This window comes from Lissotriton vulgaris, chromosome 6, assembly GCF_964263255.1.
Source record: "Lissotriton vulgaris chromosome 6, aLisVul1.2, whole genome shotgun sequence".
Taxonomy (NCBI): domain Eukaryota; kingdom Metazoa; phylum Chordata; class Amphibia; order Caudata; family Salamandridae; genus Lissotriton; species Lissotriton vulgaris.
Window position 1 is genome coordinate 841,657,724 of NC_141694.1, and position 72,089 is coordinate 841,729,812.

Sequence of the window (72,089 nt, forward strand, 5' to 3'; positions counted from 1 at the left end):
ACACCCTCTTAGCACTTCATCCATGAAGAATTGAAAGGCAGCTGGGGCGTTGCAGAGACCAAAGGGCATTACCCCATATTCGAATAGACGGAATTTGGTCCTGAACGCCGTCTTCCACTTGTCACCTCTATGTACTCAAACAAGGTGGTATGCTACCCGAAGATCGAGCTTCGTGAAATAGCGTGCTTCCTTCAATTGATCCATCAGGACCGGAATCAGGGGCAGGGGATAACGTTTTTTTATCGTCACCTTGTTAATGGCGCGGTAATCTATGCAGGGTCTCAGCTCATCACAGTCCTTCTTGGCAATGAAAAACATTGGCGAGGAAGCTGGGGAGGTTGAGTGTCTGATAAACTCGGTTGCCAAGTTGTCCTCAATATAAGTTTTCAAATATTGGGTTTCTTTTTCCCTCAGAGCATACACCCTACTGCAGGGGATATCCGCCCCCATGACCAGGTCAACACGGCAGTCATGGACCCTATGGGGTGGTAAATGGGCAGCCTTTTGTTTGTCGAATAAGGCGTGGTACTCCTGGTATTCAGCGGGAAGCGCTGTGGCACAACAGAACTTCTCAAGGGTGCAGGCATTCGCCAAATAGGTGGCAGGTGAGGGTTCAGTGATTGAAGGAAGGAGTTCATGTTTCGTACAATGTTCCTTACAATAGAGAGAGGTCATATTGACTGTACGGGATGACCAACTCACAAAAGGATCGTGTAGGGTAAGCCATGGCATACCCAGGATGAGACAAAATTGCGGGGCGTCAATCAGGCCGAATTGTATATGTTCTTGATGGTCCACCCCGAACTCCATCAACAGTGAAAGGGTGTTATATACCACCGGACCTGAGGAAAGGACAGTACCGTCCACTGCCTTTAGTGTTTCGGGTCGAAGCTTCTTTTCGCAAGGGATGCCCATTCGTAACGCAAAGTCTTGGTCGATGTAATTACCAGTGGCCCCAGAGTCAAGGAGGGCATCGATCTGGAGTTTGCCTCGAGAGGAAATCCAGAGAGGCACACTCACGTTCATGTGGGCCACTGCAGGATGAAGGGTGTTAGCAAGAATGGGGGAGATCATGGAATGCTGGCATCTCAAGTCAGAGACCTCCGTCTGATTTGAGATCTTCAGTTTTCCGACTGTTCTTCGTCCTTCATTGTAGTATGGACACAAGGAAGGGTAACGCGTCCTGGAACGTAGTTCCGGGCACGGCATTCCTTAATGAAATGTCCTCCTTTCCCACAATAAAGACAAAGCTTAAGTCGTCTCCGTTTATCCTTTTCTTCTGTGGTAAGGGGGCCTCTAATCCCTCCTATCTGCATAGGTTCCGACTCTTCTGGTACCTTAGTCTTTTCATCTCCTCCTGTTCTTGGTAGTGCCAGAGGATAGTAGACTCGATTTTCTCCTCTAGGTCTTTCACCTTTTCTTTCTAGCAAGCGGTGATCTAGCTGGACGGTCAGATCTATGAGTTCTGTTACTGTTGTCGGTAACTGTACCACTTGGGCTAACACGTCCTTCAATTCTCCTCTTAAACCCTGATAAAAGAGGGAAATCTGCTTTTCCACTGGCCATTCTGATTCCACTAATAGGCGATTAAAAGTGGTAATATAAGACAAAAGATCATGAGAACCCTGTCTCAATGTCATTATTTCACGGTCAAGGGTTAACATATGAGACTTTCTGTCGAATAACTTTCTCAACTCGAGACAAAAATCGGGAAAGCTATGTAACACAGGGTCGTTACGTTCCAATAAGGGTATGGTCCAACTTGACGCATTCCCTCCCATGTATGACATCATAAATGCCGTTTTAGCCGCTTCATCCTGAAAGACCGCTGGCTTACACAAGAAATTAAGACGGCACTGATTTAGGGAGGTCTCAAATTTTTGAGGATCCCCATAAAACCTCTCAGGTGGAGCAAGAGGTATCCCAGTGTTCTGGATTATCTGAACAGTGGGTAAGGCATCCGTGGTTGTAGACGGAGTAGACAGAGGCAAAAAATAACCCCCTGACCGAGATGAAGCAGGTGGGGGCAACGTGGCCGGTTTGAGTATGGGTCTCACCCCTGGTTCCTTAAGTGCCAAGTCCGACAACTCCTTGCGTATCTGGGAAACCTCGTGGTATAAAGTTTGGTTCTCTGCACGAGATGTAAGGACCTCCTGTTGCAGTTCCGAGAAACTTTCCAACAAGGTAGCAAGGGTAGCATCGGCATCCATCGTCCGGGCTGGTTAGTATTCTTGGGCTTGACAACCTGTCGGGATTGTAAGCAGCGCAAGAACAGATGCGCGCCACTAACCTTATGTATATGGCCAGCAGGAACGATGGGATGAAAGTCCCCTCGAGTTGTCTAAACACAACACCAGTAGTGATATATTAGTCACTTTCTGAGCGTGTATTGCGAGAAGCCGGGAGGTGAGAAGGTGTAGAAGAGTCGGGGCTAGCGGTACTGCCTTCTGGTCTGAGTTATCCATGAGATCTTGGTTGAGGGATGTACTGCAGCGTGGAGAGACAAAGAGTAGGATTGAGTACCTTGTCCGAATAATGTCAATCCCCCCTGGCCCCGAGTTACTCCACTTACCAGATGTAACACTATATTGTCGTACAGCGTAATCTTGCAATTCCGAAATCCGAGATAACCAGACACCTTTGAAAGGAAAGTTATCATCCCTTTCCTCAATAGAGTATATATATATTTTCCAGAGAGACTCTTCTACCCTTCGGTAAGAAAAAGTGCTTTTTGTTTGTGGGTGCTTTGCTCTCAATACTTCCTGGGAACAAACAAGATGTCAAATGATTCAAGAAAAAGTATTTTCGTGAACCTCGGGTGTGCTAAAGAAACAAAGAACGCGTAACACGCGGGATAGTATCAAAGAAAGTAAAACAGGAGTGGAAAGAAGAACGAGCCCGTTCTTCTTTTGTATACTTGCGACTGCAGCAGGAAAACTTCTTTCCCTCTGACCTCGCAAGCTTTTCATCGGCGTAGGGCTGGAATCCTCTGACCTCGCAGGCTCTTCGTCTGCGCTGGCTTGAATCCTCTGACCTCGCAGGCTCTTCGTCTGCTCTGGCTTGAATCCTCTGACCTCGCAGGCTCTTCGTCTGCGCTGGCTTGAATCCTCTAACCTCGCAGGCTCTTCGTCTGCGCTGGCTTTCTAGGTTATACATCCGGCGGGGACAACACCTTCCGCCATAACCAAAACTGCAAAAACAAATGTCAAGCAACTACCTGCTGCAGGGGAGGAGCTTATATAGGCTCAGCCTTTTTTCCTGCCTTCCATAGCCGCTTTGCCTTCTGGGACATGTAGTCCGTTTGGAGAGAGCGCGCTAATCTACATCTCTATCTTCTCGCCGTGGAGGCGAGAGCGATCGCGACAATATCTTTTTGAAAAGTGTTTTCAGTCGATGAGATTCTTTTGATACGGAGTAATTGTGAGTAAGGTAGATGCTTTTTTAAGGAATGTTGGTGGAAACTTTGGAAACGAAGTAGGTTATTTCTATCAGTGGTTTTGGTAAATACGCTTGTTATCAGTTTTCCTTTATCATTGGTGATCATTACATCCAAGAATGATATTTGATTAGTTTGTATCGAATGGGTAAATTGAATCCTGTCATTTATTTGATTCAATCTTGATATGGCCTGAAGTAGTGACTGTTCAGATCCCTTCCATAGGATGAAAATATCATCTATGTATCTTTTGTACAAGATGAGATTGTCTGTACAGTTTTTGTTCTGTAATATGTTGTCAAGTTCAAACCTGTACATGAACAAATTTGCGTACGCCGGTGCCGCACAATTTCCCATCGCGGTACCTGAGGATTGGATGAAATATTCATTGTTCCAACAGAAGTAACTGTGATAGAGTGTGAAATTTAGTAATTCCATTATGAATACCATCAAATTTTGATCCATTTCTGTGTGCATCAAAAATGATGCCACTGCTTTTGTTCCTAAATTGTGCGGTATTGAAGTATATAATGATTGGACATCAATAGTGCAAAGTAACATTTCTTCAGTATATTCAGTTTTATGTTCTTCCAAGATATTTAAGAAATTTGTGGTGTCTTTAATGTGTGTCGACATTGTTTGTACTATTGGTTGTAGATGTTTGTCCAAATATCTTCCCACCGGTTCATGGATTGAATTTACTGTAGAAACAATCGGTCTACATGGAGGGTGTGCGGGATGTTTATGCACCTTAGGGATCATGTATATGTATGGTTGTGCAGGATTCTGTTTTATTAGGTATTCCTTCTCTTTGGATCCAATGGTACCAAAATATATGGCTTTGTCAATGATCGTTGTAAGAATCTTCAGAAATTGTACTGTTAGGTCCTGATGAATTTTCAAGTATATGTTTGTGTCCATGATATGTTCCTGTATTTTGGAATTGTAATACTCCGTATCCATGATGACCAGGGCTCCGCCCTTGTCGGCTTGTTTGATAGTAATAGAGACGTTGTTAGATACATTTCTCAAAACATTGAATTCTATTTTTGATAAGTTTGTAGATTTGGATCTGGGTTTTCTATAGATGGCTTCAATGTCTTTAGAAATGACTTTCTCATAGGCATCCAATACCTTGTGACTTGTAGGCGGGATGAATTTGCTCTTGTTTCTTAAACCCATCAAAGTATCTCTAGTTGATTCCTGAGATGGTGGCATTGAGTTGGTAAAAAAATGTCTTAACTGTAGCAATCTCATAAATTTATACACACATACTTGAGTGTCTAAGAGTTTTGAATGAAATGTGGATGCGAACGAGGTGCCTTTTTGTAACACTTGTTCTTCTTGTTTCGAAATTTGATATTTAGACAAGTTAATCACTAAGGTTTCTGACTCCTTGTGTTCGTGGCTATTACATCTTGTGTTCTACTTTCTTTTTCCCCTCCGGGCTCTTCTGGCCTTGGTGGACCCGTCTCTAAAAAAGCCTCCGATGATGTACTTGTTTGCCTGCTGTCAGATTGTGACTGAGTACTTGTCTGTTAGCTACCAGATGTGCTGGGTTTGTCCATGGGTTTGTCTACATTGGCTTTAGACGGTGGATATCTTTTGTGTTGTGAATCATCAGAAGATGATGTTTCATCAGTTGATCTGGCTGAAGAACGTTTTTGTTGTCTGCGTTTAGCGTATATGTCAGCCCAACTATATACTTCGCCTAATTTGTAGTCTAATGAGTCACGTTTGAATTTCCTAATTTTTCGTTTGTTTATTTCCTTGGTATAGGTATCCAATTGTATATTGATTTCCTTAAGAGTTTCATCCATTTCCTCTTTGGTGAGAATTTCACTGAGTTCTGTTTTAAGTTGTATTGCTCATAAAATACCACAAGGTTCAAAGGATCCCAAGGGGACTTCGCATTGCTCTCGAATCAACTTTATGCAAAAACAATTCAAAATTCACTGAAAAATGGCAAGCCATATTGAACAAATGTTCTTTAGATTTGATATTACTAATCATAGAGGAATTAGCCAAACTCATTCAAGAACTCACACAAGAAACAATACAACTTAAAACAGAACTCAGTGAAATGCTCACCAAAGAATCCTGCACAACCATACATATACATGATCCCTAAGGTGCATAAACATCCCACACACCCTCCATGTAGACCGATTGTTTCTACAGTAAATTCAATCCATGAACCAGTGGGAAGATATTTGGACAAACATCTACAACCAATAGTACAAACAATGTCGACATACATTAAAGACACCACAAATTTCTTAAATATCTTGGAAGAACATAAAACTGAATATCCCGAAGAAATGTTACTTTGCACTATTGATGTCCAATCATTATATACTTCAATACCGCACAATTTAGGAACAGAAGCAGTGGCATCATTTTTGATGCACACAGAAATGGATCAAAATTTGATGGTATTCATAATGGATTTACTAAATTTCACACTCTTGATGTAAATAATTAATTTACTCTCTTAATTTCTATGCAGATAAGTACTTAATCAATAATAACTCAATCGAAATGAAGGAAAACAGAGTCCGTGGTGTAAGAGTTTCTAAGGGTTTTATTCCTCATAAAGGAATCAGGATATCATGTTCTGACCACCACACAGGATGTCAGAAGGGATAGATGAGCGCGCTGTCGTTTATTGACAATACATAGCTTATATACTTGATTTACATCATAATGTTCAATGTAAGAGGCGTAACAGCTGAGAGAAGACAAGATAACAGTATACACGTGGTGCTAGTACATCATCAAGAGGCGTAAACTAGGCGTGAACTAGGGTGTGTGCTAGAAACGTCACTGATAGGTGACGCAAGTGGGTGGCACCAAGGGGTGGTGCTAACAGAATGTTGCAATGTCAGCAGAAATCGGAAGCTTGGATGCGCGCGCAGCTGCATGACGTGTGATAGACGGGGTGCAGGGGACTTGACATTTACACTGGCGGAAAGAGACAGAAGTCTGGCATGTCAGATCAACTTGTGCTTCTATCATATCTGATATCTGATGTTTAGGAACTAAGCTATCTGGGCAGAAAGGTCTCTAGAGCAGAAGCTATTCTATACTTGCTGTGAGTGCGTGTATAAGCGCCTGAGTGTCTGTATGAGAAGCGTGGGGCATGGGGCCTTCCATGGAAGCATGGCAACAGAGGCTATGAATTACTTGCATAAAGACAGGTCGGCCCTTTAGCCCTGTAGCTGAGGAAGGATGTTTACTGAAGCTAGCAGGCTGGAATGTATCTTCGGGGAGGAAAACAGATAACTCGAAGATTATAGTCAATCTTGGCAGGCAGCAGGCTGAGCTGAGCACGGAGGGCCGCGCTAGAAGTAAGTCAGAGTTCACGGGTACGGGGGCTGCTTGGGCAGAGGCCCTCGCAGTCAGAAGCCAGAAAAGAGGCTCGGTGGCAGAGATTCAGGGCCTACTTTCAGCCAGGCTGAAAAACGTAGGAGTACACTTCAAAAAGACGTTGGCATAGCATACTTAGGAACGGACCATCAAACCCATTCATGGTGGGTCTGAAAGAGGACAAGTTAACGTTGGACGCAAATGTATTTGCGTCTTCATAGCTGGTACAGGAGGGAAGTTACATGCACTTTTAACTCGTACATGGAGTCGGTGGGGTACTCGCTAGGGAACACAACATGACCATAAAATTTATATTACCTCATTCCCTCCTTGTTCCCTACGGACCCTTCATGATATATCGATCCTCATAAATCGATCAGTTTGTTCTTGTAACATTATATGTTCGTCTTTCTTTCTTTGACTGTTTGAGAGGCAACTGGAATGCTCAATGCAGGATGTGGCACACAGTCCACATATCGCTGGCCCACACTGCAGGCACAGGCAACAACTGAATACTATAACAAGGCCAATGCCTAGGAAGGATAAGATCTTCCATCCCCAAGCTGTTAACGTAGTCCAGAACCAACCGGACCAAGTCCAGGTGCCTGGATTCTGATGTATCTGATTTGCAATTTTATGTAAACGGGTGATAGCTTGATAGACAGATGGTGCGTTTTGTGGAATGAAAACACAGCAACTTGACCCGATGACCTTACAGGCTCCACCTCTATCTGCCAAGATGACGTCAATCACAAGGCGATTTTGAAGGACAACAGTCCGTATAGCAGACTGCTCCTCTGTTAAGTTACCTAGAGCGGAGGCAGTTTCGTTCACTACTGCTTCGAGTGTTCTCGTTAATCTGCGTATTAATTTACTGTTTTGGACAGGCCCTAGGAAGAAAAAGAATCCTTTATTGAAATCAGTGTACTGTTCCCATGCCGTTTCTGTGTAGTCGACAAGGGGAATATCTCTTTTGGGTCTATTCGGTGCTAGATTCGTATTTCTATGGTAATCAGGGGGAGCTAGAAAAACAGGTGGCAGGAGGAAGGCAATGTAACAGGTACCATCCCAATCTGGAGGCAAACGTATGTATGCGGTATGACCACAAACAAAGTAGGAATGACTGATAGCTTTAAAGGACGATTTACCATGGTCACTGAACTCGACCACAGTAGTGCATTTACTATGACCTACGTGTACTGAACCTTTCTTGCTAACACATAATTCACCTGTGACTGGTAGTACTAACATATGGGGCAGAACTGGAGCAGTTTCAGATTCAACAGTGAGGATCATAAGGCTAATTGTGTAATTACCTAATCCATATACTTCATTTTCTAGATCAGTTCCTATTCGAGTGGGAAGTCCCTCTTTATCAGGATAACAGACGTTGAGCAGGACTAAGTTCAAGTTTCCCCAAACCCAGCCCCCATCGAAAACAGCAATATCAGGATCTAAAGAATTAATTATTTTAAACCATGCTCCACAGGAGCCATTGTGAGTGAATGGGTACGGAAAGAGAGGCAGAGCTCCCTTGTAATTCTGGTAGGGAGGGAGTCGGCCACATATCCAACAGTCTGTAGCATTATTTGTCTGATGGGAATGGTGTAACATACTAATGAATGTATTGTTGCGCAGCGCAAGTCTGTAAGAGAGTTCATGTGCGGGAAGTTCACTAAAAGTGTGTTCAGCAGAGACATTGTAAGCAGATTGTTCACGCCTGAAAATAGGCCAGTACATAGGAAGCAGAATGCTGGTAATAATAATTAGAATACTCAGAATAAACATGATTATTAGTGTCACTATGCAGTGACTACGAAGTGATTTGCAATATGTTCTTCTCTTTTCCTCTCTCTCTCTAACTCGATCTAGGGGATACATGTCAGAAACTATTTAACCGATTCACCTAGGGGAGGACTTAAACAATTAAACTGTCTGACTTGCTAGATCGAAGCTTCATACGGTAAAGTTCTTGAGGAGTCTTTTCTCTTTTAGGCACAGTAACGTCTTGTGCTTCAACACAGTCTTTGGTGGGGGTGGACGAGTCAGAGTCCTGTTTCAGTCCGTTTTTTAGTTCATTGCATAGTTTGATGTGACTCGTGTGGACCCACCCCTTTCTCCCCTCGATTTTCACGGCGGTCCTGGTGGTAAGCAGAACGGTCTTTGGAGACTTCCAGCGGGGCTCCAGCGGACTTTTCCGGTCGAAATTCCGGACGAGTACCAGGTCCCCTGGACGGACCTCATGCGCCTTTACATCGGTGTTGTCAGGGAAGGCTGCGGCAACCTGTGAACGACATGATTGGAGTGCAGACATCAAGGAGGCAAGGTAATCTGTCAACATGTTACAATCAATATCAGTGATCTTTTTCGGAACGGGCGTCCCCCACATATTCGGCGGTCTGCCAAAGACCACTTCGTACGGGGATAGCCCTGATCTCGAGTGGGCGACCATTCTCATGTAGAATAGTGCCACGGGCAGGGCGACTATCCAGTCGACCCCTTTTTCCTGACAGATCTTGGCAAGACGGATTTTTAGTGTCTGATTATGCCTTTCTACAAGGCCAGCTGCTTCGGGATGTCGGACACAGTGGAACCTCCACTGATATCCTAGCAAGAGGGAAACTTGTCTCATCAGCTCGGACGAGAACGGCTGTCCGTTATCTGAATACACGACACGGGGCAACCGTACCGTGGGAAGAATTCACGAACCAACTGTCTGGCAGTGGTCGGAGCAGTGTAGTCTGGGACTGGGTATGCTTCGGTCCAGCGGGACAGAGCACAAACAATTACAAGGACATACTTAAATCCTCTACAGCTATTCATCTGGATATAATCCATCTGGAGGACTTCAAAAGGGTGATCGGGAGGATGAAATCCACCTTGCTCAACAGGGACACTTTTACCTGGATTGAACTGACAACAGATCATGCAAGTACGCACTTTCTGTTTTGCTGCTGCTCGTAAGTGTTTGTTGTACCAGAGATTCTGTAAACTGTCTAACATGGCTTTCTCTCCAAGATGGGCAGGACTATGTGCTGTATTTATCATGACTTGAACCATTGAGTCGGGGAGAAACCATATAGATTTTCCCTTCGTCACCCAACCTTGATCTGTCTGAATCCCTCCTAGTTCAGTCCATTTCTTTATCTCCTCTGGAGTAGCATGTGTCTGGATATCAATTACATCTAGGGCGGGATCTCTAACTGCCATACACTGGGTCTGGACTATTGTCTTTGTCACATCAGTAGTCTGGGTGTGAGTCAGTGCTGTATGTTTTGCTGTCTGGTCTGCCAGGTCGTTACCCTGGGAAACAGAATCTGTGACTTTAGTATGTGCCTTACACTTCATGACTGATATGCCCGAGGGCAAATGTATTGCTTCTAACAGTGCTTGAATGAGGGGGCCATGTTGGATCTTGGCCCCATGGGAAGTCAGAAAACCTCGTTCTTGCCAGAGGACTCCGAAGTCGTGTACAACTCCGAAGGCATAGCGGGAATCTGTGTATATGTTAACATTTCTGTTCTTGGCTAGAATACAGGCTCGAGTCAGAGCGATGAGCTCTGCCGCTTGAGCAGACAGTGTGTCAATACGATGTGTTTCTTTAATTTCAGTTTCAGTGGTCACGGCGTACGCGGCCACTAATTCTCCTGTACTTGTTCTCATGCATGAACCATCCACATAAAGTGTCAGGTCTGGATTTGTCAATGGGACATCTGTTAAGTCTCGTCTAGGCTTAGTTACTGCATTAATTATTTCTATACAATCATGCGGAGCTGGATCTGTCATAACTGTAGGTAACAGTGTTGCTGGGTTCAGGATGCTGCAACGTCTGATTTCTATGTGTGGCTGGAATAGTGTTAATTCATAACCTGTCAGTCGTGCTATAGTTAAGTGTTGAGTCTGGGTTCTGTTTAACAAAACCTCTACAGAATGTGGTACTTGAACTGTTAACTGATGACCTAAAACAATTGAATCACTTTGTCTTATTGCTAACGCCGTTGCTGCTACTGACTTTAAGCACGCAGGGAGTGCTTGAGCTACTGAATCCAATGTACTAGAAAAATAAGCACAAGGCTTATGTGAACCTGCTTGGTCTTGAGTGAGGACAGACAACGCTGTGCCATCACGTTCTGTAACAAAAAGTGTAAACGGTTTGCTGTAACATGGTGTCGCTAAAACTGGTGCTTGGCATAAAACTTTCTTTAATTCTTCAAAAGCTTGTGTGTGTTCCTGAGTCCAAGGGAGGACAGTCGAAGTCGCTGCCTCCTGTGTCGTTAACTGGATGAGTGGTTTAGCTAGAAATGCATACTGGGGAATCCATTGTCTGCAGTACGAGGTGAGGCCTATGAAGGCCCGCACTTCCTTTTGTGTCTTGGGTTGCGGCATGTTCACAATTAACTGAATGCGATCGGGAGTGAGCTGTCTCCCCACTTTGGACAGCAAGTGACCCAAGTACACAACTTGCTGAACACAGAATTGTAGCTTCGAAGGAGACACCTTGTGTCCCTTGTCGGCCAGGAAATGTAAAACTGTCAGTGATGCTTTTTCACATTCGGGCTCACTTCGTGCGGTGATCAGCAGATCATCGACGTATTGTAGTAAAGCGGTGTTAACTGGCATTTGAATACAATCTAGTTGTCTTTTCAGTGCTTGACTATAGATGCTGGGGCTTTCTGTGAATCCTTGAGGTGCGCGCGAAAATTTGAAACTGCGTCCATTTAAACAGAATCCGAAGAGATATTGGCTCTCTGGATCAATAGGCACGCTGAAGAAGGCGTTCTTGAGATCAATTACAGTAAAGAACGTTGCTTCTGAATCAATAGCAGTCAAGAGAGATGATATATCGGGGACCACAGGATACTGTGGGATAATGCATTTATTCAATTCTCGAAGATCAATCACCAGCCGATATACTGGCGGTGCATTGGGATCAGTACGTTTAAGAATCGGAATGATGGGTGAGTTACAGATATTGGAGTCGGTCTCGACGACCACTCCTTGGGCAATGAGCTCTTCAATGATTTTCAGTAAAGCCGCTACAGCATCGGGTGGTAACTTGTATTGTCTGATTCTGGGTAATACAACACCTGCCTTGAGGGTAACGCGGTATGGTGTAATGTGCATACATCCTACATCAGTTGGGCCTTTTGCCCACAAGTAATCAGGTACATTTTTCAATCTGACGTCAAACTCACGAAGGACGTAATGACCCTTGAAATCCCGCAGAAAGAGTCTAACCCCCTCCGGGGAGCAGCATATTATAGCTCCTAGAGCCTTCAGTGTTTTAATTCCTAACAGATTTTCCGGACATGATTTTGTTAGCAACAGGTCTGTAACGCGTGATAATGGACCCACAGCCAGGGGAACTGGTTCTGATACTTCATTTACAATAGGTTGTCCTGAAAAACCAAGGGAAACATTTTGTGAGCCTGAGAGGGGTGCCCCTGGAACTTCGTCATGACTTATTGTAGTGCGACTTGCCCCTGTGTCAATTAAAAACTTTCTATCTTTCCCCAATACTTGACTGTGTACATAAGGACCTTCTTGATCTACAGGAATCTCGATAAGAGGCAAGCCACCTTCCCTCTCTAGGCTGTTTCATGTATATCGGGAATATTCGGGGTAAGCAGACTGGGCATACTGGTACATCTGTTGTGAGACTTGCTGAGTTGCAGCAATGGGCTGTGGCTGTGGTACTGCTACGGTCTGTGCTGTCTGTGCAGATGCATGCATGGGCTGTGTATTCTGTGTAGACTGATGCTGGTTATGGTCTTGTCTAGGCGGATGCGGTCTCTCTTTAGTTTTACCTGTCGCTATGTTATGTTTCAGAACTGCACATTCGTGTACGTAGTGACCTGGCTGCTTGCAATAATTGCATGTCCCTTTAACAGGAGCTGCAGCGTGACTTGTCTGGGTCGTACCTTTCCTGTGACTGTCGGATGGGACCGTCTGGGCTACTAACATTTTCATTTTCGTGTCTTTCATGCGCTTCTGTTCCTGATCTTGTTCTTCCCTAATTCTATTCTGGTGATATTGTAACATTTGTAACATCTGGGATGGCGTATTTGCTTGCCATGTACTCTCGACTTTATACACTCTATTTTTAACTAACGGTAGGGAATTCTCGACTAACTTTGATACAAAAAGATGTGGGTACGACTCGCTACTTGGCTGGAGGCCACTATTGATAATAAAACATTTCTCGAATCTTGAATAAAAGTCGCTAGTATCTTCATCATGTTTCTGTTTACAGGACGAGATTGCATCCCAATCCTCCTTTCTAGTTGTCAATAATCTGGGCAGGACCTGTACTATCAAACCTGGTAATGCTTTAGTTTTGTCCCCAAGGCCTAACCCTGGAACCCGTTTTTTTCTCTTCGTCTTCTATTTCTGCCCAGGCAATCTTTGTGTCTCCCACCTCCCATTCCTTTTCCTTTAATTTCTCGAATATACCCGTAGGCAATAATACTTTCAACATTTTCATGATATCATCATATGTGTAGTCCCCCATTAATAACATGTCTTTAAGCTCTCTATGGAAACCTGCAGGGTCTTTATCATGGCATGGTACTAATTTCTTCATTTCTAACAGTTCTAATTTAGTCAGAGGCGTGTGCACATACACGCGTTTCAAAACCTTGTCCTCACCCATAACAGGGTGTACTTCTCGTAAGGGGTTCTGACTTTCAATACCACCCCCGCACTGCATATGGTACATTTTCCTTTCTGGAGGTGGGGCGGGGACATATTCAGGACTTACAAAGGTATCATATCTGCGTCGTTGTTCTAGAATTATTTGAACTAATTTAGTGCTTAGGCCTCTCCATCTATCCATCAGTAGTGCTTCTAGTGTCTCATGTAAGGGACCTGGATCCGAATAATGTTTTCTGTACTTAATGAGAAGGTGCTGAATCATATATACCCCTGCTAATTTCTGTTCGTCGGGGGAGAGGTTCAGAAATGTCTGTGCTACGGTGTCATCATTATATATGTCTGCATTTTCGGCCCATGATACCGCTGATCGGGCTAATTCTTGTTCATCCATAGAATTGAGTACATGGTACCCCACTCGATCTCGAAGCCGTTTATCAGTTTCCTGGAACTGATGCTCAGCAGAATTCGGATTCGTTAAGGCAGAGAAGAAAACTCTCTTGCTTTCTGGACGGATACCCTTCCTAAGATAAGTTCCCTTACCTACATATGCTATAGTGCTTGTAGTCGGTTCTAGTTCTTCAGATTCTTCTTCCTCCTCGGAGGGAGCCTTTTCTTTCTCTTTCTCGTGTACTGCTATCACTGCTTTCTTAATCTTTTTATACATGGCCTCTATGCAATTTTGTCTGTCATGTTTTCCATCAGCTATATTTTGACCCCACTTGTTCAATGCATCTAATTCACTCTGATCTGTTCCGGGCCTGTCTCGTTCTCTTATTAGACAATTTATGAAAAATCGTAGTATCAGTGCTTGCATGTTAACTTTCTGTTTCTCCAGGGCATCCTTAATACTGTCGGGGTCCTTTCCCGTTTGAACGAACTCATATATTCTATCTAGGCGCTCCTTCATTCCTGCATAACATAACAAACTATCAGTAGCAGATCTTAACCGTAAAGACGCTAATATCATTAAGTCGTCCTGTCCAGGTTCTGGATCATATCTACAAACTGACATATTTTCTTTTAGTGCATCAAGACGGGATGAATTAGAAGAACGGGGGGATCTGTGCGTAAGAGGACTCTGCATACCTCTGAGATTTAATCTGTGAGTCGGTGGCGGGGTCTGGAGACCCGCGGTCGCACCTCCTGAAGCGGAAACTTGGGCATTATCTCTGTGTGTAGTCAGTATCTGAATTTGTCTTTTAGTAGGATCTGATTGAAGTGGTTTCGGCAGATCAGTTTTAGGTGAGGGAAGTGGCGGAGCTGGCGGAACGGAACTAGTCTTTTTCGGTGTCGGCTGAGAGTGATCTTGGGGGGCAGTACCACCCCCGGCCCTGTCAGTAGGCAGGGCACGAACAGGCAGATTGGTGTAAGCTGGCGCTACATCTTCGAGATATGAATTTAGGAATATGTCTTTAGTAGTCTTATGCATTACTTTAGTTGGAACTAATGGTGACGGCAAATTTTTTCGGTATTTCTGAAATGGCGTCAGGGGTACCATCGGCCAAAAGATACATGTTGTTCACTTTGCCATTTTGGATACGATCTATTTGTTCTACTTTTACTCGAATTCCCTCAGTAACTAATTCGTTTTCTTGGGCCTTTTCTGATTCTTTAAGCCTGTCTTCTCTACGGAGTGCTCTATCAGCACGCTTACGTGATTCCTTACGCCAAAATTCTATGGCGTCTTTCTGAGATTGTCTAGCTTTCTTTTTCCGTAATATTTCTTCTACCTTTATGATGCACTCGGCATCCCATGTTCCGTTAACTGGCCATCGGTATCTTTCCTCTAGGTGCTTGGTATAATCTGTCCATAACTCTAGATACAAGATGGCGTCTATGCCATGCTTATTATACATGAAATTACCTGGAGTGTCCCTAGGGGGGATTGGAATCTCTTCCTCTAACATCCCTTTCCTAGTTCCTATCTGCTTTAATTTGTTAAAAAACGGCATTGTGCCTACTTGATACTGAAATGCTTGATCCTTAATACTTAATTTCGCCTGTAACTATTTAAACAAAAAAAAACACAATAATGCACAAAAACAATCACATTCATACCACGACATTAATCACATGAAACATTTAAAGACATAGCTAACTTCCCCCTACTCTGAATGTACCGCTCAACGATACAGATACACTGCTGTAACAGTGCAGAAATTCGGAATACTTTATATACTGCTAAACAGTACAGATACACTGCCTAAAAACAGTGCAGACCGGACTTGCGTACCCAAACCCGTCTAGATACGACCCAGCAATGGTACTCACCGGGAAGCACGGAAAACAGAAGGCCTCGGAAAACTCGACTGGACTCGACTCGGAACTTCGGAAAACTTCGGAAAACTTCGGAAAACTTCGGAAAACTTCGGAAAACTTCGGAAAACTGGTGGGCCTCTTCACACCTCGGACCTTGCTTCCTTCGGCTGGGCTCTGGTCGGGATCCTCCGCACTCCTCACCGCCTCGTCTGGGCACTGATCGCAGTCTTCGTCACCTCCGTGTGTCAGAGGGGGATGCAGGAAATCCTGCCAGTACACGTGTGGTCCGTCTAACTGATGGCAGGGGACACGGATTGCAACGCACCTTCCGGCGCGTGAGGTGGGGGAGGGGTCCCTATTCGGGCGCCAAAATGATGTAAATAATTAATTTACTCTCTTAATTTCTATGCAGATAAGTACTTAATCAATAATAACTCAATCGAAATGAAGGAAAACAGAGTCCGTGGTGTAAGAGTTTCTAAGGGTTTTATTCCTCATAAAGGAATCAGGATATCATGTTCTGACCACCACACAGGATGTCAGAAGGGATAGATGAGCGCGCTGTCGTTTATTGACAATACATAGCTTATATACTTGATTTACATCATAATGTTCAATGTAAGAGGCGTAACAGCTGAGAGAAGACAAGATAACAGTATACACGTGGTGCTAGTACATCATCAAGAGGCGTAAACTAGGCGTGAACTAGGGTGTGTGCTAGAAACGTCACTGATAGGTGACGCAAGTGGGTGGCACCAAGGGGTGGTGCTAACAGAATGTTGCAATGTCAGCAGAAATCGGAAGCTTGGATGCGCGCGCAGCTGCATGACGTGTGATAGACGGGGTGCAGGGGACTTGACATTTACACTGGCGGAAAGAGACAGAAGTCTGGCATGTCAGATCAACTTGTGCTTCTATCATATCTGATATCTGATGTTTAGGAACTAAGCTATCTGGGCAGAAAGGTCTCTAGAGCAGAAGCTATTCTATACTTGCTGTGAGTGCGTGTATAAGCGCCTGAGTGTCTGTATGAGAAGCGTGGGGCATGGGGCCTTCCATGGAAGCATGGCAACAGAGGCTATGAATTACTTGCATAAAGACAGGTCGGCCCTTTAGCCCTGTAGCTGAGGAAGGATGTTTACTGAAGCTAGCAGGCTGGAATGTATCTTCGGGGAGGAAAACAGATAACTCGAAGATTATAGTCAATCTTGGCAGGCAGCAGGCTGAGCTGAGCACGGAGGGCCGCGCTAGAAGTAAGTCAGAGTTCACGGGTACGGGGGCTGCTTGGGCAGAGGCCCTCGCAGTCAGAAGCCAGAAAAGAGGCTCGGTGGCAGAGATTCAGGGCCTACTTTCAGCCAGGCTGAAAAACGTAGGAGTACACTTCAAAAAGACGTTGGCATAGCATACTTAGGAACGGACCATCAAACCCATTCATGGTGGGTCTGAAAGAGGACAAGTTAACGTTGGACGCAAATGTATTTGCGTCTTCATAGCTGGTACAGGAGGGAAGTTACATGCACTTTTAACTCGTACATGGAGTCGGTGGGGTACTCGCTAGGGAACACAACATGACCATAAAATTTATATTACCTCACTCTATCACAGTTACTTCTGTTGGAACAATGAATATTTCATCCAATCCTCAGGTACCGCGATGGGAAATTGTGTGGCACCAGCGTACGCAAATTTGTTCATGTAAAGGTTTGAACTTGACAACATATTACAGAACAAAAACTGGACGAACAATCTCATCTTGTACAAAAGGTACATAGATGATATTTTCATCCTATGGAAGGGATCTGAACAGTCAATACTTCAGGCCATATCAAGATTGAATCAAATAAATGACAGGATTCAATTTACCCATTCGATACAAACTAATCAAATATCATTCTTGGATGTAATGATCACCAATGATAAAGGAAAACTGATAACAAGCGTATTTACCAAAACCACTGATAGAAATAACCTACTTCATTTCCAAAGTTTCCACCAACATTCCTTAAAAAAGCATCTACCTTACTCACAATTACTCCGTATCAAAAGAATCTCATCGACTGAAAACACTTTTCAAAAAGATATGACCATTACCGTAGACAAATTCAAAGAGCGTGGATATCCCCAAGGTATCCTTCAAGAAGCAATGGAAAAGATAAAAAAAGTTGGCAGAGCGACTTTATTAAAAACTAAAGACAAAGGTACCGATCAAAAAAGAATGGTATTTATCTCCAAATACTCCACCGAGAGTTTTAACATCAAAAGAATTTTGTTGAAACATAGGCCGTTACTATCTTTGGAAGAAGATTTCAATGGTATATTTTCTGTACCACCCAGATTTGCCTACCAACGTACTAAAAACATCAAAGAAATGTTAAATCAACAGCAAAATTCTTAAACACAAACATATAAGGGGACGTTACCTTGCCACAACTGCGGCAACTGTAACGCTATCATCAAAGGAAAGGAGTTTCGACACTCCAGCCAAGGAACACCTATCAAATTGAAAGTTAATGCCACCTGTGATAGTTGAAACGTGATATATATGATCAAGTGCCCATGTGGCTTGGCATATGTGGGCAAAACTGAAAGAAAAATCAAAACCAGATTGATTGAACATAAGAGTAACATACGTACGAAAAATGTCAAATCTCCCTTGGCAGCACATTTAAATACTCACAATCATACAGCCAGTCAAGTTAGATTTCTGATTTTGGAACAACCTGCTATTTTACCAGGCAGAGACAATAGCCAACACTTATTGAGACGGGAGATATTTTGAATGACTTTTCTGAATACCATTCAACCGAAAGGATTAAATGATCGGTGCAATTTAAATTGCTTCTTATAACTTGTACTGTAATACTTATTGGTTCTTTATTTGTAATAAGACTATCAGGACTGGTACAAATTTTTCGGACTTGTACATAGCTGCTTTTTTGGACTTGTACATAGCTGCTTTTTGATGATGCTGAAATTACTTACGAATTGTTTGTATATGGAATGGATAATTCTCTGTATGTACCATCACTATTTTTCACCATCAACACACATAATAACCTCGTGTCCAATAACCGATTATTTGTCCCCCTTGCGTTTATCACACTTCAACGTTCCAGTCTTTTCACGTTGTAGTCTTTTTTTCAGTGTTCGCACTCCACTAGTGAAGTCTGCCGTCCACTTCTATTCTAAGCGGATGTATTTACACTTGACTTTCACTATCAGCGTGCACTTCCGGGTCATGCTTACCCTGACACCATGGCGATTCCAGACGCTTAAACCCGGTAAGATAAGGAGCTTCTGTATTCCGTAATTCAAGCCTTTCTTCCACGTTTTTCCGACACGGTGACCAAGACTAGTCTCTTTGTGTTTACCCTCACAGAATCCAGCCGGGTTCACTCTTTGACGTAATCCCCTCATGGACGCATTAAAAGTACTTTTCACTACCAGCTTGTTTCAGCCAGATAGCGGCGATAATATTATTGTAAAATACGTTTGCTTATCGGTACACGTTATTTTCCAGATATGCATTTGGATTGAATTTCACTACGCTGCGCATGAGATCGATTATTGCCTTGTTTTGAAGGTACCTGTTTAAACCATGTTCGGTCATTATTTTTGCCCACATTTTTTTTCGAACCTCGTTGTATGTCTAGCAAACTAATACCTTTCATTCCTGACTCTGAGGCTTTTACACTTCAGTCACATTTCTATATGTTCCTAACATACACGTTTTTGACTTGTCCTTTACATTTATTTACAAACCATCCTACCAGGCACCTTGGGGGACATAAGGTTTCATTACCGGTGTAAAGTATTATTGATGATGTACTAAAACAATTGAATTGAAAAATACGTGATGATTCATGTGTACTGATGTACCCTTTTTTGTTTGAACAGAGTTTTGAGCCCCTGAAGAAGGGCCTAGTGCCCGAAATGCATTGGGCATATGATTACGAATCTATATAAATATTTGGATGTGACTATAACATTACAAACAACTGAAAGAATCAAAAAACAAAAAAATGAGAACCTTATCAAAAAAGAAACAAGGACATTTTTGAATAAAACTTTATTTGTGCAAACCAAACTACATTGCTTTACAATTTTCTTCACAGTGTGCGTTTGGGGTCGTTACCCTCGATTAGGATAACGCTACAGACAGTTACATGGACAACTACCACACAGAGTGCTAAATACTGACCAGGATAAAAACAAGAGGCCAATCATGTGTAGGAGAGTGGGTGTATGCGCAAGGCAGTACAATTGAGATTATTATTTTCCTGCATATAAAACTTGGCCGTCTGTGTACAAGTAAATACACTGAAGAAAGGTATCCTACATCATGCTTGTGTGCGAGTATATAACTGCCCTGTCAATTTAATTTACACTGTATAGGTCAACTTGAATAACATGGTAAAATCAGGTGTTGGCAGTCAATCAACGGGTGCGAATGTAAACTAAGCATTTTGGAAATGGTGAATAGCTCGTACATTGAACCCACTGCCTTATACGTTGATATCCTGCTTGCTGCCTTGAAGAACTTCAGTTTGCGGAAAGTGGCAGACTTCAACTGACATAAAGCAGAAAGATAGGGCAGAGGTCCCGGCCTGTGCGGATCTCACACCTTCCCACTCATTAAAGTTTGCCTGAGGCCTAAGACACGGTTACTCGTATGGAGAGGCAGTAAATGAGTGTTTCACCAGTGGGAGACAGCGATGCCTCGCCGGGCCCGACATGTAGGAAAGCAGGGTACACGATACTCAATAACATGTTAAGATAAAGCAGTGGACCTAACCACGTGATGTGGTCCTCACATGCCACATAATTCCTGTATCCACAAACACCCTCACGCTACAATCCTCATTGTTGTTCATATAAACTTATTAGCAAGTCGTGCCTTCTTTTCCTTATGCAGTGCATTACTACATCGTCGCCTATCAATGAAAGTATCATCAGACTCTCCCCTTAAACGATATCGGATAACAAACTTTACTAACAGGCATGCATACACGGATTTCAAGTTTGTGCTAGGCAAATACTGACCTGGCCGTTTATACACAGCATTCTTCTTCTCTCATTACTAACCTAAACAAAATGGGCAGTGTACAAGCAAGCATAAAATTGTGCTTTCAAGGCAGACAGGAGATTAAGCTCTGTGGACATCTCTACAGGCAGGGGGCTCCACCCTGAGGCTGCATTGCTGGCACTTACCTTGCTCTTGTCCATAGGACCCTGAACTCTGCGCTGCTACGGCAGCTGCTGTCTATAATCTACCCACACACAGCCGCTGAGTGCATCTGCACAGACCCACTCTGAATCTTCCAGAATCCTACCAGCCCCTGCCTCTAAACCGTGCGAAGTCCTTCTTCTCTCTTTAAAAGAATACCCCTGCTGTTTGTTTACAATCTGACACAGCGAGAAAATATGTCCGAGCAGGAAGCAGGATGCTCGCAGGTAATTCTGGGAGTGTGAGTCTTTTCTCTCTTCCATAAAGTAGAACGAATATTAGGGGGTGTAGTTTTGAACTGCAACTCCCAGCAGCCAGCCATAGAAAAGCGGAAACCAGCGGTGGCTGGGAACGTTAGTTCCCTAATGCTCTGTATTCTATATTGCGAGTAGGCAGATAGAAAGAGGGCTCATGCTTGCTTCCAAGAACGGCACAACACTTTGCCACAGCTCCCCCGCTCTAGAATTGGAATTTGATTGGGAGGGCTCTGATAATTCCTCATAAGTTAATTAAAACATACAAGTGTTTTAAATATCATCCTTCTTTCCAGCTGTCAGAAGGTTTCCGTTTGTCATACACATAGCTCAATTCACGGTCAGCGAGGGTTGCAAAGTTTCCACCGGGGCGGACACAGGAAGGGGCTGAAGTGAAACGAGGCGTGCACGGGAAGGGGCTGAAGCACCACCAGTAGAGCAAATGTGCTGCCAAATAATGAAATAAAGAAGCAACGGAAGGCTTAATAAGCGCCACCACGTTTCTCCGAGGCGAAGCAAGAATACTTTGGAGAAACCAGCGTCATTTTCAGATTCGGGGGCATGGTTTTCGTTCTCTCCTCTTCCCATTGGCTGGAAGGTAAAATTCCAGCCAATGGGAAGAGGAGAGAAAGAAAACAAGAAAGAAGGTAAAAAACTCGCCCCCGAATCCGAAAAAGACGGGGCTTGAACGGAGTGATGTCCCTCTCCTCCAATGGCCGGCCTCCGTTTAGGAAGCCAACCAATGGAGAAGAGGGGCGGGTTCAAGCCCCCTAACTAAAAAACAATAAATCTTCGGATCGAACTACGCAAGCGCAGCCTACGGTCCTCGACCTAAAAAACTATTGTAGTCTGGTGGAATGTATGTTTTAGCCCTGAAATTTAATGCTGTAGTATAACTTTTTATATCACATTTGTGCTCATAGCGGTTGGGAAGGAAGTTTCTATTTTAATTTCCTTTACCAGGGTATTTATGCAGTGAAACTACTGCCCTAAATTCTTTCGAAGCTTCCAGTAAAAGGTTAAGCAATGGGCAATTTACTCCTCCTTCGAAACTTTAAGGCACGAGTTGTTAAAAACATATGGTGTCTGCGGGTCTTAGATGGTGGTGAAAATGAATCTTCAGTCTGCTAAATCCTGAAGTGAAGGGTCGTGTGTGTGTGTGTGCGTGCGGGCGTGCGTGTGCGCGTGCACGCACGTGCAAATGCTGGCGCACGTGCATGCTTGGGTCTGTCTAAACCGCACATACTTTGAAGAATGAAACAGTGCTCAGAGTTATCTAAATAAACCGCACAGTCTAAATGACAAAAGCACAAAGATTGTAGTTGCCCTCACACGAAGCAGAAAGGACATTTGCACAGGATTGTTTGTTTACTATAAGCCCTCAAAGCATTATGTAAGATCTAGTCTTTGTATCTCATTTAATTTTCGATTTTCATTTAACAATAAAATACTGAATAATTTTCAATTAGTAAATCTCTTTTCCTCCAAACAGTTTAGTTTTCTCCTAGGCACTTTTGCCACTATTACACCTCTTTAGAGGAACCAAACCTTGTTAGGTGTTGTGAGTGATGCAGAACAGTTAACACCTTGGCTGCTAAGGCAATTCCCATCCTGTGCTGGAAATTGCTATTCTTCTTTATTTATGACGAGCTCAGCTCGTCATCAGCACAGCTCAACTGTGCCTCATGACGAGCTGAGCTCGTCATGAGCAGGAAAGGGGTTAAAAACGTAAAATACCCACATTTCTCTTCCTGCAAGAGTGGTCCCCTCAGCGCAGACCACTAAATGAAAGTAGATTATCTATTTGCAAATGAGAACACATACCAGATGTGGTTACATTTCCATCTCAGGTAGAGTTTATTGCAAGATGTCTTCATCCCATGATATGGTATGGAGCATCTCTGTGTATTGTGAACTGAGCTCGGTACAACTAAACCTGAACTGCGTAGGCCTGGGAAGAGAAAGGGACAACCTTGAATGGGGCATATGGGAGTCGCAAGGCAAAATACACGGTCACCAGTGGTGTAACAAGTAGTGCACAAAGCAGGCTTTTCATTGTGCAATGATTTTATGTTGGAGAAATCATTTATACACACCATGAGAGTTATGCTGCTTTTGACAGACCTAGGTTTAGCTTGACAGCAGAATAGGGTGTCACAAGTATTTTGCTGCCGAACTTCACTGATTCAAAAGGGTAGGACACAGTGAAGCAATGCATCAACAGCAGTCCAGAGAAAAAACACACTAGACATATATCTCAAAGTAAATTCTACATCTGTCTTATAATGCAGTCTGAAAAACGGAATATAAAGGTGTTTGCTTTAGGTGGCAAAGGTATGCCTATCAATAGATATAGATGATATGGTCTAGCTTCACATAACTGAGCTATCTCTTAGTCTACCTGTGAAGCTCAAGCTCTTCCTAGTGGCCTCCACCAACCCGAACAGAACTCTTTGTGTCAGACTTGAGAAGGGAACTTTGCAGCAGAACTAATCTGGTCCCTGTGTCCTACCCACACTCCAGCGCTGTGAGCTGAATTTGTGACTTTGACCCAGTCTAGCATGACCAGACAATCACGAGGGGTACTTTGTGCTTTTAAGGCCTAGTTTCACTAAAAGATTTAAAATGTAATATCTCTGGTTCTATTGATTGGATTTTGTCATTCTGGTATTTTTTTATTCATTAAAATATTCACTGTTTTTCCAAATTGGTTTGGACATTTTCTTGTGCTGAGCTTTCACTTTATTACTGTTTGTGTGCTGAATAAATATTTTATATATTGCCTCGAAGTTAAGCCCGATTGCTTTTGTGCCAAGCTATGAGAGAGTTAAACATAGATTAATTTAGTGAGTTTTATGTTTACCCGGACACAGATTATGGTTGTTGTCGGAGTGGGGCTTTCATCCCCTCAACTAATAAATCAATTTCTTACAGAGTGCATTCCGAATAGTGGAAGCAACAAAAGAGAGGGAATATGCCCCTTAAGCCCACTGCCCCCAGAGCCTTTTTAAATTGGGAAGAGCCAAAATGAAGGAATCGCTTAAACTTGGAAGCAAACACATACGCAACATATGGGTTTCATTATAGCTCTGTGGGCAAAGCAAAGTACCTTATATTAGATTCTTTAAGCAACAGGCTACAAGTGCATCTTACAGAAAGCCTCGAAGAACCAATCACATTTCTTAAAATTCATGACAAGTCACATGCCATATTCTGAACACCTTAAAAATACAAGCATGGTATTCTGTAGGGAACAATCATGTAATGAACGTTAGTCACAGTGAAATATTCACGTTTACACTGGGTTATTATAATTATTCAAACCAAGCAATTTATTCACATATAACTGATAGTCATTGTAGTGTTTCCACCTCAATTGCAAACCCTTGAAAGCACAGTTAAAAATGCACAAATATTTTATCAAAACCATCACCACTAAACAAATAATAAATGGAAGCTAAACATGCTTTTCCAAATTGTCTCCTTTCTTCTCATAGTCAATCAAGCGCATGGTTGCACATTTTACTCATTGTGCTGTAGAAAGAAAAAAACCTTTTTAGGGGTTCACTGATGAGCCTGGTCCTTAGACCAACAAAGAAGAGATTGGCACGGAAGCTGGAACATCAAAATATAAATGTTATTAACTTCACACAAGGGAGATTGCATCAATACAGTACCCTCAGGCCACTGTATGAGACAGTCCAAAGAGTACAGAAACCAAGGGCCTTTTATGGCCAGTTTATTGCTGAGTTAGCATGAAGACTCAAAAAGAAGCAGTAAAAGTGTGCACACAAATAGCTATTATATAAATAAGTGCTAACAGAAAATACTTAGTCAACAAAGTAGGAGTAACAGAGTTGCTGCACAGGTATTAACATAGAATGACAATTATACACTAAGAGCAGGTGCATTCTACCAGCTAGGCCTTTCTGAGCATGTGCAGTGCTCTGACTCAGTACGGAAGGAGTTAACTGTAACTGATGTCTTAAGCAGAATATAAGGGCAGGCAATAGTAAAGAGGAAGAAAGCACATGGTGAGCAGATGGATAACATAATCGGCTGCCAATAAACAAAATGGCTTCAGCTAATGCTATCAGCACTTGCAGCTACTTTCCACAGTGCAATCTACTTGGAGGTAGTTTTTACAACAAACACATTTATGATACCCTCTCTTTGTTTTAGAGTCTGTTTAATGCCTTAGTTGCTTAGATTTTCAAATGTCTCAGCGCATGGATGTTGTCAATGTGTTTTGGCCAGACTTAATTCACGGGCCTCTTCAGGACTAGGATGATCAAAGTTCTGAACATCTTGAATACATGCCATCTAGCTATGTCAGCAAACGATGTGCACAGGGCCAGGGAACACTCTGGTGAACAAAAATCAAGCATAGAGGCTGCAGGAACCTCTCTCCTTGTATTATACAAGGCCCGAGAATCACACCGGTCGGGGAAATAACTCTCCTCTTTGGATGGTCTTGGCTGCTGAGTATGTGCAGTCCATATTACACGCATGTCCTGGTACTTGTTTCAATCAGAGACAGTGACGCTTTGCACGGCACATTTCCCAGCAAAGCAGCGCGGTCTCTGATTGAAACAAGTCAAATCCAAAAGTTCAGACCGACCGCGATGGAGGGTGGGTCGAATATAGGACCAACGTTGTCCCGCTGCAAAAAAACCTTGCTGCGCCATCGATGGGGCCCATTGCGTGGAGTAGATGAGGCTTTGCATCATCATCGATCCCTCTGGATGCAGGTGATGTACCAGTTTTGAGCTGCACAAATCAGCCACAGCCGGTAGTGGGAATACCTGCCAGGAGGTGACGTGAGGAGGGGGAGGGGCAGGGTGGGAGGTAGTAATGTATGGATTACAGACCTTAAAAGGTAAGTAAACCTATAAATAAATAAAACGAATTTCCTTGCGTGCACTGCATCCCCAAATGCGATGCAGTGCGTACAACGAAATTTGTTTTATTTATTTATATGTTTACTTACCTGTGAAGGTCCGTAATCCATACATTACTACCCCCCACCCTGTTCCTCCCGCTCCCCACATCACCGCCCGGCAGGTACTTCCACTACCGGCCGCGGCTGGCGCAAATGCAGATGCTTTGTCATCTACTCCTTCAGTTGTAGGTGATGCATCATCATCAAGCCACACAGCGGGTGATGTGATGTTTTCATCCTTGTGGCAGTGGCGATGCTTCTGCTTCGAGGGAAGATGCATTGGTTCTGACCTGCGCAATGCCGGCAATGAGTGGATTTTGATGGATACTGCACAGAAAACCCCCTTGCAAGGGTTCAAGACTAGATTGGCACCCCTTGGCAAGGCAAGAATTACTGTTGGAAGAGTCCAGGTGTTGGAAGTATTTGATACCCTGGAGACTTCAGAAAAGGAGGCAAGCCAGCAAGCCCTTGGAGTCACTTTTGTTCTGGGTTGTAGAGATGCAGGTCCTGTCCTTCTCACTCCCAGGCAAGGAGGGCAACAGGCAGTAGGGTAGACACAGCAGAGCAGAGCAGGAGCCCATCAGGGGCCAGAAGAGTCCAACAGAGTGACAATCCTGTCAGCACCACAGCAGTTTTTCTTCCTGGCACAGTATCCTCAGGTCCTGAAGGGTACTGAGTTGGTGGTGTCAGAGGTCCAGTACTTATACCAAGTTGCGTCTTTGAAGGGGGGTAGACTTTAAAGAAAAGCTTTGAAGTACACGAGGACCCTGCCCTTCCTGCCCTGAGTCCAGACTTACTACAGGGAGAATGAAGCACTTTGTGTGGGGACAAACATAGCCTATTAAAAAGAAAGCATTCGATACTCCCTCTATCCAGCCCAGGATGGTACATCAGGTTGTGGATGGCCCATCGGTCACACTTAAACTTTGTGTTTGGCTGTCTGGAATAATGCACAAAGTCCACCTGTCACCCACCCCAGATGTGTATTCAGAGACAGGCAGAAGGAAGAGAATGGTTAAAGTAAGAAAACACCAACTTTCTAAAAGTGAAATTTTCAGACTTGCAACTTAAAATCCAGCTTTACCACAAGTTGTGATTTTACATTGAGCCCAGGACAGCAATCTTGAAACAGTCTATATTTTCCCAATTGGAAATTACACTTATAAAGTGTCATAACGTAAGTGTAATAACGTAATTCCAATGTTAACCTCTTAGTGGCAGGTCTGAGACATGTTTAAAGGGTTACTTAAGTGGGTGGCACAATCAGTGTTGTTGACCCACTATTAGTATTTAATTTACAGGCCCTGGGCACATGTAGTGCACTTTACTAGGGACTTACAAGCAAATTAAATATGCCACTTGTGGATACGCCAATGTTACCACATTTTAAAGAGAGAGCACATGCACTTTAGCACAGGTTATCAATGATAAAGTGCCCAGAGTCCTAAATCTGGCAACATATTAAGTAAGCAAAGTAGGAGGTCAGAAGGCAAAATGTCAGGGGAATCCACACCAAGGGTGCCAGGTCTAACAATTAGAATAATTGCTAACAATTGATGAGAGAATAGTTTTTTCGGTTTCTCTTTAAATAGTGCCTAATCTAATGAAGGGGTTCAAAAGATTAAGAAAATGAAACAAAGCAATATGCCTGCAAGATATGCACTTTGGGCTGCTTAATGGTTATGAAAGTGTTATGGCAATACCATATATTATCACTGCCTCTCTCTATTACACTGTTATGGAATATTGCATTCTCTGACTTTTGTTGAAGCTAAAATGTGGTGAAGTACCCATGGTTCTGTATTTTTAGAGTGATGAGATGTGATAATGGGGCATTTCTTCCCTGTAGAGTTATCCCCAGGCACTCTAAGCAGCCTACCATGGCTATGGGTACAAGGTGCACTATATTGGCAGGGTGTAAACGCAGCACCAGTGGTTACCAGTACTGTGCAGTAACAATCCAGCAGAAATGGAATTACGAGGCAGACCTGGATTTACCAGGTGGTACTTGCCAGGGTATTCCTTTTTCCATGCGGGTTGAGGCACACATTTAACTCCTGCTCTGAGAAGGCGACAAAAGTGTTCAGGGGACTGTAGTAAAAGTGTGCTGGGAGGGGTGAGGAGGGTGAAGGAAATAGTGGAGAATGTTGGTTGGCGGGGGAGCAGCTACGGCAGTTACCACTGTGGCTTGTGTGAGATTTGAGCAGAGATCATAGAAGATGTCCGGCTACAATGCACGCTTTTGCCACATTGATATTACCTGCTGGATTTTCCAGCCAGTAAAATAGGGTTAGTTTTTTCTGCACCCAGTAAATCAAGGTACAGGAACAGTTGATCTCTTATAATTGTGCGAAACGGAATTCCACACTGGAATTCTGCTCCCCACAGTTCTCAGTCAGGCACATGTTTTTTATGGATACCTTGCAAGAAAAAGGTTGTTTAGGCAGGAAAAGTGTGATGCAATGAGGCACGAGAAGGAATAAAAAAAGAAAAGCACTGCTTCCTCTACGCGTAGCAGCTGGATTTTGGATTACCTCAGCAGTGGGAGCTATTGGGAACTCTCCCCTAGATGCATCAAGCACCCATTCTGCGAATCCCAAATAGCGAAAAATAACGAATCGCTATTTAGAAATCGCAGAATGGGATGCATCATAAAAATCTCTAAATATCTGCAGATCGCAACCGCCCGTAAATCGCCAAATGCGAATCTGCAGAAATCCCTACAAATTCGCAGAGTTGGTTGTTTCCAACCTCCAAATTGCGATTTCGCAATTTCTGAAATCGCAATTAGAGATCTCGTAGATTGCGAGATCGCAAAAACGTGAAGTCGCATTTTGAGCACAATGATGACATCACTACCAGGAAGTAGCCTACTCCATGCATCATATGGATCACAGAGCTGGATACAGGAGGAGGCAGAGCACTGAGCTCCAAGAGACACACCCTGCAATGGCAATACAGGATTGAAAAAAACACCACAATCTCCTAGGAAGCTGCAGGACAAACTGAAAAACCCAGGCAGCGCAAAATAAAATTCAGTGAAAAAGAACTGGAGTACCTGATAGAAGGAGTCAGCAGGGACCACGACCAACTGTTTGGGAAGCTTCTCCCGGAAGGCCCTATAGGCTACCAAGAGGGGCATCTGGGTGCGCATCAAGGCTAATGTGAACGCGGTGGGGGTCACGCACCGGTCCATCGATGACCTAAAACAGAGGTGGTACGACCTCAGAGGCCGGGCCAAGGAGCGCATCGCGGAGAGACTGGGGGAGAGACTGGCTATGGAGGAGGGCACTGCACAGTCCCTGAGAACACACCCATGGGGGACCTAGTTGATGTAAATAATTAATTTACTCTCTTAATTTCTATGCAGATAAGTACTTAATCAATAATAACTCAATCGAAATGAAGGAAAACAGAGTCCGTGGTGTAAGAGTTTCTAAGGGTTTTATTCCTCATAAAGGAATCAGGATATCATGTTCTGACCACCACACAGGATGTCAGAAGGGATAGATGAGCGCGCTGTCGTTTATTGACAATACATAGCTTATATACTTGATTTACATCATAATGTTCAATGTAAGAGGCGTGACAGCTGAGAGAAGACAAGATAACAGTATACACGTGGTGCTAGTACATCATCAAGAGGCGTAAACTAGGCGTGAACTAGGGTGTGTGCTAGAAACGTCACTGATAGGTGACGCAAGTGGGTGGCACCAAGGGGTGGTGCTAACAGAATGTTGCAATGTCAGCAGAAATCGGAAGCTTGGATGCGCGCGCAGCTGCATGACGTGTGATAGACGGGGTGCAGGGGACTTGACATTTACACTGGCGGAAAGAGACAGAAGTCTGGCATGTCAGATCAACTTGTGCTTCTATCATATCTGATATCTGATGTTTAGGAACTAAGCTATCTGGGCAGAAAGGTCTCTAGAGCAGAAGCTATTCTATACTTGCTGTGAGTGCGTGTATAAGCGCCTGAGTGTCTGTATGAGAAGCGTGGGGGCATGGGGCCTTCCATGGAAGCATGGCAACAGAGGCTATGAATTACTTGCATAAAGACAGGTCGGCCCTTTAGCCCTGTAGCTGAGGAAGGATGTTTACTGAAGCTAGCAGGCTGGAATGTATCTTCGGGGAGGAAAACAGATAACTCGAAGATTATAGTCAATCTTGGCAGGCAGCAGGCTGAGCTGAGCACGGAGGGCCGCGCTAGAAGTAAGTCAGAGTTCACGGGTACGGGGGCTGCTTGGGCAGAGGCCCTCGCAGTCAGAAGCCAGAAAAGAGGCTCGGTGGCAGAGATTCAGGGCCTACTTTCAGCCAGGCTGAAAAACGTAGGAGTACACTTCAAAAAGACGTTGGCATAGCATACTTAGGAACGGACCATCAAACCCATTCATGGTGGGTCTGAAAGAGGACAAGTTAACGTTGGACGCAAATGTATTTGCGTCTTCATAGCTGGTACAGGAGGGAAGTTACATGCACTTTTAACTCGTACATGGAGTCGGTGGGGTACTCGCTAGGGAACACAACATGACCATAAAATTTATATTACCTCATTCCCTCCTTGTTCCCTACGGACCCTTCATGATATATCGATCCTCATAAATCGATCAGTTTGTTCTTGTAACATTATATGTTCGTCTTTCTTTCTTTGACTGTTTGAGAGGCAACTGGAATGCTCAATGCAGGATGTGGCACACAGTCCACATATCGCTGGCCCACACTGCAGGCACAGGCAACAACTGAATACTATAACAAGGCCAATGCCTAGGAAGGATAAGATCTTCCATCCCCAAGCTGTTAACGTAGTCCAGAACCAACCGGACCAAGTCCAGGTGCCTGGATTCTGATGTATCTGATTTGCAATTTTATGTAAACGGGTGATAGCTTGATAGACAGATGGTGCGTTTTGTGGAATGAAAACACAGCAACTTGACCCGATGACCTTACAGGCTCCACCTCTATCTGCCAAGATGACGTCAATCACAAGGCGATTTTGAAGGACAACAGTCCGTATAGCAGACTGCTCCTCTGTTAAGTTACCTAGAGCGGAGGCAGTTTCGTTCACTACTGCTTCGAGTGTTCTCGTTAATCTGCGTATTAATTTACTGTTTTGGACAGGCCCTAGGAAGAAAAAGAATCCTTTATTGAAATCAGTGTACTGTTCCCATGCCGTTTCTGTGTAGTCGACAAGGGGAATATCTCTTTTGGGTCTATTCGGTGCTAGATTCGTATTTCTATGGTAATCAGGGGGAGCTAGAAAAACAGGTGGCAGGAGGAAGGCAATGTAACAGGTACCATCCCAATCTGGAGGCAAACGTATGTATGCGGTATGACCACAAACAAAGTAGGAATGACTGATAGCTTTAAAGGACGATTTACCATGGTCACTGAACTCGACCACAGTAGTGCATTTACTATGACCTACGTGTACTGAACCTTTCTTGCTAACACATAATTCACCTGTGACTGGTAGTACTAACATATGGGGCAGAACTGGAGCAGTTTCAGATTCAACAGTGAGGATCATAAGGCTAATTGTGTAATTACCTAATCCATATACTTCATTTTCTAGATCAGTTCCTATTCGAGTGGGAAGTCCCTCTTTATCAGGATAACAGACGTTGAGCAGGACTAAGTTCAAGTTTCCCCAAACCCAGCCCCCATCGAAAACAGCAATATCAGGATCTAAAGAATTAATTATTTTAAACCATGCTCCACAGGAGCCATTGTGAGTGAATGGGTACGGAAAGAGAGGCAGAGCTCCCTTGTAATTCTGGTAGGGAGGGAGTCGGCCACATATCCAACAGTCTGTAGCATTATTTGTCTGATGGGAATGGTGTAACATACTAATGAATGTATTGTTGCGCAGCGCAAGTCTGTAAGAGAGTTCATGTGCGGGAAGTTCACTAAAAGTGTGTTCAGCAGAGACATTGTAAGCAGATTGTTCACGCCTGAAAATAGGCCAGTACATAGGAAGCAGAATGCTGGCAATAATAATTAGAATACTCAGAATAAACATGATTATTAGTGTCACTATGCAGTGACTACGAAGTGATTTGCAATATGTTCTTCTCTTTTCCTCTCTCTCTCTAACTCGATCTAGGGGATACATGTCAGAAACTATTTAACCGATTCACCTAGGGGAGGACTTAAACAATTAAACTGTCTGACTTGCTAGATCGAAGCTTCATACGGTAAAGTTCTTGAGGAGTCTTTTCTCTTTTAGGCACAGTAACGTCTTGTGCTTCAACACAGTCTTTGGTGGGGGTGGACGAGTCAGAGTCCTGTTTCAGTCCGTTTTTTAGTTCATTGCATAGTTTGATGTGACTCGTGTGGACCCACCCCTTTCTCCCCTCGATTTTCACGGCGGTCCTGGTGGTAAGCAGAACGGTCTTTGGAGACTTCCAGCGGGGCTCCAGCGGACTTTTCCGGTCGAAATTCCGGACGAGTACCAGGTCCCCTGGACGGACCTCATGCGCCTTTACATCGGTGTTGTCAGGGAAGGCTGCGGCAACCTGTGAACGACATGATTGGAGTGCAGACATCAAGGAGGCAAGGTAATCTGTCAACATGTTACAATCAATATCAGTGATCTTTTTCGGAACGGGCGTCCCCCACATATTCGGCGGTCTGCCAAAGACCACTTCGTACGGGGATAGCCCTGATCTCGAGTGGGCGACCATTCTCATGTAGAATAGTGCCACGGGCAGGGCGACTATCCAGTCGACCCCTTTTTCCTGACAGATCTTGGCAAGACGGATTTTTAGTGTCTGATTATGCCTTTCTACAAGGCCAGCTGCTTCGGGATGTCGGACACAGTGGAACCTCCACTGATATCCTAGCAAGAGGGAAACTTGTCTCATCAGCTCGGACGAGAACGGCTGTCCGTTATCTGAATACACGACACGGGGCAAACCGTACCGTGGGAAGAATTCACGAACCAACTGTCTGGCAGTGGTCGGAGCAGTGTAGTCTGGGACTGGGTATGCTTCGGTCCAGCGGGACAGAGCACAAACAATTACAAGGACATACTTAAATCCTCTACAGCTATTCATCTGGATATAATCCATCTGGAGGACTTCAAAAGGGTGATCGGGAGGATGAAATCCACCTTGCTCAACAGGGACACTTTTACCTGGATTGAACTGACAACAGATCATGCAAGTACGCACTTTCTGTTTTGCTGCTGCTCGTAAGTGTTTGTTGTACCAGAGATTCTGTAAACTGTCTAACATGGCTTTCTCTCCAAGATGGGCAGGACTATGTGCTGTATTTATCATGACTTGAACCATTGAGTCGGGGAGAAACCATATAGATTTTCCCTTCGTCACCCAACCTTGATCTGTCTGAATCCCTCCTAGTTCAGTCCATTTCTTTATCTCCTCTGGAGTAGCATGTGTCTGGATATCAATTACATCTAGGGCGGGATCTCTAACTGCCATACACTGGGTCTGGACTATTGTCTTTGTCACATCAGTAGTCTGGGTGTGAGTCAGTGCTGTATGTTTTGCTGTCTGGTCTGCCAGGTCGTTACCCTGGGAAACAGAATCTGTGACTTTAGTATGTGCCTTACACTTCATGACTGATATGCCCGAGGGCAAATGTATTGCTTCTAACAGTGCTTGAATGAGGGGGCCATGTTGGATCTTGGCCCCATGGGAAGTCAGAAAACCTCGTTCTTGCCAGAGGACTCCGAAGTCGTGTACAACTCCGAAGGCATAGCGGGAATCTGTGTATATGTTAACATTTCTGTTCTTGGCTAGAATACAGGCTCGAGTCAGAGCGATGAGCTCTGCCGCTTGAGCAGACAGTGTGTCAATACGATGTGTTTCTTTAATTTCAGTTTCAGTGGTCACGGCGTACGCGGCCACTAATTCTCCTGTACTTGTTCTCATGCATGAACCATCCACATAAAGTGTCAGGTCTGGATTTGTCAATGGGACATCTGTTAAGTCTCGTCTAGGCTTAGTTACTGCATTAATTATTTCTATACAATCATGCGGAGCTGGATCTGTCATAACTGTAGGTAACAGTGTTGCTGGGTTCAGGATGCTGCAACGTCTGATTTCTATGTGTGGCTGGAATAGTGTTAATTCATAACCTGTCAGTCGTGCTATAGTTAAGTGTTGAGTCTGGGTTCTGTTTAACAAAACCTCTACAGAATGTGGTACTTGAACTGTTAACTGATGACCTAAAACAATTGAATCACTTTGTCTTATTGCTAACGCTGTTGCTGCTACTGACTTTAAGCACGCAGGGAGTGCTTGAGCTACTGAATCCAATGTACTAGAAAAATAAGCACAAGGCTTATGTGAACCTGCTTGGTCTTGAGTGAGGACAGACAACGCTGTGCCATCACGTTCTGTAACAAAAAGTGTAAACGGTTTGCTGTAACATGGTGTCGCTAAAACTGGTGCTTGGCATAAAACTTTCTTTAATTCTTCAAAAGCTTGTGTGTGTTCCTGAGTCCAAGGGAGGACAGTCGAAGTCGCTGCCTCCTGTGTCGTTAACTGGATGAGTGGTTTAGCTAGAAATGCATACTGGGGAATCCATTGTCTGCAGTACGAGGTGAGGCCTATGAAGGCCCGCACTTCCTTTTGTGTCTTGGGTTGCGGCATGTTCACAATTAACTGAATGCGATCGGGAGTGAGCTGTCTCCCCACTTTGGACAGCAAGTGACCCAAGTACACAACTTGCTGAACACAGAATTGTAGCTTCGAAGGAGACACCTTGTGTCCCTTGTCGGCCAGGAAATGTAAAACTGTCAGTGATGCTTTTTCACATTCGGGCTCACTTCGTGCGGTGATCAGCAGATCATCGACGTATTGTAGTAAAGCGGTGTTAACTGGCATTTGAATACAATCTAGTTGTCTTTTCAGTGCTTGACTATAGATGCTGGGGCTTTCTGTGAATCCTTGAGGTGCGCGCGAAAATTTGAAACTGCGTCCATTTAAACAGAATCCGAAGAGATATTGGCTCTCTGGATCAATAGGCACGCTGAAGAAGGCGTTCTTGAGATCAATTACAGTAAAGAACGTTGCTTCTGAATCAATAGCAGTCAAGAGAGATGATATATCGGGGACCACAGGATACTGTGGGATAATGCATTTATTCAATTCTCGAAGATCAATCACCAGCCGATATACTGGCGGTGCATTGGGATCAGTACGTTTAAGAATCGGAATGATGGGTGAGTTACAGATATTGGAGTCGGTCTCGACGACCACTCCTTGGGCAATGAGCTCTTCAATGATTTTCAGTAAAGCCGCTACAGCATCGGGTGGTAACTTGTATTGTCTGATTCTGGGTAATACAACACCTGCCTTGAGGGTAACGCGGTATGGTGTAATGTGCATACATCCTACATCAGTTGGGCCTTTTGCCCACAAGTAATCAGGTACATTTTTCAATCTGACGTCAAACTCACGAAGGACGTAATGACCCTTGAAATCCCGCAGAAAGAGTCTAACCCCCTCCGGGGAGCAGCATATTATAGCTCCTAGAGCCTTCAGTGTTTTAATTCCTAACAGATTTTCCGGACATGATTTTGTTAGTAACAGGTCTGTAACGCGTGATAATGGACCCACAGCCAGGGGAACTGGTTCTGATACTTCATTTACAATAGGTTGTCCTGAAAAACCAAGGGAAACATTTTGTGAGCCTGAGAGGGGTGCCCCTGGAACTTCGTCATGACTTATTGTAGTGCGACTTGCCCCTGTGTCAATTAAAAACTTTCTATCTTTCCCCAATACTTGACTGTGTACATAAGGACCTTCTTGATCTACAGGAATCTCGATAAGAGGCAAGCCACCTTCCCTCTCTAGGCTGTTTCATGTATATCGGGAATATTCGGGGTAAGCAGACTGGGCATACTGGTACATCTGTTGTGAGACTTGCTGAGTTGCAGCAATGGGCTGTGGCTGTGGTACTGCTACGGTCTGTGCTGTCTGTGCAGATGCATGCATGGGCTGTGTATTCTGTGTAGACTGATGCTGGTTATGGTCTTGTCTAGGCGGATGCGGTCTCTCTTTAGTTTTACCTGTCGCTATGTTATGTTTCAGAACTGCACATTCGTGTACGTAGTGACCTGGCTGCTTGCAATAATTGCATGTCCCTTTAACAGGAGCTGCAGCGTGACTTGTCTGGGTCGTACCTTTCCTGTGACTGTCGGATGGGACCGTCTGGGCTACTAACATTTTCATTTTCGTGTCTTTCATGCGCTTCTGTTCCTGATCTTGTTCTTCCCTAATTCTATTCTGGTGATATTGTAACATTTGTAACATCTGGGATGGCGTATTTGCTTGCCATGTACTCTCGACTTTATACACTCTATTTTTAACTAACGGTAGGGAATTCTCGACTAACTTTGATACAAAAAGATGTGGGTACGACTCGCTACTTGGCTGGAGGCCACTATTGATAATAAAACATTTCTCGAATCTTGAATAAAAGTCGCTAGTATCTTCATCATGTTTCTGTTTACAGGACGAGATTGCATCCCAATCCTCCTTTCTAGTTGTCAATAATCTGGGCAGGACCTGTACTATCAAACCTGGTAATGCTTTAGTTTTGTCCCCAAGGCCTAACCCTGGAACCCGTTTTTTCTCTTCGTCTTCTATTTCTGCCCAGGCAATCTTTGTGTCTCCCACCTCCCATTCCTTTTCCTTTAATTTCTCGAATATACCCGTAGGCAATAATACTTTCAACATTTTCATGATATCATCATATGTGTAGTCCCCCATTAATAACATGTCTTTAAGCTCTCTATGGAAACCTGCAGGGTCTTTATCATGGCATGGTACTAATTTCTTCATTTCTAACAGTTCTAATTTAGTCAGAGGCGTGTGCACATACACGCGTTTCAAAACCTTGTCCTCACCCATAACAGGGTGTACTTCTCGTAAGGGGTTCTGACTTTCAATACCACCCCCGCACTGCATATGGTACATTTTCCTTTCTGGAGGTGGGGCGGGGACATATTCAGGACTTACAAAGGTATCATATCTGCGTCGTTGTTCTAGAATTATTTGAACTAATTTAGTGCTTAGGCCTCTCCATCTATCCATCAGTAGTGCTTCTAGTGTCTCATGTAAGGGACCTGGATCGGAATAATGTTTTCTGTACTTAATGAGAAGGTGCTGAATCATATATACCCCTGCTAATTTCTGTTCGTCGGGGGAGAGGTTCAGAAATGTCTGTGCTACGGTGTCATCATTATATATGTCTGCATTTTCGGCCCATGATACCGCTGATCGGGCTAATTCTTGTTCATCCATAGAATTGAGTACATGGTACCCCACTCGATCTCGAAGCCGTTTATCAGTTTCCTGGAACTGATGCTCAGCAGAATTCGGATTCGTTAAGGCAGAGAAGAAAACTCTCTTGCTTTCTGGACGGATACCCTTCCTAAGATAAGTTCCCTTACCTACATATGCTATAGTGCTTGTAGTCGGTTCTAGTTCTTCAGATTCTTCTTCCTCCTCGGAGGGAACCTTTTCTTTCTCTTTCTCGTGTACTGCTATCACTGCTTTCTTAATCTTTTTATACATGGCCTCTATGCAATTTTGTCTGTCATGTTTTCCATCAGCTATATTTTGACCCCACTTGTTCAATGCATCTAATTCACTCTGATCTGTTCCGGGCCTGTCTCGTTCTCTTATTAGACAATTTATGAAAAATCGTAGTATCAGTGCTTGCATGTTAACTTTCTGTTTCTCCAGGGCATCCTTAATACTGTCGGGGTCCTTTCCCGTTTGAACGAACTCATATATTCTATCTAGGCGCTCCTTCATTCCTGCATAACATAACAAACTATCAGTAGCAGATCTTAACCGTAAAGACGCTAATATCATTAAGTCGTCCTGTCCAGGTTCTGGATCATATCTACAAACTGACATATTTTCTTTTAGTGCATCAAGACGGGATGAATTAGAAGAACGGGGGGATCTGTGCGTAAGAGGACTCTGCATACCTCTGAGATTTAATCTGTGAGTCGGTGGCGGGGTCTGGAGACCCGCGGTCGCACCTCCTGAAGCGGAAACTTGGGCATTATCTCTGTGTGTAGTCAGTATCTGAATTTGTCTTTTAGTAGGATCTGATTGAAGTGGTTTCGGCAGATCAGTTTTAGGTGAGGGAAGTGGCGGAGCTGGCGGAACGGAACTAGTCTTTTTCGGTGTCGGCTGAGAGTGATCTTGGGGGGCAGTACCACCCCCGGCCCTGTCAGTAGGCAGGGCACGAACAGGCAGATTGGTGTAAGCTGGCGCTACATCTTCGAGATATGAATTTAGGAATATGTCTTTAGTAGTCTTATGCATTACTTTAGTTGGAACTAATGGTGACGGCAAATTTTTCGGTATTTCTGAAATGGCGTCAGGGGTACCATCGGCCAAAAGATACATGTTGTTCACTTTGCCATTTTGGATACGATCTATTTGTTCTACTTTTACTCGAATTCCCTCAGTAACTAATTCGTTTTCTTGGGCCTTTTCTGATTCTTTAAGCCTGTCTTCTCTACGGAGTGCTCTATCAGCACGCTTACGTGATTCCTTACGCCAAAATTCTATGGCGTCTTTCTGAGATTGTCTAGCTTTCTTTTTCTGTAATATTTCTTCTACCTTTATGATGCACTCGGCATCCCATGTTCCGTTAACTGGCCATCGGTATCTTTCCTCTAGGTGCTTGGTATAATCTGTCCATAACTCTAGATACAAGATGGCGTCTATGCCATGCTTATTATACATGAAATTACCTGGAGTGTCCCTAGGGGGGATTGGAATCTCTTCCTCTAACATCCCTTTCCTAGTTCCTATCTGCTTTAATTTGTTAAAAAACGGCATTGTGCCTACTTGATACTGAAATGCTTGATCCTTAATACTTAATTTCGCCTGTAACTATTTAAACAAAAAAAACACAATAATGCACAAAAACAATCACATTCATACCACGACATTAATCACATGAAACATTTAAAGACATAGCTAACTTCCCCCTACTCTGAATGTACCGCTCAACGATACAGATACACTGCTGTAACAGTGCAGAAATTCGGAATACTTTATATACTGCTAAACAGTACAGATACACTGCCTAAAAACAGTGCAGACCGGACTTGCGTACCCAAACCCGTCTAGATACGACCCAGCAATGGTACTCACCGGGAAGCACGGAAAACAGAAGGCCTCGGAAAACTCGACTGGACTCGACTCGGAACTTTGGAAAACTTCGGAAAACTTCGGAAAACTTCGGAAAACTTCGGAAAACTTCGGAAAACTGGTGGGCCTCTTCACACCTCGGACCTTGCTTCCTTCGGCTGGGCTCTGGTCGGGATCCTCCGCACTCCTCACCGCCTCGTCTGGGCACTGATCGCAGTCTTCGTCACCTCCGTGTGTCAGAGGGGGATGCAGGAAATCCTGCCAGTACACGTGTGGTCCGTCTAACTGATGGCAGGGGACACGGATTGCAACGCACCTTCCGGCGCGTGAGGTGGGGGAGGGGTCCCTGTTCGGGCGCCAAAATGATGTAAATAATTAATTTACTCTCTTAATTTCTATGCAGATAAGTACTTAATCAATAATAACTCAATCGAAATGAAGGAAAACAGAGTCCGTGGTGTAAGAGTTTCTAAGGGTTTTATTCCTCATAAAGGAATCAGGATATCATGTTCTGACCACCACACAGGATGTCAGAAGGGATAGATGAGCGCGCTGTCGTTTATTGACAATACATAGCTTATATACTTGATTTACATCATAATGTTCAATGTAAGAGGCGTGACAGCTGAGAGAAGACAAGATAACAGTATACACGTGGTGCTAGTACATCATCAAGAGGCGTAAACTAGGCGTGAACTAGGGTGTGTGCTAGAAACGTCACTGATAGGTGACGCAAGTGGGTGGCACCAAGGGGTGGTGCTAACAGAATGTTGCAATGTCAGCAGAAATCGGAAGCTTGGATGCGCGCGCAGCTGCATGACGTGTGATAGACGGGGTGCAGGGGACTTGACATTTACACTGGCGGAAAGAGACAGAAGTCTGGCATGTCAGATCAACTTGTGCTTCTATCATATCTGATATCTGATGTTTAGGAACTAAGCTATCTGGGCAGAAAGGTCTCTAGAGCAGAAGCTATTCTATACTTGCTGTGAGTGCGTGTATAAGCGCCTGAGTGTCTGTATGAGAAGCGTGGGGGCATGGGGCCTTCCATGGAAGCATGGCAACAGAGGCTATGAATTACTTGCATAAAGACAGGTCGGCCCTTTAGCCCTGTAGCTGAGGAAGGATGTTTACTGAAGCTAGCAGGCTGGAATGTATCTTCGGGGAGGAAAACAGATAACTCGAAGATTATAGTCAATCTTGGCAGGCAGCAGGCTGAGCTGAGCACGGAGGGCCGCGCTAGAAGTAAGTCAGAGTTCACGGGTACGGGGGCTGCTTGGGCAGAGGCCCTCGCAGTCAGAAGCCAGAAAAGAGGCTCGGTGGCAGAGATTCAGGGCCTACTTTCAGCCAGGCTGAAAAACGTAGGAGTACACTTCAAAAAGACGTTGGCATAGCATACTTAGGAACGGACCATCAAACCCATTCATGGTGGGTCTGAAAGAGGACAAGTTAACGTTGGACGCAAATGTATTTGCGTCTTCATAGCTGGTACAGGAGGGAAGTTACATGCACTTTTAACTCGTACATGGAGTCGGTGGGGTACTCGCTAGGGAACACAACATGACCATAAAATTTATATTACCTCATAGTGGAGGACACCATCAACACTACCACCTGCGTGGGCGTCACTCAACTCAACTTCTCCCGCGCCACACACCAATCTCTAGGTAAGAGCCATGCTACTGCGATCCCGTACCCTAACAATGCCCATGCGCCCATTGCAATCCATATTTGTAATCCCAGTAATCCAGTCCTTGCTCCTCCCAAACGCCCAAATGCATTGTGGAACATGTAGTGTGTCAATGTGCCCTGATAGCCACACACAGTCAAAATAATCAAGTGACACAGACCCCTGAAGCCAGTCAGGGAATGCAGACATCAAGCAATAGCAAGCCTGCATGCATGTTGCTACATGCCAGGTGCCTGAATCATATCATTAATCATGCACTCATCCACATCACAGGTGATACGGATGCTGACACGTTTGACAGTGAGATTCTCCACATTGCGGAGACACCTGAAGAGATGGAGGGGGAGAGCCAGCCAGCACCTGCACCTGGACCTGCACCTGCGCCTGCACGTGCACCAAAACACAGGGACACCCCTGCAGCTACAGGTGGAGCACAACCTCACCACTTGGCACGCATGGCAGTGGAGCAGATCCCACCCCCACAGAGGAGGCAGACACGACACCCAGCAAGTGTGCGGGCCCACGCCAGCAGCAGGCTAAGGCAGCAGCGCTCCATGCCCACCACAGCAGACATGGAGCAACAGGCACACAACTTGGGCCTGGGCATTGAGGCTCAGATGCTTGCTGTGCACCGTAAACAGGCGCAGCACATGGCAGCAATGCAGCTGCATAAAACTGCACGCAACATTAGACTCCTCACTGAGAGTGTGCAGGAACTAACCACAGCGGTGAGGGAGAGCAACCAGCTGATGGTGACACAGCAGGGCATCACCCGCAGACGCCACAGGCAGCTGCTCACATGGCTATCAGCCTACACACGTTCCAATCACATGATTGGGAACGCCACTTCCCAGCTCTCGCGCAGATCATTGGCCATGCAGATCCAGATGGTCCAATGCTGTGCTGATGTTGCAAGGGCCCTGGAGCAGGTCACCAACGCTGTGGAGCACCAACAGGCGGCCGACTATGGCAATGCAATGGGGGGAATGATGCCTGCGAAGGGACATCTAGCCTCAGCAGCCTGTCTATGCCGGTGCAAACAGAAAGGCGGCGCAGTTCCCGGCCCAACACTGCATCACAACAAAACCAGCCTAATGTGGAGGGTGAGAGGCGACAGGGTGCATCCGGCAGGAGGCGCTAGTTACTCGACATTTCCGGCAGTTCCGTGGTGACGTAACCATGCACGCCAGCCCAGGTTACATGAGCTTGGATGTCTGAATACAGTAGCACTATTGTTTGCTGATGAAAGCACATCAAGAGCTTGTGAATTAAACAAGAGCTTTATTTTGAAAACAAATCTTCCTCATGTCAAACATTGATGTGGCTTGCATGAGTGCAGTGTTGTGTGAGGGGTATGGGTGCACTAGAAATAGTTCTGTGTGATGTTGGCGCAGCGCCTGTGACCTTCAGCAGGATTCTCCCCATGTGCATGATGCACATGTGCAGGTGGCAGGTTGTACCCCTCCGACGCACACGGCCACAATACGGCAGCAGATCTCAGGCCGGTATTTGAGGGCCAGCCAGTCTTGTGGAGGATGCAGAATCTACTCTTTAACATGCCAAATGTCCGCTCTATCACATTTCTGGTGTGTATATGCGCAGCATTGTACATCCGTTCCTGTGGTGTTGCAGGGTTGAGGTATGGGGTGCGGAGGTATTCACGGAGGTCATAGGAGCTGTAACCTGAAGGGAAGAGCCGAGGGTCAGTGCCTGTTATGAGCGGCAACATGGTCTTAACATACTGTATGTGGGCATGTGTAGTTACCTAGGAGATGTCCCTCGCCAAATTCACCCCTGGCTGCTGTGCTGGACGATAAACAAATCATGCGTGCTCCCTGGGTATTGTGCCACAATGTCTGTAATGATGGTCTTCACATTGCAGACCATCTGAATGTTGAGGGAGTGGTATGACTTGCGGTTCTGGTACATGTATTCGGTCTCTGCGGGTGGACAGATGTGAATGTGGGTGCAGTCGATGCAGCCAATTACATGGGGGAGATGGGCGGTGTGATAGAAGTCCAGTTTTGTTTGCATTAAGTCCTGTTGGGTTGTTGGGAAGGTGATGTAGTGATGTATCCGGCTCAGCATGGCATCCAGGAAACTCTGTAGGCAGCGTGACAGTGTACTCTGTGATATAACCCCTGCATATGCGACTATCCCCTGGAATCTGCCAAAAGCCAGGAGGTGCAGGCAGCACAGGACCTGGACATGTGTGGGAACGGCATTGGTCCTGCATCAGGGGGTCAAGGTCTCTGATGAGCTTTTTAATCATTGCCCCATTGAGCCTGTATTTGGAGTAGATCTCCTTTTCAGTCTGACCCAAGAGTGTAATCCGCAGCCAGAAGATGCGCTCCTGGATCCTGCGTCGGTTCTGGGTTGCAGCCTGGAGCCTCAGCCGCCTTGCCACAATGTAGAGACCTGCCGTTGTGACTTTCCTCATGCTCCTACTGAGTCTCCTTAAGTGTTTTTGATTTACCCAACACCTGTTTCTTGTTTGCAATTTTTTTTCCCAATTGGACTTCATGGTTACCACCTGGTTTTGCTTCTCCTTAAATTGTGACTCGTTTTTAGCGATTTATGGTATTTTTGCTATTTGCGATTATTGGTGAATGGAAATAGCGATTTATTTGCGAATTCGCTATTTGGCTGCAAATTCGCTATTGATTTCGCTAAATGTGTGGGTAATCGCTGTTAAGGAATCGCAATGGGGGTTTCCAAATGGTTTTGCGATTCTTTGTTTTCCGATTTCGCAATTTGCTGCTTTTGTACTTGATGCATTGCAGAAGTGGGAATTGCAATCGGAATCGCTGTTTCGCGGCGATTGCGATCGCAATATTGCTTGATGCATCTATGCCTCTGTTCCCAATCTTTTTTGTTAAAAAAAACAAGTGGACTGACAAGTAAGGGAGAGGGTCTTCTATTCTGTGAAGTCATCGCAGATGCAGACAGCGAAAGAGAAAACAAGACTTCTTGCCATGGTGTCTGCCACCTGAGAGAAATGTAAATGTGTGCAATTGGTTATTCAACAAATCTGAAGTTTTTTTGTGAGCCAGTATTATCATTATGTTAATTGATCCCATTGCTGAGGTCATCCAAAATCCATTACCAGTAGAAAAGGCACTGTTCAATTTTTCATCGATTCTCGTGCCTATTGTTTATGTCATGCTTTCCCTGCCTAATTAGCCCTCTCACAAGGTGTCCATACAAGACATGGGCCCGATTGGGAACTGTGCGGAGTTGCATTCCAATGTGGAATTCCGTTCTGCACAGTTATAAGAGGTCAAGTGTTCCTGCACCCGGATTTACTTGGTTCACAAACAACATACCCTATTTTACCAGACTGAAAATCCAGCAGGTAATATCACTGTGGGAAAAGTCTGCATTTGGTCCCGACCTCTTCCATGACCTCGGCTCAAACTTTACACAAGCCACAGTGGAAGCATTGCATTACATGCTCCCACCTGAAACCAGCCAACTTCCTCACCCCTTTCCCCGACCACACCTTACTACAGATGAGTAAAATGTTCTTTTTTTAAAGGTAATATGCTGGTATCAGTTGAGTTCTGCGGTATATTCTTCAAAGGTAATCTTATGAAAAGAGGTTTTCACTAGGTACACTATCATTGCCTATTACGAAACTGCATATTTTTAACACACATTTTTATCTTAAACACTTTTGACTAGATGTATGAAGTACTGATCGCAAAATCCTGGTACAAATTTGTGACCAGTAGTTTTATGCCCACTGGAGTATTTTGTTAACCAACCTATCTACTAATAGGCCGGATCGCAAAATGCTGATTCCTAGAGGGTCGCAAATTGACCTACCTCGTGAATAGTAATAAGGTAGATTGCAATTTGCCACCCACTAGTAATCTCAGCCATCACAGGAATGGTGGCCTGCTGGGTTCAGCAAACCACTATGTCAGTGATAACTTTTTAAATAAATCTATTTTTTCTCCCTGTTTTCAAATATAAATGTAGTTATGAGTAAGCAGAGGTCCAGTGGCCACTGCATATTCTTCTAACATATGTTAGTAACATTTTACTGAATTGCAATTTGTGGTTTGTACAAATGAAAAGGCATGTTTGCGATGGCAAATGGCCCGATTCTGTGAAGTGGGTCGCTAATGACCACATAAACTCTTTGTGGGCATAAGTCGGTTTGCACATTTTGCAGCAGGTTATCTTATACTGTGCTTAATACAATATTAAAGTAAGGACTTGTTTATTCACAGTGATTTTTTTTGCAGGCTGGGGCCTCGTAGCATTACTGCTGCATGTCACTCTTCCCCGGTGCACCAACCAGAGTCCAGTTCTGTGACTGTCTGGTTACACACCCAGACATAGGCAGTGATCGCTTTAGCCAATTGAGCTTTTATAACATTAAACAATGCATTCCCACTAATTCCATTAACTTGTAATTATCTCTAATGTAAGTTGTGTACATAATAATTTATTTGCATTCATCTGGAGGGGTATCACTTATAAAATAGTTGTCAAATATACATACTTTTTTAACAACTTGCACCATCCTCATTGCATGCTGGATCACAATTCCCATGCTTTTTTTATGCACTGAAAACCTTGGATGACCTGCCAGTTATATTGTCTGAGACTGTTTTTGAGGCCTCATCTATAGACCAGCACACATCAGTTAAAGAAGAGTGGGCTAGACGTATGAAACATTTTTTGGGTTTGCAAACAACGCTAAAATGCCTTTTCTGATGTACAAAGCTCAAAGTGAGAATCAGTAACCCATTCCGAATCACAATTTGGGATTGCGATTCGGTATTTGGAAGTGGTGTGTTTGGAGCATCCCTTCCAAATACTGATTTGCATTGGTATGTTCAAATGCTGTGCGACCAAAATGCAGTCGCAAAACATTTTCACTTTACCGCCAACTCAGAGTTGGTGGTAACCAATACGCAAATGGAAAGTTGTCCCCAAGGGACCCCTTCCCCTTTGGGAATGGTTGAATATAACATTTTTTCTGAGCAGAGAGTGATGCAAGGGGCCAATTCCTACTCTTAAAAAATGAAATTTAGTATTAAATCTGTTTATTGACATTAAATGACATATACAAGCTGTAGTCCGTGCAATATATGACCATGACAGAAATGTGGCGCTAGGCCACCCAAAAAGAGGACTGACAGTAGCGCTAAGCAGGTACAACATCGCTATGGGCCTACTGCCGCAGTTGAAAGGTCTGTCTGAAGAAGCATGTAAATATACAAACACAAAAACAACAACCAAACCCCCTTCCCCGAACCCCGCCATCGCCCCTACTACCCACCCATCACCCCTGTTCCAGGTCCAGTATCCTCCTGCCTCTGCCTTATCATCTAACTGGATGTTCCCGAGTCTTCTCCCTGTGATAGTCTCAATAGGCGTAGGTATCTGGGCCACTTCCCTAAACTCCGTGGCCAATAGTGCTAAGAAGGGCTGCCACAAGTCTGGGTATTTGTCCCCCTCCCCTTTGCAATCAGGGACAGCTTCTCCATTCCCAAAACATTCCAGAGACGATGTAACCAACCCTGAAAGGTGGGGATGTGTGTGGTACGCCAATGAGCTAGGATGTTCTGCAGCGCGGAACCCAAGGCTATGGCCATCAATCGACCCGGCGGGCATGCTGCGGATAAGTAATGGGATTGGGCAGGCCCAGCAACACGTAGGCAGGAAATCTTGGGAGTGCCGTGTCAAAGTGTGAGTCCACCTTGTCTAAAACTAGCTTCCAATAGTCCTGCAGATGAGTACAGTCCCATAGAAGGTGAACCAACGTACCCCTCTCTCCACACCCACGCCAACAGGACGCATCTCACGTGCGATCAATCTAATAAAGCCTCTCCGCGGTGTCGTACCAATATGTGGTGATTTTGGTGAGGGTGTCAGTCAAGCCCATGTGGTAGGCAGAGTGTCGAGCCCGTTAACAAATGCCCTCCCACTCTTTATTGCTGAGCGTACGTCCCAGGTCTCTCTCCCACCGTGCCCTCCCTGAGTTATAGATGTGTGTAAATCTGCCTAACAGCATGCGGTATAAATCCGATATGAGCTTTCGATCCGTTTTCCTTGTGATCAACCATTATTCGTACGCGCTGAGTCTGCGGTCCGCCCCTCCCCTGATCTGCCCATTAAGCGCCCAATGTCGCACCTGGAGATATCGGAGCCGTTCCTCCTCGGGCATGTCAAATTCTCACCGGAAAGCATCAAAAGGGATGACTCCTTCCGCAGTGTACAAGTGGAATAGGACCCGACATCCCGCCGGGCTCCACCGGGCAAAGGCCGCTGTATCTTGGCCGGGTCCAAAATCCGGGTTATCTACTATGGGCGTCAGCGGTGATGGAAATGACGACAACTCATAATTAATATTCCTGAGGTCCCACACTTCCAGCGGGATCCTTGTAATATACAATGCGTAGAGATTGGGGGGACGGTGCTGCCTTCGCAGGAAGGGAACCTCTTGAAGCGGGCGGCCCGCCACTGCCTGGTCCTGAAAGAGCCAGTGCTTATCAGACTCTCACCTGCTCCATTCCACTAGTGTTCGTAGCTGCGCCGCTTGATAATATAACAACAAATCTGGCAGCCCCAGTCCACCACTCTCAGGAGGCAGCTTTGCCAATCGAATTTCATCCTCGGCCGCCTTCCGTTCCATATGAACTGCGCCAGTTCAGATTGGGTCGGGCGAATCCAGCCCTCCGGCGGTTTCATAGGTATGGCGCGAAATATGTAAAGGACTTGCGGCAGGATCATCATTTTTATAGCCGCCACTTTGCCCAGCCAAGATAGCGGGAGATGTCTCCATCTACCCAGCTCCAACCGGACCATCTGTCGGAGCCGAGCATAGTTGAGACGGACCGTGCCCTGTAATGTGGCCGCCAGCTGAATTCCTAGATAAGGAATGGCCTCTAAAGCCCAAGGAAAGGGGAAGAGTCCCTGCAAGTAGTCTCGGGTGGGGGATGCTAACGAGAGGTCTAGCGCCACTGATTTGCTCAAGTTAACCTTTAAGCCTGCCACCTCTGAAAAAGCGTCAAGAATGTCGACAAAAGCCGGCAGGAACTCTCTGGGGGAGGACAGCGACAAGAGGACATCGTCGGCATATAAACTGGTGGTATGCTCATATGCTCCGATCCTAATCCCATGGACTGTGGGGGCGAGTCTCACTGCTTGTGCCAGCGGCTCCATGTAGAGGGCAAATAACAGGGGTGACAACGGGCACCCCTGTCTCGTACCCCATTCAATGGAAAAGCGGGTGAGGAGCAACCATTGACACGCACCGTCGCTGAGGGCCCGGAGTAACATTTCAGTATCCAAGTGCGGAATCTTTCTCCCATCCCAGCCTTAACCAGGACTTGCTCCAGATATGGCCAGTGGACCCGGTTGAACGCTTTCTCTGCGTCGATCGCGAGCATCATATATTCCCTCGTCATTCACGTGGCCTTTTCTATTAAGAGATTGTCGCGTCTAGTAAATCCCTCGGTTCCGAAAAGGAGTTAAAGAAAGTAGTAAGCAGGGGAGGCACTTGGGAGCAGAACGTCTTATAGAATATGGCTGTGAAGCCGTCAGGCCCCGGTGCCTTCCCAAGTTTAAGCTTGTAGATGGCTGAAATGACTTCCTCTGGTCTAATGCTGTGTTCTAAGAGCTCAACCTGATCCTATGTAAGAACCGAAAGCGGGGAAGACGCCAGGAATGCGTCACCCGCCGCAAGGTCCAGTGAGGCCCCAGAATATAGGGAAGTATAGAAGTCGCAAAATGCTGCCGCATTCTCCGCATCTCTTCCGTTGCTAGACTTCCATCCTGTTTTCTAATTCCTTTACCGTGTGGCGTTGCTGCGTTTCCCTTAGCGCTCGGCACAGTAAACGTCCAAATCGATCCCCCCTGGTATAGAACATATGTCGCACCCTCAAGGCTGCAAACTCTGCCCTGTCCTGATCCAGCGCGCTCAACTGCTTCCTGACAACTGTCAGTTGCCTCCAGACCCTGGGGGCGCACGCCCTTTGATGCATGCGTTCTAACTCCTTAACCTTCTGTGTAAGCTCGTCCCTTTTATCCGCTCTTACCTTATTCTCAGCTGCTGAGACCACTATGAACTCGCCCCGTAAAACTGCCTTTAGAGCTGCCCAATGTGTAGCCGGCGAGGTGTCAGAGATGCTATTGTGGTGCAAGTAGTCCTTGATAGTTCCTACTATTTTCTCAACTATGTCCTTGCGGTGGGGCAGTGTGTTGCGTAGTCTCCAGCAGCGCGTGGGTCGCGTCACTGGGGGGAAAATGAACGTCGCAGAGATCGGGGCATGGTTGGAAAGGGACGCGGCACCTATGTCAACAGTGGACGTCAAGGCCTGAAGGAAGGTGGAAGCTAGAAAGTAATCTTATCTCACATAAGTGCGATGTGTGTACGAGTAGTATGAGTATGCTCTAGTACCCGGATGAAAGCTGCGCCACAGATCCACCATACCCAGCTCCCCCAGCCTAGCCAACCCCCCACTGGAGAGGGTTCCCGCCTGTGTGGTGCGCTGCGCTGATCTGTCCATGGTGTTATCTAGCACTAAGTTAAGGTCCCCGCCTTCCAGAATATGTCTGTCTGTGGAGGCCGCCACTTCACTTAGCGCTAGGTGAAAGAACTTTTCCTGCCCTTCGTTGGAGAGCATAGACCGAGCAAATCGTAAATTCAAACCCACCCAAGGAAAACTGGTAGGATAGCAGCCTCCCCCTTATCTCTGCTCCCTTCTGTAGTACCCTCCCTCTGAAGCGCTGCGACACCAATATTGCGACCCCGGCTGTTTTATTCGGGGTGACAAGAAAAATTGCTGTGGAAAGCAGCGTGCCTTCATCCTTGAGCAGTCCTTTTGCAGTAAGTGCGTCTCCTGTAGGAGGCATATATCAGCCTTCCGGGTGTTCTAAGGACTGCCTTGCATTTGACTGGATTATTGAGCCCCCTAACATTCAGGGAGAGAAGTTGCAGTTCAGTGGGTGGCATGACTCATCCCTACCCTTGACCGCTCAATACTCCTGAAACCTATTATTGTCGCGGTAAGACTTCCCCTGAGTTGCCCACATTCTGGCCTGTAGCGGGTCCCTTTGTGCCTCCTGCCATACTCTGGAGACTCGCGTCATCATCCCTCAATGGATACTCCAGGACCTGGAACCCCTCCCACCCCTCCCTGAAAACCCCTTCCTCGCCCCTTCCGCCAGCCTCACCCCTCAATTCACACACCCACCCATACCTGTATCTGGAACCCCCCACCCCTCTTCCCGCAACCAACCTGTCCCCTCCCACCCCTCTCCCCTACCCCTTGCCCTCCGCTCTCCCTTCCCCCACCCCCACACCCACTTAACCATGAAATTGAATATGAAAAAATAGGGAACCAGACTTTTGTCCATCATCTCTCACGGATGATTGGTCGAAAGGTTTTACGGGGTATATCAAGTCCAGTCCTTCCCCCCACCGCCAACCCCTCAAAGGGACACAGTAGACCCCAGGCACACAAGGCTCTGAATGAGTGTTCATCCCGGCGGCTAGGAGGTTAAGTCTGATGCTACCGCTTCCACTGACCATCTTTGATGTCCGTCTTCCGGGGTTTATTGACTCGGCGTCGTCCCTGCTGTTGACGCCATTGGGATGACGATCCTCCTGTGACCCCGGGGCGTGCCGCCTGATCTTCCTCCTCCTTTGGCGGGACGATGCCCAGCACCTGACATGCTTCTTTCAGAGAGCGGAGCTGGTAAAGCTTATTGTTCAATTTGAACACGATCCGAAATGGGTGGCCCCAACTATAAGGTATAGCTTGTTGCTGGAGGTAGCTCGTGACTGGCTTGAAGCATCTGCGCTTCTGCAATGTGAGCGCTGATAGGTCCTGAAAGAGGGTCGGCGAGTGGCCACGAAAGGAGATGGGATGCATTTTCCTCGCCTTTTAGAGGATGCTTCTTTAGTGCGGAAGTCCTGTATACAGACCAAGATGTCTGCGGGGAAGGCCACCCCGGCTTGCTGGGGCCCGACCCTATGCGCCTTGTCGATCGTCAGCGCTGCCTCTGCGGGGCGACCCAGGATATGGTTGAAGAGCTCCCTGGTAAATTTAAAAAGAGCCTTGTCTTCGTCCGACCGCGCCACTCCCCGAATTCGTATGTTATGTCGCCGGGAGTGGTTTTCAAGGTCCTCAAGGTGCGATTGTAGGTCCACCTATTGGTCATGTAGTCTTATATTCTCCTGCTGCATCGCCTCCAGTTCGACGTCGCGACCGTCCTGTTTTGTTTCGAGTTCCGCCACCCGTTCGCCAATGCCATCCATGTCCGTACGCACCGCTCGGATCTCATCCGAAAATTCTTTTTTGAGGATGTGGATGTCCTCCCTCAGGGTCGTGAAGAGCGACTCTAGGAAGGCCTTCGTGATGGGTTCCGAGCTTGCTGCCGCTGAGTCGCCCTGTCGCGCTCCTGTTGCCGATGTATCCTTAGCTGTAGGGGACGACTGGGACTTGGCGAACATCTCCTTTACAGTCTTGTCCTTACGAAATCCTTCTGGTGTTGCCATGGATTGTCTTGGCAACTGTGCCCCCACTGACATGGTGGTGGAACCGTTGTAAATCTGAATACTGGCAATATTGTTTCAGTTTCGGAATTACAACACTAAAGCAACCATTTGTTTCTAAAAAAGAAAAAAAACACAATTTCCTCCATGCAACAAGAAGTTTCCTCCATGTAGGTAGAGGCATTGATAATTTTTCATTCACGGGTCCATGGTGTTTCTGGCATAGCTACCTTGGGCAGGGAATCTGTATATTGCAGGGCCTGCTCAATATAGGGTGGGCTTGAGAAATGCGGACCCGTTTATCCGGAAGTGATTGGCCTGCCGAGCTGAAACTCTGCCAATGGAACGCTATCAATTCCCCTGTTTCTAAATGAGGCGAGGAACTGAGGGTTTGACTGCCCACGTTTCACGCCGGTTGATGGGGGGACGCCACATCACCAAACCATAAATGAACGCTTAGGGGCAGATTTATGAAGGACTTGCGCCGCCGGTGCGTCACTTTTTCCCATGTTAAAAATGACGCACCGGCGGCGCAAGGCCTTCATAAATCTGCCCCTTAGTTTCCAGTTTTGTTTGGTATTTTTGTATACTGTGTAATCATCTACTCCTAATACTTTTCCTCAATATGATCTCTGTGAAAAATCAGAACATTGGCTTTTTGTTTCTGCCCTACGAACTTGCTTTTGCTTGATACGATAAATTAAACACAGTTTGAACAGTAGTTAAAGACAGATGTTTATAATTTCCCTTGTTGAATGGTTCCCGTGCCAACAAAATGAGAACAGTTAAAGGCAAATGAGTGACTCGGCACGCAATCTTCTCATCCACTGTCCAGTATGTTTACAAATTTGGCAACCTCAGTAAAGTCATAACATCCACAAGCTGCATTAAAAAAATGCAAGTGTAGTACTTTACTGAAAAAATGTCAAAGTATCTATACAGAAATAATGGAACAGCCAGAGCGAGAAAACTGCCAAATTGGCAATCTTACTTTCAAGAGCTATTTTAATTCCATATAGACGATGGTTTTTATCAGCAATCAGGCTGAAAAGTCCTCAGGTAAAAGGATGAATGGAGGTGCGATCAGTGTTCAGCTCAGTGGAATCACTTTCCAGTTTTTAGGTTTTCATGAAAAGCCTTTTATGCCTTTGAGTGAATAACCTGCCGCTGTGAGTGAGACGGTGAAACACTTCGTATGGCATTTGAGCTAATTTACAATTGCACCTGTGCAGAAATCCCTGCCGTTCTAGATATAGTGCACCCGCTATCACAGTGTGTGAATGCCAAACAGTGTCTACAAACTCATTGTGCAATCTGTGTGAAATACATATCATTTGACAACATATTATTGTAATAATAATAGTGTTATTGTGGTTCAAAGAGCAGCCTGTGCAATTTTGTTACTGCACCATGCTTAAAAAAATTCCAAGTATACCTACATGCGTCCTTTCCTGTTTTTAAATTATATCAAGGCGACACTTCTATCCAATCACAATGGGTAATAATTTTACCAGTTTCAAGAAGTTTTGTGTAACCCTTTATGAGATATAGCAACATTTATAGCAAGTCGGGCATTTTATAAGCATTTTAATATTGAAAACATGCTTTTAGAATGAAAGCATTAATCTGTTCCAAGAGAGAGTGAAGCACACACAAATGAAGAAAATCTGGTTGTACCACCACAGACTAGCACAAATTGATGAGACTACCAACAAAAGTGATGAATGAACCCCCACCCCCAAGACTCTTATATTTCATAGAAGTTCATAGGCTTTAAGCTCTATAAGAGCCACGCTGAAGCATAGGGGCCAGCATTACTCCCCTGTGTCCTTCTCTCTGTTGGATTAGGGGGCAGCGGGAATAATGGCACAAGTATTTTTGGGGGAGTTTTTACATAGTGTGAACGTGGCTCAAGGACCTTAGCACTTTACATGAGCACCAGATTACATTACACAAGGTCAGATTTTTTTTTTTATAAGGCGTGGGGAAATTAAGTAATTTTCCCAGCATCATAGGATGCAGTGCCGATGATGGTATTCGAACATGCTACCACTGTTCCAAAGTAGGCAGCTTTGGCTGTTAGGCCACATCGCCTCCTCAACCTGTCTTTCTATCTTGTGTAAATCAGTGAATAAGAAACTGCACTTTGCATCCATCACACACCTCACCATGACCATATCCTACTTCATCAAGCTTCATTTTTTCTGGTGATGCCCAGGAAAATTAGTATGTGTCAATTAATGTTTGCGAAGTCTGAGGGAGCAGTTTTGGAGAAAAAACGGCACCATTTTCTAATGGTACATTATATTTGTGATGAAAGGCTTTCCCACAACTAATAATCTAGGACCTAAAACAAATACCATATTCAGACAGTAATTGACACATGAAATAATTGAACTTAAGGACGTGGACTCAACAAAATACTGTTAGACCCCTTTGTGTATCAGTATAATCTTAATTAAGTCACTTTGTGAAACTTTCAGTAGTGATATGTTTGAAGATAATTCATCTTTTTGTAATGGTGCTCTGAGTGTATGCTGGTTTTTTTTTACCTTTGCTGAGCCTGCTTCTCCAGAGAAGGTCAGTCAGATACCCCAATCCTGCATTTAGGCATCAGTTGCTTTTGAAATTGCCCATTTGCACCAACACTGGTTTATCACCTCAGAACACTCCAAGGCAATTTGAAACTCCCACATGAAACTTCCACTTGTCACATTCAAGAGACTAAAAGGAACTCTAATGTGGGTCAATCGTGGGAAGACATATGCTCCTGTGGGAGGAATGCTGAAGAGAATTGTAGGAACATTTGACCAAACCTATGATATGAACGACCTCCTGCCTAGCCTCTAAGAGTGAGGCTGGTCTGTCACCAACCAACTGAATCATTGGTATGTAAATATGCTGAGAATATATCGTTTTGGTATATTTCCTTTTGATTAGGAACTGATATTTGAAGGCTAATGACTGGTAGCACAAGCAATGTGTTGCTCTACTATGTTTAAAATTGCCTGCCTAGTGTTCACGCCTGCAGCCTCCTGATGTCAATCCACAATTCGGTGTCTTCAATGGCTTCTCAGCCAGATTTCCTTGGCTCATTCTCGCCGTCTTTGGCCTGTGGCATATCCCACTCCTGCTTCAGTTCCCGAGATACCTACAAGGGCAATACAGGAGAAAACAAGGACAATCAAAAAATCGAAGCCAACAGACATATTGGTGGTAACGCATGCTGCACTTGTGTGATATATACTACTGGTTAAAAAGCTGAATTTATCTGATTTTAGACCTCTGTGTTGAGAATCCTCCTGTTTGATATTTTTGTCTTCAAAGTTAAGAAATTAGTTCATAGATGTTTTTCTAAGGCTGTACACCTTTTTGAACTTTGTTTTTTGACCTTAAAGACTCGACTGGAAGACATGACCAAATCAATATTTTATCTTTGTTTTCTTTTCCCACATATCTAGTTTGTAGTTAAGTCTTCTATTTGTCACTCACAGCATAAAGTTACAAGGTATATGTAACCCTCACACAAATATACACAGTATCTTGGGATTTTAAGTTTCCTGTTGCCACAAAACCTTTTCACTCTCTATGTACTTCCTTAGAGTGTATATTACATCAATATATGCAGTCCTTTACCTACATAAACATAAGAGGGGATCTATTGAGGTATTCTTACAGTAGGAATAAGTAATATAAACACACTCTATAAGCTGCCTAACCATTTGTACCAGAGTCCATGATTCCCTCTTTTTTATTAGGAATCGGATACACTTCAGCAGTCTTTTACCTACATACATGGAAGAGAGGATTTACTCAGGTATTCTTATACTATGAATAAGTCATATAAACAAACTCTATACACTGCCTAACCATTATTTGCAAAGTAATTAATTCCCTCTTTCTTTTCTGTTTTACTCAGGAAGCAGCTGGGAAACATGTACATCTATGCACTGTCTCCGTGGGACCTGTGTACTTTCTCTTCTCATCCCTTCTTCCCCCATTTTACCTGGATTGGCTTTGACCACTGTTGGGCTGTCTGGGTGGTTGATGAAGTTGGGAGCTTACCTCATGGAACTCCTATCGCTCCTTTAGAAAATAGGGTGAGAATTGACAACAACACTCCTTAGCAGCTCATAGATTTCTTAAACCGTACAGAATTACAGAATGAGCAAACACACTTTTTGGTTTTATAATAAGTTTATTCGGTTTTACTAAACCATAAAAGCCACACATAAAAAAATGCGTAAAAATAGCAAAACGCCACGTAGCATACTTGAAATTTATAAGAGGACATCAAGGCTGTCCAATCAAGTCAACAGACGTTTGTTATCATTATTCAGACACAATAACACGATAATCATTCAGATGTATATAAATATGCGAATTTAAGAGAGGCATGTTAATATTTTTGGACACGACACAGAACCATAAATCATTCTTTCAAATTCGTAATGCCTTTTGACAAAAACCAGACAGATAGAATGAGAAGATAATCAATCAGGTAAGTACAAGTTACTGTGGTACAGGACGTTCCTAAATAACACATGTTTTCAAACATAACACACAACTCTATAAATTAGACATTCTGAAAAAGTGCATTGTGTCTTTTCAAAGTCCAAGCAGGTTCGGAATGAATGGGATCCAGTATCCTTATTTTTCAGATAGGTATAAAAGACTGTTCAAGTATTTCCTGTTTTTCTGGGATATAGGGCTAAATAAATCAGATTCAACTTAAGATTTTCAGACACATCATGCCATGTCATGAACAAACAATTTTAAAGTGCATAATGCTTTTTGAAAGTGCCAGAAAAATGTGAAATCCTCCAAAGGTTGCAGACGAGGAGATTGGACAAACTAAGAGATTAAGACTCCATTCAAAATCTAAAAAAGAAGCAGCCATTTAGAAATAAATCTATATATCATTTCGCAGGTATATTCTGTTTGAAGTAGTAGAAGGTGAAGCTAAGATGGCCTACATTTTCTAATGTTCAAAGCCCTCAAAAGTGGTAACATTAATTCCCTATGTGGTTTATCATATCGCTGAAAGAATAAGAGGAAATGCAGCATATTCTGACTTGAATTAAAGTCACAGGGGCAGGGATCCAGATGGGCAACGTGATATATATTACTGGGGTGCAACACCAATAAATACGCATTGGCAAGTCTGAATCTTATAAGATTAAAAGTTTTAGAATGGCTAAAAGGGTAAGGAAGATGTGGCTCAATTGCTTCAGTAGTAACCAGGAGTAGATTTTATTATTTTTTAAATTTTTTATTTTTATTTTAGTGTTTCATAGAGCGCAAACTTGACCTGTTAGGGTATCAGAGCGCTTTACAGGAACCAAACACTATACAATAGGTTGGAAGTCACAAAAGTACACAATAGTATAGAAGGGGACGGGGTGCTGGGTACATAAGGGATAGAGGGTACGTATGTACATTTAACATTATACATATTACTTGTGGGGATAGTCTCAAAAGTGTACAATAGGGTAGAAGGTGGTGGGGTGCTGGGTACATAAGGGATAGAGGATACGTATGTACATTTTGCATTATACATTTACTCGGAGCGATCGTCTCAGATGTGTCTGGGGTGTTGAGGCGAAAACTAAGCGAGAAATTTTTCCATAAGGAAGGTTTTGGCATCCTTTTTGAAGCGTGCCAGTGAGAGGATTCTTCTGATGGCGGGCGGGAGAGAGTTTCACACTCTTGTTGCGGCCCCAGAGAAACCTGATTGTAGTTTTTTTTGCGCGGGCGCGCATGTTGGAGAAAGAGGTCTCTGGCGCACCTGGAGTTTCTGGTTCCTTCATATACCCTGAGTTTCTGTGCAGGATATGCAGGGGAGTTTGAGTATAGTGCCTTGTGCGTGATGCATGCCAGTTTGAGTTGAATTCTGGCTTTGAGAGGAAGCCAATTCAGAGCTTTCAGATAAGGCGAAATGTGATTGAATTTCCTTGTGCCAGTAAAAAGTCTGGCAGACGCGTTAAGGCAGGCTTTTAAAGGTGCCATGGAGATCTTGGCTAGCCCAGAGAGACTAGAACAGCTATATTTCAGTCTAGAGATGACTAGTGCCTGGACTACCATTTTTAGGTCGGGAGCGTGGAGGAAGGGTTTCAGTTTCCAGAGGTAGCTCAGGTGGAATCTGTCTGATTTAACCATCGAGTTGATGTGGCATTACATGTTCAAGTTGCATTTAAGGGTTATGCCCAAAGATTTGGCCGAGTCCACAAATGTGGGTGGGCAGTTTAAGGCTTTGATAGCCTTAATCCATATCTGAATCTCAGGGTTCGCTTTTGGTGGGGAAATTAGGAGAAATTCTGTTTTCTTTGCATTGAATTTGAGTTGATTGGGGGTGAGCCATTGGACAGTCATTTTCAAGGCCTCATTCAGGGATAGAATCTCCTCGAGGGATGAGGTTTTGATGGAGATCTCGGTGTCGTCAGCATGCATGTGGTAAGAGATGTTCGGCAAGCGGTTCCAGGTAAAGGTGAAGAGGGTGGGGGACAGAGTTGAACCTTGAGGGACTCCAACCGTGACCGGGGAGGGGCAGACAGGTTACCATTAATTAGGAATCGTTGTGATCGATTTTGGAAGAAGGACCTAAACCAGTCTAGAACAGAACCCTCCAATCCCATCCTAAATTTGAGGCGTTTGAGTAATTTTCCCTGGCTGACTGTCTCGAAGGCCGAGGATAGATCCAAGAGGATTAGGAGACAAGTTTTGCCTTGGTCAAGGGCTTGGATGGCATTGTCTATGATGTGGAGCATGATGGTTTCAGTATAGAGCCCTGGTCTGACTCATGATTGGAAGTCGTCAAGTAGATGAAAGTTGTTGATGTGATGGCTTAGCTGCTGATGCACACACTTCTCCAACACATTGGCTAAGAGAGGATATTGGAGATAGGTCTGAAGTTGTCAGGGGAAGCTGGATCCAGAGACGGCTTTTTCAAGATGGGGAGAACTTGGCCGCTTTTAGAGAGTCGGGTAGCAATCCCTGCCTGAGAGAGGTGTTGATTGTTGTAGTCCAGCTAGGAATGATGGATTTGGCAGCAGCAGCTAGGCAGTTGGAGGGGAGCGGGTCATTAAAGTGGTTGTTCCGGTTTAAGGTAGATAGGAATTTTGAGACGGAGTCTTCATCATAGAACTTGACATTAGACCAGTGTGCTTGGTTTTTGGGTGAAGCCTGTGGGGGCAACGCGTAAGGAGGGGCAGATACGGAAAGGGTTGAGAGTTTGTGGCGGAGCAGAGTTTGTTTCCTAAGGTTGTGATTTTGTCGGGCAAAAAGGAGGAGAAATCCTCAGATGATATTAGCGACTTGGGGATTTCTTTCGATGTTTTGGACAGTTTATTAGATTGGTGTTTGACCAGTTCGAAGAGCTTGCGTGGTCTGTTCTTGGTGTTCTACAGCACCGATTTGAAGAATTCTTTTTTTTGCATTGAAAATGTGCCTGTTGTAGGCATTTCTGGCCTGGTGGAGAAGTTTTAAATGTACTGCTGAGGGGTGCTGTCACCAAGTTCTATCGGATTGTCGCAGGGATCTCCCCTTGTTACTGCGAGAGCCAGAGAACCACGGATTCCTGTCTTTAATTTGAGTTCTTTTTAGTTTTAGCGGAGCTAGGTTATCTAGAATGTTAGTTATAGTTGCAGAGTAGTGGTCATTAAGGTCACTGGCCGTTGTTATATGCGAGGGGGGGAGGTCAGAATTGCAGCAAGCCTTCAGTTTCCTGAGGTCCAGGTTTTTGGTGGCTCTGACCCAGGGTTTTGAATTCACCTGTTGCAGTGCTCTTGTTTTGTAGGTGCCAGGTAATTGGAAGGAGATAGTATGGTGGTCCGACCAGTCGCATGCATCTATAGAGATACGTTTAACTGTTGACCTCTTGGAGATGATCCAGTCAAGGGTGGCCTTTTTTCAAGTGTGTAGGGAGTGTGCAGGCTTGGGTCATGGCTTGATCGGCCAGGAGGTCTTTGATGGCATTGACATGAGGATCCTTAGGATTGTTCCAGTGCAGGTTGAAATCACCAAGGAAAATGTCACTAGCTTTGGAGGAAACCTTGCCTGTGATGATTTCCATGAAGTGGTCAGTGAAGGTGTCGTTTGTGCCTGGGGGTGGTAAAAGATGTGCAGATTGCACAGTTGAGTGGAGTTGCTGCAAATGGAAAGTGCGCAGTATTCGCAGGAGTCTGAGGTGTCCGCTAGCAGTTCCGTGATATTGAGGGTAGAGCGGTAGATGCAGGCGATGCCTCCTCCTTTCTTGCTGGATTCCCTATCCAGCCTAGCAATGTTGTAGTTGGGAGGGACTAGGAGGTATAAGCATGGAGATGAGGATTCATTGAGCCATGATTTGGTCAGGATTGCTAAGTCAAGGTTTTTGTTCAGGATGAGATCAGCAATATCAGCAGCATGCCTGACAGCCGAACGGCAGTTGATTAAAAGGCTAGACAAGGGGGGTCCGTGGGAGCGATGGGAGTCGGGGCAGACAGGGGTACGGGTGCTAGATTGCTATTAACCACGCTTCTGTTACGGAGGGTAGCTAATCTGTTGGGTTTGATGGTGACCCTGCAGATGGCAAGGTCGACACTCACGTTCAGTGGACAGAGGGAACTGGGGCAGGGTTGTAGTCAAGGGAATGGCTAGACTTTCTTCTTCAGTGAGGTCTGGTGGGCAAGGGGTGGCCAGGGTAGTAGTGTTGTAGGAGAGGATGAGAGCTAGGATTTCCTCCTCCAAGAGGGGGCATGGTTGATTGCAGGGTCAAAGGTGTCTCAGGGGTAGCAGTTGAGGGTGCTTGGTGGTGTAGGTGGGGGAGCAGTCCCACGGGGGTTTGAGCTTAGTGAAGGAGAGTTCAGCGAAGTGAAGGAGGTTCTTTAGGTCCAGAATGGAGTTATAGATGCTCTGCATTCATTTGGTTTCTCTGGAGTGCAAAGTTTCGATATCCAAATGGGAGGGAAGTTCTTGAGGGCAGGGGGGCAGTGGTTCAGGGACGGTTCTATCAGCATGTGTAGGAGAAGGGGTAGAGGAGCTAGCTCGATCTGTGTCATAGGTCCTTGGAGGAGTATCAGTCTCAAGGACAGAGTGGGGAACTAGGGGGAGGAGACCGGAGGACTAGCGGTGATTCTACTGGCAAGCCCGGGCTGTGTCCTAGAGGGGTTGGGATGATCTGTGTTGGAAACCCTTGCGGGGTGGTTTGAAGGGGCCAGGCACATTTGACTGGCTGGTTGGAGAGTCGACAGGGCCGGTGTTGGTTAGCCTGCGATAGTCATGCACGTGGTTTCTGAGGAGAGTAAAGAGGTCCACAAATGTATTAAGGTTTTTAGTTGTAGCTTGGATCAGGACAATTCCGTTTTTATAGAGGATGATGGTGAGGTCAGCTTGCAGGAGTGTGGAGGGCACTATAGTGAGCTTAGTGTCGTATGGAATGTTTCTGATTGCACGTACATAGAGGAGGTGCACAAGGGTTTTGCGCCAAGAAGAGGTAATCGGCTACTGCATTTTACTGAGCTTGTTTAAAAAATCTCTTTTAGTTGAAGTTTCATAACTGAGGTAATAATATGGGGATTAATAAAAACAGTTCTGCCTCCCCAAGAGGGCCAGCTGGGTCTCAACATCGTTAAGCCACTGAATTTTGTGTGCTTGATCACAATTTAAATAATCTTGGATTATCGCATGATTAGGACCGGTTCTTAATTTTTTCCAAATTGAGCCACATAGCATGATTGGGGAACTTTGTATTATATCTGCCAGGGGGGTTAGACCCAGTTCCTTATAACATATAATAGAAGGCAAGCTGGGGGGGGCAGACATTAATCTTCTAAGAAAGACATTTTTGGTAGTTTGTAAAATTGATGAATTACAGAATCCCCACACCCCAGCCCCATACAAAATCACAGCACTGCATTGAGGGTTATAGATGTTAATGAGGATCTTGAACAGTCTAGAGCCAAGTTTCCTAGAGAACCTGAATAGGGTTTCAAGCGTTCTGTCAAAGCTCCTTTTCCTGACTTCTAAGAGATGGACACATGAGCCTTTATGGTCGAATGGGATACCTAGGTCGGAAGAATTTAAAACCTGTGATAATTTTTCATTGTTAATAAAACAAGGTCTTTTTTTTACAATTAACTTTCTCCACCACCATAACATGTGACTTGGCCGTGTTAGTCTTTAGGCCCAGCTCGCTCATGAGTACATTAAATCTATTGGCAAGGGTTTGCAAACCCACACCTGTTCTTGAGATTTATACACAGTCATCTACCTATAATAGTGCGGGGGAGATTTTTCTGCCCCACCCTTGGCACATCAATCACCCCTTCATTCAAGAAACTCTCCACATCATTTATATCTAAACAGAACAGGAAAGGGGCTAGCGCACACCCTTGTTGGACGCCTCTGTTTCCGGCTGCCCTATATCTCACTCTGCCTGACACATCACAATGTATCTGTGCTAAAAAGGGAACTAGGGGAGCATCTATGTCCATTCCTAATATATGTTGACATAATTTCCCTCTCACCACGCAATCAAAGGCCAATGTGAGGTCCATGAAGCCCAAATATTGATCACTGTTTTTTGCCACAGTATATTTACTTATTACTGGGTGGAGATTGAGGCATTGCTCCACAATGCCCAGGCCTCTTCTAAAACCATATTGGATGTCTGAAAAGTTCCCATTTTCGCCTATCCATATTTCAAGACGGTCGAGTAAAACCCTGCCCATCAGCTTGCAAGTAATGTCAATCATTGATATTGGGCGATAACATTTAGGGCTTGACCTATCAATCTTTTTTAAAAACATTTTTATATTTTTCCTGCTGCCTCAAGTCAAGTCAAGTCAAGTGATTTATATAGCGCGCTACATACCCAGAGGGTCTCAAGGCGCTTGAGGAAGGGTGGGGGATTACTTGTCGAATATCCAGGTTTTAAGTTGCTTTCTGAATGTAAGGTGGTTCTGAGTGAGGCAAAGGTGAGTGGGAAGTGAGTTCCAGGTTTTAGCTGCCAGGTAGGAGAAGGATCTGCCTCCCATGGTGGTTTTGTTGATGCGAGGTACAGTTGCAAGGGCTTGGTTGGAGGATCGTAGGTGGCGGGTGGGGGTGTAGAAGGAAAGTCGTGAGTTGAGGCATTCGGGTCCAAGTTCGTAGAGTGCTTTGTGTGCGTGGGTTAGGAGGCGGAAAGTAATCCTCTTGTTAACGGGGAGCCAGTGGAGGTTTTTCAGGTGTCCAGAGATGTGGTCTTTACGCGGGATGTCTAGTATGAGTCTGGCTGAGGCGTTCTGGATGCGTTGGAGTTTTTTCTGGAGTTTTGCGGTGGTACCGGCGTTTAGGGTGTTTCCGTAGTCCAGGCGGCTCGTGACCAGTGCGTGGGTGACTGTTTTTCTAGTTTCGGTGGGGATCCAGCAAAATGTTTTTTTGAGCATGCGAAGAATATTGAAGCAAGAAGATGAGACGGCGTTGACTTGTTTGTTCATAGAGAGTGAGGAGTCCAGGATGACACCTAAGTTCCGTGCGTGGTCCGTCGGGATGGGTGCTTTTCCAAGGGCCTCTGGCCACCAAGAGTCATCCCAGGCGGAGGGGGAGGTACCTAGGATAAGGACTTCAGTTTTGTCAGAGTTCAGTTTTAGACGGCTGTACTTCATCCACTCGGCTACTTCTTTCATTCCTTCATGTAGGTTGGTTTTGGCGGTGTTAGGGTCTTTGGTGAGTGATAGTATCAGTTGAGTGTCATCAGCGTAGGAGATGATGTTGAGGTTGTGTTGGCGTGCGATAGCCGCGAGGGGGCTCATGTATACGTTGAAGAGGGTGGGGCTGAGTGAAGATCCTTGTGGCACGCCGCAGATGACTTCGGTAGCTTCTGATTTGAATGGTGGAAGGCGGACTCTCTGAGTTCTTCCGGCAAGGAACGAGGTGATCCATTCCAGTGCTTTTGCTTGGATTCCGATGTTTCTGAGGAGTTGTGTTAAGGTGCTATGACAAACTGTGTCAAAGGCTGCGGAGAGGTCGAGGAGGATGAGGGCGACTGTGTCTCCGTTGTCTAGCAGAGTTCGAATGTCGTCTGTTGCTGCGATGAGTGCGGTCTCAGTGCTGTGTTTGGCTCGGAAGCCGGACTGAGAGGAGTCAAGGGATTTGTTGGTTTCGAGGAAGGCGGCAAGCTGGTTGTTGACAGCTTTCTCGATGACTTTGGCCGGGAATGGAAGGAGCGAGATGGGGCGGTAGTTTTTGAGTTCGGTGGGGTCAGCTGTGGGTTTCTTCAGAAGGGCGCTGAGTTCGGCATGTTTCCAACTTTCCGGGAAGGTGGCGGAGTTGAGGAAGCAGTTGATGACTTCTCGGAGGTGCGGTGCTATAATGGAGTCTGCTTTGTTAAAGATGTGGTGAGGGCATGGGTCTGTGGGGGATCCTGAGTGGATAGAGTTCATCAGGCGGATAGTGTCCTCAGTGGAGATTGGGTTCCAGTCATTGAGGATGTTCAAGGGGGGTGGGGGTCCTGCAGAGGGTTGGGTGGGTTGGTCTTCGGGTTGGTTGTCGAAGCTGTTGTGGATGTCTGCAATCTTGTTGTGGAAGAATGAGGCTAGGGAGTCGCAGAGGGCTTGAGAGGGGGTGATGTCGTTGGAGTTGGCTGAGGGGTTGGTAAATTCCTTGACAATGTTGAATAATTCCTTGCTGTTGTGGGCGTTGCTATCTAGTCGGTCCTTGAAAGCGGCTTTCTTGGCATTCCGGATCAGTTGGTGGTGTATACGGGTGGCGTTTTTGAAGGCGTCCTTGGTGCTGGTGTTTGGGTCTTTTTTCCAGGCCTTCTCAAGGGAGCGACAGAGTTTCTTAGATTTCTTAAGATCATCGTTGAACCAGGAGGCCTTCTTGTTGCCTAGTTTGATTTGACGTTTTTTCAACGGTGCTAGGATGTCGGCGCTGTTGGATAGCCATTGGGTGAGGTTAATGGCTGCTTGGTCGGGGTTTGAGGAGTGGGCGGGGGGGTTTTGAAGAAGCGATGAGGAGATATGGTCGATGGTGATTTTGTTCCAGTTTCTTCGCAGAGTGGGTTGAGGATGGTTGTTGGTTGTGGTCTTGTTGTAGGTAAAGTGAACGCAGCTGTGGTCCGTCCAAAGGAGAGCTGTGGTGTGGCTGAAGGAGACATGTTTGCTGGAGGTGAAGATAGGGTCGAGTGTGTGACCTGCGATGTGGGTGGGGGTAGTGACAAGTTGTTTAAGTCCGAGGTTGGCGAGATTGTCCAGAAGGGTGGTGGCGTTGCGTTCGTTGTTCTTTTCAAGGTGAAAGTTGAGGTCTCCCAAAAGAATGTAATCCTCGGAGGGGAGGGCGTGTGGGGTGATGAAGTCCGTGATGTCCTCACTGAATTGTGCACGGGGTCCTGGTGGCCTGTAGAGGAGGGTGCCTCTGAGTGTGGTCTTGGGGTCGATGTGGATCTGGAAGTGAAGGTGTTCAGTGTTGGCGAGATTGACGTCTGAGCTGGTTGAGATGCAGATGGATTTCTTATGGACGATAGCGATGCCTTCTCCTGTTTGGTCGGTACGGTCCTTACGGATGATCTTATAGCCTTCCGGGATGGCAATGGTGATGTCTGGGGCTGATGTGGCGTTCATCCATGTTTCTGTTAGGAAGGCGACGTCTGGAGAGATGGTGTCTAGTAGATTCCAGAGGTCGATGGCGTGCCTGTGGACTGAGCGGGTGTTGAGCAGGATGCATTGTAGGTGGTTGGTGTCAGATATCTGTTTTGTGTTTGTGGATGAGAAGTCGTTCTTGGTGCCGTCGAACTTGCAGGAGTAGCAAGAGAAGGGTCCATATCAGGATTGATATCTGCATCCAAGGTGACATGCCCTCAAACAAGTATGTCAGCTACTGTGGCTTCTGAAATTGCCCACTGAATTAGGGTTAGTTGCCTGAGGCTGCCACCTCTTTGAAACCCACATATGCCCGGTATTCTCACAGCCAAGAGACTAAAGGAACACAGCAGGTGTTGGTCAATTCAGGGGTTTGACAAAATATTCAGTTGCAAATATCAACAGACAGCAATATTGGGTTTAAAATATCGTGACATGGAAATATCCATGTCAAGAATATCAATGTCAAGAATATTGATCTGAAGGTAAGTAATACAGATTTTTAAAATATAGAAGTCAATAATATCATTTACCAAATATATAGTTTAAAAAATCATTTTTTTGTGTTATGTATTTTAGTATTTATTTTAAATGTATGTGATGTAATTTTTTTGTGTGTTTTTTATGTTTTTTAAAATGTGTTACATTTTTTGTAGTTATTAAATTTAATTTAAATACATTTTGTGTTTTTTAGTTCCATAGTGGGTAGTGGGTTTATAGGGGAATATGGTGGGAAGTAATTTATTTCTAATAAATTAATGATTATTTTTGATTTATTACTATTTATTTAATTGATATTTAATTGTCTTTGAAATTTTTGAGGGATAAATTATATGTGTGGATTGTGGGATTTTAGGGGTAAAGGGTGGAAGTAATTTATTTTTAATTAATTAATAATTATTTCTTATTAAATATTAATTTATTATTTGATAATTAATTATGTTAATTGTGCAATTTCATATTAGGTGCAGGTTGTGGGGTTATGGGAGTGATGAGTGGAAAGTACTTTATTTTTCATTGATAAAAAATTAACTGAAAATTAATATTAATTAATTAATTGATAATTAATCATGTAATTGGTCAAATACATTAATGTTTTTAGATTTTGGATGTGGGTTGTAGGTTCTGTAGTGGTATGGGTTGGGGAGTAAATTCATTTTAATCAATTAACAATTATTTATTTAATTAATATTTAATTATTAATTTAACAATACATTATGATAATTGTGTTATGAGTGTGTTGTGTGCCTAGTAGGGATTTACGGTAGAAAGTAAAACGATTATAATTAATTATTAATTAATATGTATTTATTGAAAATTCCAGTTGATGAATATTATATTAATAATGTAAAGAATTCTGTAGGTGCAGGTTGTGAGTGTTGTGATGTTATAGGGTGTGGAGTAACTAAACTAAATGTATGTAATAATTAGTGTTTTTGTTAATGTATAATTTCTAAGTAAAAATATTTCTTTTTATATTTTATTTATAATAATATTTATAGGTATTTGTGATATGTATTTAAGATTGTAATAGGATTTTTATTTTTAAAAGTTTAATATTAAATATATTTTTATTTTATTTTTCAACATATTTATATATTTTTTTATTAACTTGTATTTTATTTATGTTAATATTTATAGGTATTTGTGAATTGCATTTAAGATTGTGATATATTTTCATTTTTTATTTACATTAAATATATTTTTATTTTATTTTTCAACATATTTATATATTTTTTATTAACTTTCTTTTTAAAATAATATTGTTGTTGAAGATATTTTCTTTGTTTTTAAATGTTGAACAGACTGGAGTAGGAATAGTAAATGTTACCCGTCCAATATCAAACACTTTGCCTACTTTCGCACAATTCATTGAAGAGAATGCCATACTTTCAGACGTCCAAACGGGATTCCGTCCAGGAAGGGGGACATAATCTGTCCTCCTTGCCATCTGGGATGACCTGAAGAACACAGTTGACTGCAACGAGGTTGCTGCGCTACTTCTCTTGGACCTCTCGACTGCCTTTGACAGGGTTGACCATGACACTCTGATACAAAGACTCTATGAAGCAGGCATAGAGGGGACTGCTCTAGTCTGGATTGCGTCCCACCTTTGCGACAGAACTAGCGTCATCCATACCCATCCTTTCTCGTCCAAATGGTACTTCACAAAAACACGGGTCCTTCAAGGCTCTATTATCTCACCCATACTGTTCAACATCTACATGAAGTCGTTACCGGCACTTATCAATCAATTTCACCTCACGTGCTATAACAATGCAGATGACATGCAAATACTCCTTCAAGTGCAATGCTCCAAAGACATTGGAAACTCACAAATATTCAGTTGTCTCAAAGGCGTGGATCAATGGATGACGTGAGCCATCTCAAATTGAATGCTTCCAAATTGGAAATACTCAGATGTGGTGATTGGAAACATTATGACCCTCTCGCCATGTGGCCTGATGACCTGAGAACACTGCCTAAAATATCAAAGGAAGTAAGAAAGCTCGGAATGACCATGGACTCCAAGCTATCATGGAATGCCCAAGTGGACAAACTAGCAAGATCATGCTTTGTTACTATAAAGACTCTGCGACAAATCTTCCCCCATTTGGGATTTCCATGCAAGGTCCAGGCTACCATCTCCTATGTTTTGTCCAAACTCTATTACCCCAATGGTCTCTACTAAGGATCAACTTTAACGACAATGAAATGACTACACCGGATCAGAACTTGTCTGCCAGACTACTCTTACATATAAAACCACAAGACCTCACCCACCCTCCTTGAAAGCCCTGCATTGGTTACCAGTTGCCAGAAGATCTACGTTCAAGCTGCTTTGTACCACCCACAAAGTGATACATGGAACAAGACTCCTCTTCATCAGGATTAAAATCACCAAACACATTCAACAAAAGAACCTCTGCTCTAGAGTGGCACATCCTTCTCTGTTCAAGTAGCCAAACTATGGAGCTCTTTACCCTCAACATAAGATCCACGGTTAAACACCTCATCTTCAGAAACTACTCAAGAATTGGCTCTTCCCCACATAACCACCAAATGCAAACAGATAGAAATATACAGCATATCTCTTTGAATATATGCATTTATTTTTACGTTGGATATGCACATATATCTGTGTATTGCTTTGTATAAACCTGTAGAATGATTATGTTCAATTTTTTTATTATATATAGATATTCATTAGTTCTGCTTAACAAATGAACACATAATTTTTAGTTAAATTATTCTGTTTTTAACATGTATATAATTGACTGCTTAAATAAGTAAATCTTCTTATCATAACTATTTATCTACAATTGCTTGACTATTTATATAATATTTATATATATATATATATATATATATATATATATATATATATATATATATATATATATATATATATATATATATATATATATATATATATATATATATATATATTACCTACTGGCGGTCGCCAGTAGGTAGTTATAGTTAGGATTTTTTTCAATGTTAAATCTCAAAATTCTATTTAGAATTACTTTGGCACCGGTTGACGAATCTGCCTGAAAATTTCCTGAAAATGGCCTCGTCGAGCTCCGGTCCTTCCTTGAAAGTTTGGGGGGGATACGTCAAGCGGGGGCCAAGATAAAAGGGGGGTCCCAAAACGCGTTTTCCCCATGTTAATTTCCATAGGGCGGTCGATTTCACTTTTAGCCCGAACGGCTGAATGGATTTCCACCAAACTTGGCAAAATTGAAGGGACTGGTAGCCCGATGTGCCTTTGCTATGTCTCAAGATGTGTGCTGCAGTGGATTTTGAGTAATTTAGGTTCAAAAAAATATATATATCTATAGGCGCTCTCCGGTGCGCGCACCGGAGTGCGCTCCTGGCGCGACACGCGACTTGTGCGCAGAAAGCTGATTGGCTCTTGGGTGTCTGTAAACATTCTAAACAGTCTGGAGCGGCCGCCATCTTGTGTCTCGGTAAAATCGAGACACAAGGGGTTTGAAAAAAAAGGGGCAAATGACCATAAGGTGGAAGAGTAGACCCCCTCTGACCCCCTAGGTTTGATGTGGGGGCTAAAATAGGGTCCTGCGGGGCATTACATTTTTTTTTTTTTTTCGTTTTGCGCGGGGGAAGCGCATGGTACGCGCACCGGGAAGCGAAGCACTGGGAAAATCCAGGACCATATTTATGAAGGCCTTGAGCTGCCAGTTTTGCGCCGCCTGTGCGTCAATTTTTGTGACGCACCAGCGGTGTAAAAAAATGCGCATTGTTACGCAATATTTAAAAAGTGACGCATCTATCTAGATGCGTCACTTTTTAAATATAGTGCAACGAGGCACATTTTTTTACACTGCTGGTGCGATGCGTCACTTTTCTGTGCGCACTCCTTATGACATTCCAGATGTGTCATATTTAATGTATGACGAATCATGTTGCAAGGAGTTACAGATACGTCAGTATTTCTGACATATCTGTAAACATAAAAGTGACGCGAGGCAGGCGCAAGATTTTGACGCAACAGCATCCTAAAAGTGATGCAGAGAAATCTCATAGATTTCAGTACGTCGTTATTACCAAGCTTTTTGCGGGGGAATGCCCCCTCTGCATACATTATACCTGACGCAGATATAATGTGGCGCAGAGTTTTAAAAAGGGACCCATGTACCTAGATGCGTCACTTTTTAAAAATAGCGTCAGGTATAATGCATGCAGAGGGGGTGTTCCCCCGCAAAAAGCTTTGTAATAGCGACGCAGTGAAATCTTTGAGATTTCACTGCGTCACTTTTAGGATACTGTTGCGTCAAAATCTTGCGCCTGCTTTACAGCAGGTGTTAGACTGACGCAAGACCTTTCACATGGTGCTTTTTCCATGTGAAAGGACACATTACTGGAGTTGCGTCACTTTTGTGACGCACTCCAGCAATGCGTTACTTGGAATGTCATAAGGAGTGCGCACAGAAAAGTGACGCATCGCACCAGTGGTGTAAAAAAATGCGCCTCGTTGCGCTATATTTAAAAAGTGACGTATCTAGGTAGATGGGTCACTTTTTAAAATCAAGCGCCACATTATATCTGCGTGAGGTATAATGCATGCAGAGGGGGTGTTCCCCCGCAAAAAGCTTTGTAATAGCGACGCAGTGAAATCTTTGAGATTTCACTGCGTCACTTTTAGGATGCTGTTGCGTCCTTTAAATATAGTGCAACGAGGCACATTTTTTTACACTGTTGGTGCGATGCGTCACTTTTCTGTGCGCACTCCTTATGACATTCCAGATGTGTCATATTTAATGTATGACGAATCATGTTGCAAGGAGTTACAGATACGTCAGTATTTCTGACATATCTGTAAACATGAAAGTGACGCGAGGCAGGCGCAAGATTTTGACGCAACAGCATCCTAAAAGTGACGCAGAGAAATCTCATAGATTTCAGTACGTCGTTATTACCAAGCTTTTTGCGAGGGATTGCCCCCTCTGCATACATTATACCTGATGCAGATATAATGTGGCGCAGAGTTTTAAAAAGTGACCCATGTACCTAGATGCGTCACTTTTTAAAAATAGCGTCAGGTATAATGCATGCAGAGGGGGTGTTCCCCCGAAAAAGCTTGGTAATAACGACGCAGTGATATCTTTGAGATTTCACTGCGTCACTTTTAGGATGCTGTTGCGTCAAAATCTTGCGCCTGCTTCACAGCAGACCTTTCACATGGTGCTTTTTCCATGTGAAAGGACACATTACTGGAGTTGCGTCACTTTTGTGACGCACTCCAGCAATGCGTTACTTTTGTGTTTACAGATACGTCAGAAATACTGACATATCTGTAACTCCTTGCGAATTGATTAGTCATATATTAAATATGACATATCTGGAATGTCATAAGGAGTGCGTCCAGAAAAGTGACGCATCGCTGTTTTCACGTAGCGATGCGTCACTTTTCAGAAATGAGGCCTCCAGTTTATTCACTGTGTCACCTCTACGACCGTTTCTTGCGTCAATACGTCCCTTTTGCATACCTTACACCTGAGGTAGGAATAATGTGGCACAGGGGTTTACAAAGTGATGTATTTACCAAGAAACGCCACTTTGTAAATATGAATAAATAAGGTGCATTTTTTATTGGAATGTTGTGTCACAAAAAGTGATGCTTTGGTGGCGTTAAAGTGACGCATGGCTTCATAAATGAAGCCTTCTCCCTTCAACTCCAGCAATGCATCTTTTCTTATCCTTCAACACTCCTGTTCTTTTTCAACATTTTCATTGAATATCAACATTCCCCATATTCACTCTTCTTCTCATAACTTTCTTTTCTAACACTCACCTTCTTTCATTCCTCCTACTTCACTTCCTTTCACCTCTCATACCTTTCTGTTCTTTCTTACTCATTCTCCTTTCAATTATCAATGCACTATATTTCACTTACTCTTCATTTTTTTAAGAATATAGCTCTTTGATGAGAATTGGAGGTAGTTCTGAAAAGAACTTTTGGTTTTCTTCTTTTAACTGATCAGGAACAAAAACAGGGAATGGAAACTGCTCAACAGGAGCAAAAAGAAAACAAAAAAATTAGGGGTGGGAAGGGCAGCGATGGTTCTCCAATGCTCGAACCATGAGCTGGACACTTTGCTCCCCATAGGTGAGGAGTTGATTGCAGTATCTGCATCTGACGACCTCATGGTTAAATGCAGGTTGTATGTTTGGCACCTGCTCCTGCGATTGCTCTCTCCCAGAAGAAGTTGCTCCTCCGGTTGATGTAGAGGCCCCATCTCTGGGAACCTCTTGTGCCAGAGCCCTGACACTTTCCCGGGCAAAATTCTGGGGGTGCCTCCTCTCCACATGTCGGATCATCGTAAAGTTCCCAAAAGAGTACTTTTTTTTGGGGTCACCCCGTGACAGGACCTGTTTGCAGATCCTGCACTCCACTTTTGGTGCATTCACCTTCTTCTGGTCAGCTGGAATCTTAAAAAATTTCCATATGAAATGTTCCTTCACCTT